Genomic DNA, 62,920 nt, shown 5'->3' with positions numbered 1-62,920 from the left:
AACATGGATGCAGCTAAGATGCCGGTTTGCTTCAGGGAATTTTTTTTTTTAAAAAGCTTCCCAATGAAACCTCGACAAGACACACGCCTGTTTCACACATACTCCGTCTGCAGTGCCGTATGCAGTTCCGTGTGTATTACGTATGTGGTGCATAAAGCAGCAGGGACTTTCACACAGGACGCGTTTGCAGTCCGCTACTCGGTACGTGAACGATCACTGCACTGCTGCAGACGCACCGCTCCTGGAACGCACTGACGGACCGCAACCACATGACGCTTGAATCCGTTACATGGTGCGGAAAAAAAAAAATACGCAATGCATGCGCACTGCAGACGGATTTTGTGTGAAACAACGTAAGGTTGTTTGCACATTTTGCAATGTGGAATTCGTTTACAGCTTTCTCAAGCAGTTTGTGATGCATTTTGACAGGGAGATGAGCCCCTGGTCTAATGCACCACCTGGCTTGAGAAACCCGTTCTTAAAAGACTTAACGTTACTTTTAGTCATTATTTTATTTGGGTAACACACATATTCTGAATGCCTTCGGCAGAATTCAAATGAGCCATTTTAATCTAGATTATTCTAAGATTAATTCCAAGATTACAGTGAGATTAATTCTTACTTTTACCTTTCTTACTATTTTAATCCTTTATTTTTCTTAACTAATTAATTTAAGTAATGCTTTTAAACTGACAGCCCTTATTATATACGTATATATATATTTATGCTAAAATGCAACAAATTTATTCTGACTGTAATGATTAAAATGTATACAAGAATACATGATCATTACAACATTTTATTAAATGTTAAATAATTTAAAACAATTGGCAGAGATGTTAAGATTTAAAATGACAATTAATTTTTTTTAATCTATCTTGGTGCTTGTTTATAAAGAGTCTAGTTTTGTTTCAGTTTAATCTTTGAGATATCCCCAAAGAAAAGTTTTATCACATTTAGCTCATTTTTGAGGACAGCTTTGTTTCCCAAAGAACTAAGTACATACACACACACACACACACACACACATATGCACAAGCACACACCACACACACACACACACACACACTTGCTAATTCTCAAGCCACGGCTCTACTGACATCTTTATTCTAACAATAACTGACAACAAGAATTATAACTCATCATAACATGACTCTAACATTAATAATCCATTCAGTAGTCAGTAAATAATCCAGTTCATGCCGGGAGTTGAAATGGAAATCTCTCTGATCTCCTCTGGCTAATATTTACAAGCGCAGACAGGAACAGGAAAAACATCCCTGCTTTATGAAATCTCAAGTCAGTGTCAAAGGCAAAGCCTTAAATGTTGTGTCATTCAAAAATATTTCTGTACAGCAGTTAATAACCAAGCTTGTCTGACCATTTATTATTGAATGATAAAATGTTATGGTAGTAAAAAAAGCCATAAATCTCCCAAGGCAAAAGCACAGGAAATTGTGTCACTTTTTTCTCAGCGAGGCCTCGTTGAGCTTTTTAAAGCGGAACGACTGAACTTTTTTTCAGATGATCACGATGGATCATGGGATCACAGGAAGTCAAGTGAACTGTAATATTAAACAGGAAAGACAAACAGGACAGTGCTGATGGCAAGGATTTCAATATCATATGAGACTGAGCCATTGAGTTGGTATGCATTTCAATTCACATATATCTAATATACGACTGAAGATGATGAAATAAACACTGAAGATGATAAATAAGTACTGTGAGCATTATCTTGATGTCTTAAACAACTTTTTTACTAGCTTGCATCTATGCAGTTGATATTTGTCACTTTTATCTAAAGCGACTTACAGTGTGCTCAAAAAGCATTTTATACTTATGTTCAGCAAATAAAATCTGTGACACATATGGACATAATTTAAACCATAAAATGCACTTGGTTCACACATTTCAACAGCATTTTTCTAAACCTTAAAAAGTCAAAAGTGAGTACTCACAAACCACATCTTCTGTAGCTCAAGGGATTGTGGGGAACATTAGACAAATGTTTTATAACCCGGGCATATTGTTTCCAATGCAGTGATATGTGATGCATTCAACTTTATTTGGGATTATTCATTTTTAGTTATTCCCATTATTTATTTGTTTATTATGTACAAGTGATTGTGTGAATGAGATGCAAGTATTCTGACTGGAGTTCGCGATTCAGAGTTGAGCGTTTCTGTGTTTGCGCCATAGTCAGCACTGCCATCTAGTGCTGGAGAGAGCCAAACGTCTGGGAAATCTGCTTAAAACCTGGAAATAAACAATGTTTTAGGCTTTTGTTATAATGATTTATAAATAAAATGGTTGTCATTGATCATGTGCTCTGCACAGAGGGGGGGCGGACATTGAAGCCTTGAATGTCTCAAATCATGCTGGAGAAACACGATCGTCAGGTTTTGTTCATGTAGCTGCTGGCATTAATGCAAAAGGGAAGCACACCAAATACTAAAACCATTTTACATTTAACATTTTTGCTCCAAATTGTTATGCTTATAATTATGGTTATCATTGTTTTTATTATAAACTTGAAACCAAAAAAAAATACAAATAACATCTAAAAAAAAAAAATTGGTTAACAAGTAAACTAAAATAAATACAAAAATTATTTAAAAACCATATGAAGGTATTTTAAAAAATCAATTGCAAATGTAATAAAAATGACAAAAAAAAAAAAAGAAAAATTACTAAAACTTGTGAAAACAGAAGAATCTAAAATAAATTCTAATTCAAAATATAAATAAAAACTATAATAGTATATTAATGTTACTTAAATAACTCTGTGTAATAAAATAAAGTATGTAACTTTTTACTTTGCAGTCTCAAGAGTTTTTTCATAGTTATCCAAAATTAAATTCTGTCATCATTTACTCCCTCATGTCTTTCCCAATCCTGTATAACTACTGTCCTTTTTCAGAGGAACACAAAATGAAAGGTTTGAAAATGTCCAAGCTGCTCTCCTCCATATAATTAAAGTCAGAGGCTTCCATACATGTCCATACTGTATATGGAGTTATACTTTCATTTAGCAAAATATTTTCTGACAATTTCCTAATTATTAGGATGATCTTATCAGTTTTGAATATGATTTGCTCCATGCAGACGGCATCTTTTCACGCTCTTTCATTTCAGGAGCAGACAGATTCATGTTCTGTGTGAATAAACATCAGTCTGTGTTGTGTGTGTGTTGTGTGTTTCCAGGTGAAGAGTGTTTCTCAGGTGAGCTGTGCTCTGCTTAACTTTTCCTGCAGTTGTGTTCCTCTGGCCGCCCGCCGGCTCGTCCTGCTAAAGAGAGTAATTTGGCTTATCTTATCACGTAGACCTTCACAGCTGCCTTTTGATTCCTCTCCCTCCTTCTCCTCTTTTCTCTTTTTTTGGGATCTGCTCTTTTTCTCATTTAGTCCAACAAAGATTGTCCTCGGAGAATTGACCTTTGCCGTTTGCCCGCAGGCCGAAGCCCTCATGCTAGTAACTAGATAACACACTCTATCAGCGAGAGTGAAATCGTTGGGAGAACACACTGCTGATAGTAGCATCAATCCAGGCCTGACACCGCCCGGGTCACCCATTTATCTCCCATAATGCCCGGGGCCATGCACTCGCCATCTTGCTTTGCTACATTCCTTTTTTAATAACCTTGGCCAACGTTGCGTTTCCACACCGCTCTTCCTTCTAATCTGCTATAAAGTCTCTGTGTGTGTGGTGTGTGGTGTTTGATTTGCACCGGAGTAGTGAAGGTGAACGAATTTACTCAAGATATCTCTGATTCTGTCTGTCTGGGTCTTTGTAAAACACACACACACACACACACACACACACTTGTTGTTTTGTTTTGTTTTCACATAAAACTAATCATAATTATCAGACTAACCCAAACCATGTCCCTCTACACACCACACACACACACACACACCACAAACACACACACACTTGTACTGTTTGGGGTCAGTAAGATTTTCAATGTTGAAATGTCTCTTCTGATCACCTAAGTTGCATTTATTTGATTAAAAATACAAATGAAAAAAAATAATATTGTGAAATATTATTACAATTTAAAAGAATTATTTTTCTATTTGAATGTTTTCAAATGCTCCGGCCTTCAGTGTCACATGATTTGAATATTGGTTCAAAAGAACTGCATTTAATTGAAACAAATCTTGTTTTTACTCCCACTTTTGATCATTTTAATGAATCATTGTATAAAGTCTTAAATTAATTTCTTTAATAACTAATCGTATTCACCCAAGTAAGGGACTATTAAAACACAATGTATCTAAAGTATGAAATGTAGCCTGTTTATTTTTTTATTTAAACTAGAAGTTTTAAAGTCACATACTGGATGGATTATTTATAAATTATAGTCTGTTACTGTTTACAGATTACATGATGAGAATTGTAGTTAGTAACCTAATCTATGTTACTCGTATTCTGACTTCTTTTTAGATTACATTAGTTTTAACCTAATTTATCATTAAATGTACAATATTAATATAAAAGCAGAAAGAAAATAGATTTTATTCTTTGCTATCAACATTATGAAATGCATTTAACATTCCATTACACCAGGTTTGCCCAAACTGTGCTTAATGAAGGAACTGCAGTCGGTTTGATCGAGTCGATAAAAATAATATGGTAAAAATGTAAATATTTGTTTACCTGCATGTCTGTGTGACGACCATGAACTGACCTCAGAGAACTGTGAACATGTGAGGTCTTGTTAAATCATTGAAATACAGGTGTTTCTCAATAAATTAGAATGTCGAGGAAAAGTTAATTTATTTCAGTAATTCAACTCAAATTGTGAAACTTCAATATAAATAAATTCAATAAATTCAATGCACACAGACTGAAGTAGTCTCAGTCTTTGGTTCTTTTCATTTTTATGATTTTGGCCTGCATTTAACAAAAACCTACAACAAATCTCAACAAATTAGAATATGGTGACATGCCAATCAACTAATCAACTCAAAACACCTGCAAAGTCTTTTTTTTTTTTTTTTGAGTCTTCAAAATGTTCTCTGACAATCATTGACACCCTTCACAAGGAGGTTAAGCCACAAAAATGCATTCCCAAAGAAGCTGGCTGTTCACAGAGTGCTGTATCCAAGTATGTTAACAGAAAGTTGAGTGGAAGGAAAAAGTGTGGAAGAAAAAGATGCACAACCAACCGAGAGAACTGCAGCTTTATGAGGATTATCAAGCAAACTGGATTAAATAATTTTATAGAACTTCACAAGGAATGCACTGATGCTGGGGTCAAGGCATCAAAAGCCACCACACACAGACATGTCAAGAAATTTGACTACAGTTGTCGTATTTCTACTTGTTAAGCCACTCCTGAGGCATCTTACCTCGGCTAAGATAAGAATAAGAAGAAGAACTGTGGAAAGAAACCTGGGCTTCAGAACCACCTCAGCAGTTCCACAAACTGAACACCTCCATGCCACACTGAACTGAGGCAGTAATTAAAGCAGGCGCCCCTAAACAAGTATTGAGTACATGTACAGTAAATGAACATACTTTCCAGAAGGCCAACAGTTTACTAAATGTTTTTTTTTTATTTTATGAAGTTATCTAATTTGTTGAAATAGTGAATTGGTGCGTTTTTTGTTAAGTTTGAGCCAAAAAAATCACAATTAAAATAATCAAAGACTTAAATTACTTCAGTCTGTGGTGCATTGTATTTATTTAACATGCGTTTCACAATTTGAGTTGAATTACTGAAATAAATGAACTTTTCCTCGACAGTCTAATTTATTGAAATGCACCTGTATTAACTTCCTCTGGGATATTTCAATGTAATAGGGGCTTGGCTGAGAACAGTTTTAAGAAACACTAATAAATATAAAAACAGCAATGATACACTGTAAACCCCGACAAGTTAACTTAACTCAAATCGTTTGAGTAAACAGATTGCCTTGATTTAAACCCTGTAAGTTTTAAAACTTTGCATTCAAGTAATTAAGTGATTAACTAAGTGCTGATTGAGAATTAGTGATGAACAGCTGCTGTTAACAAACAGAATCACTGAAGAAAAGAGAAACACAAGAACTACTACAACTGACTTCAGACACAGACTTAGATGAAATCAACTGAAATTAAAATACATGAAATCTCTCAATATCTGATTAAACAACCCCACAAACAGCATCACCAGCTCCACTTATTAATAACCAGACTGACTTTATTTCTGTCAGACGTCTACAGAAGATCTTATTGAGAATGAACTAAGGTTTAGATGTTGATTTATTGTTTCATTTGAAGTAACCATGTTAGAGATCAGTGTTTGCTTTAGTTGGGCTCTTGACCCTTGATTTCTGTTCTTAGTCTTTTCTCTGGCTGTTATAACCGTGCGTTTCTAAAACACATTTGTTGTAACTCAAAAGCCCACAAGAAATGCCATCAGATCTTAACCTGTACATAGGTGTAGGTTGTTATACTTTATATTGGTGATAATCATCAATTATTGATTCATAAGAAGACTAATTTCTGATGAAATAAGTGTTATGTAATTTGATTGATTACAGTAAAAGTGATCATAAGACCCAGTGGTTCTGTGATAATCCGTTAATACAAAGACTTTCCAAACAGTGTGGACTTCTATGGTGTCAATTAGTCACACACAGACATCAATAATCAGAATATGAACCTCAACAATGGTGACCATAAAAAAAAAAAAAAAATGCTGCAGAGCATGCTGGGAGCCATGGATGAGTTTTGTACTACAATAGTACCCAGCATGCATTGCAGCATGTTTTTTTGTCACCATTGTAGAGGTTCATATTCTGATTATTGATGTCTGTGTTTGACCCGTTACTGGCATAGAAGACAAAAGTATGTGTACAAAATGTTTATGAAGTCATTTTAATATTAATTGAATGTTACAGAATCACTGGCTCTTAGTTTCATTTTTACTAGGTCCACTTCTAATTACACATCAGAGATTAGACTCCACATGGATCAATAACTGTGAATAATAATGAATAATTACCATCACCTTTATAAAGTATAACAACCTACACCTAGGTACAGATTAACACCTGATGGCATTTCTTCTGGGCTTTTGAGTTACAACAAATGTGTTTTAGAAACGCACGGTTATAACAGCCAGAGAAAAGACTAAGACAGAAATCAAGGGTCAAGAGCCCAACTAAAGCAAACACTGATCTCTAACATGGTTACTTCAAATGAAACAATAAATCAACATCTAAACCTTAGTTCATTCTCAATAAGATCTTCTGTAGACGTCTGACAGAAATAAAGTCAGTCTGGTTATTAATAAGTGGAGCTGCTGATGCTGTTTGTGGGGTTGTTTAATCAGATCTTGAGAGATTTCATGTATTTTATTTCAGTTGATTTCATCTAAGTCTGTGTCTGAAGTCAGTTGTAGTAGTTCTTGTGTTTCTCTTTTCTTCAGTGATTCTGTTTGTTAACAGCAGCTGTTCATCACTAATTCTCAATCAGCACTTAGTTAATCACTAAATCACTTAATTGCAATGTATATCTTCTTTCAATGAACTCAACTGAATTAAGTTCAGAGTACTCATAACTGTTAGTTTTTTCAACTTAAACGGTTTAAGGCAATCAGTTTCCTCAAATGGTTTGAGTTAAAATAACTTGTCAGGTTTGAGTAAGGCTGTGTCTGAAGTCAGCTGTTGTTCCTTTTTCTCTTTTTTCTTCAGTAATTATGTTTGTTAACAGCAGGTGTTCATCACTAAAGCTCAATTAATCACTTAATCACTTAATTGCAATGTATATCTTCTTTCAGTGAACTCAACTGAATTTAGTTCGGAGTACTCATAACTGTTAGTTTTTTTCAACTTAAATGGTTTAAGGCAATCGGTTTCCTCAAACGGTTTGAGTTAACATAACTTAAGGATATCTGTTTACTCAAACCGTTTGAGTTAAGTTTACTTGTCAGGTATTACAGTCAAGGCAATCAGTTTACTCAAACGATTTGAGTTAAGTTAACTTGTCGGGTTTTACAGTGTATTACACACTGAGATTTTTAGAATATAATTTCTATCTATCTATCTATCTATCTATCTGTTTTAACATTTTATTTATCATCCAATCCATCCATCGTTTTAACATTCTATCTATCTATCTATCTATCTATCTATCTATCTATCTATCTATCTATCTATCTATCTATCTATCTATCTATCTATCTATCATTTTAGCATTTTATCTATCATCCATCCATCTATCGTTTTAACATTCTATCTATCTATCTATCTATCTATCTATCTATCTATCTATCTATCTATCTATCTATCTATCTATCTATCTATCTATCTATCTATCTATCTATCATTCGGTCGTTCTGTCTGTCTTTCTGTGCTCGTTCAATATCTATTCAAATCTCTTGAAGCACATCCCTGATTCACCTTCATGTAATAATAACATTATAAACAGTGATAACACGCTACCGAATGATTGTTAATACAAATGGATTATTGTAATTGTCTCACTCTCTGTCATTCGGCGGTGATTGAATTCTGACAGCTCATTGGCCGAGAGAAATAACCCCAGAAGTGTGTTAGCGTGCGTGTCTGTAACAGAGCTGTTGATTGGCTGTTAGGATAACAGCCGCTCCATCACTGTCTGTCGTTGCTATAGAGAGGAGCTCAGAGTGGTGGAGGATGAACGCTGGAGGGAGAGAGAGACACACACAGAGAGAAGAGGTTAAATGGTGTCTCATCAATCTTAATGAAATGCAATTATTTCTGCCCGTATTAATCATTTTTGCGCGTTTGCTGCTGGCCACTTCAGTTAGCCATCCATCTCTCTCTCTCTCGCTCGGTCTTTCTCCGGATAATTCTGTTTCTTCTGCTGCAGTTGTTTGTTTACTTGGGGTCGTTTTTAACTTGTGCAGTCCTATCAGTTCCCATTAATTTGGTCTGTGTGTGTGTGTGTGTTTGCAGTTAAAGTGAGATCTTTGTTGTCAAATGGGACGTTGCGTTTCTGTGTTTGAGCTGTGGATATGAATGATGTTCACTGTAAATATGGTGTGTGTTGTTTGTGTATGTGATGATCTTGTATGCTGTCTGTGTATGTTTGTTTTGTTTTCTTCACTAGGTCACAGAAGGTCTTAATATACTAAGTTTGGCCTTTCTTTCTTTCTTTCTTTCTTTCTTTCTTTCTTTCTTTCTCTAGTCCAGTAAAACCCACTGCAGAAGTTGACTAGATTCAGTGTGAGTTTGCAGAATGGCTGACCTCTGCTGACGGAGTAAAGTAAGTACAGTCGATTATATTTCAAATCTGTTAATAATTTAATATCCCTTCTGAATATTTTGGTATGAAAAAAGGCATGTATTGCGAGTTAAAGTAATATTAAACCAAATAATCAAACATTTCATTTAAAATTGATTTAAAATATAAACATACGCTACTGTTGAAAAGTTAGGTGTCAGTGAGATTTTTTCTTTCTTTTTTTTTAATTAATACTTATATTAAGCATGGATGCATTCAAGTGTTCAAAATATAGTAAAGACAGTATGTATTAAATATAAAGACATGTATAATGTTACAAAATGTATATTGCATTTGAACTTTCTATTGATCAAACAATCTTGAAAAGATAAATGTATCACGGCTTCCTGAATGATCACATGACACTGAAGACTAGTGAAATGGATGCTTTGCATCACAGGAATAAATTATATTTTAAAATATATTCAAATAGAAATCATAATTGTCAGAATTATATTAACTATTTTACTTATTTTGCATTATTTAATAATGTAAGCAGCTATGCTGTATAGCTATGCTTTAACAATATGAATGTGTAATTTGTGATATGGCAATAAAGAACAAAAGTGAAATAATTTCACTTATCTATTTTAATAATTGTATTAATCTTATAGGCTTTAACCATTACAGTCTGCACTGAGAAACAGCTTAATTTAGTCTTAATATGCAATGTGTTTACCCTTTCCGACATCTTTGATTTTGTTTATTTTATTATAACTTTCCAAAATGATTATTGCCAGAAAATAGCATAAAAAAAAAAAACTCATATTCAGTTTAACTTGACCTTGTGAGCCTGGTAAACCCTTTTCTAATGGTAAAATTTGTTAAAAAAAAAAATTTCATTTTGTTGTGGCCAATTTTTTAAAGCACTTATGAAAAATACCAACCAGCCCCATGATTTCCCCAAATTTTTCCATTGAAATGAAGACGTCAGCTGAGAACTTTTATGCAACATATTTGATGTTGCTATAATTGGTTTAAAGTGCCCCTATTGTGCCATTTTTAAGGTTCCTAATATCCATCTTTGCTGATCATTTACATTCACATACAGGTACATTACATGCTGCATGAAAGGTGATATTGGAAAAGGCATAATAGGGGCACTTTAATATCAATCAAGCAAAACAGTTAAAAATACTCAGAAGTCCTAAATTCACAGACAAAAGAGGCAAAATGCATATAAATGTGGTTACAATGAATGATATGCTCTTCAAAAAATATCATAAGAGGCAATCAGTGCTTTAATGAAGTTAAAATCAGACATGACCGCCGCTCCAAATACATCTCAAGAGCAGAACTGAGAACTAAAGTACGACACTGTTAAAATGAGGGTTAATGAACCAAAGACCCACTGCGTCGCCGTCTCCCCTCAAATACATGACATCACTGACTTCATCAACCATACTCTGATTTACAGCACGTCAACGTTTAAATACACAGGGCATAAACACACCAGCTCTTCAACTCACAGATATCATACATCTCTGAGAGACACACTTCTTCAAAGTTCAGCAGCTGCATGGCAACAAAGGTATGTGTCAAAATCAAACAGAGTCATAAAAACGGGATTTGATTGATTCTTAAGAGCGCAGTGATTCATTAGGCATTACAATAACAATCAAGACTTTGCAGCAGTTATGTTCATTAGTCCCGGGCTTTGGTCAGTTTCATACATTCAGTGCTAAAAGTGAGGCAAAGAAAACGCACATTGATCTGATTTCCACCATCTGCTCAGAAATCACTTCAATCTGATGGCAAGAAACATATCGATCTTGATGCATTTGTGACTGCAAATCTCTCAATCAAACAGCATTAAATCAGTAGTTATAATATATATATATTTAATACTGCTGCTAATGTATTAAAGTCCTTCTCTAGTACTGAACCGGAATGATATTATAGCAAACTAATGCCCCAAAATGATAACATACTTCCTCCCGATTAAAAGTCTAGCCATAACAATAGAAAAGAAAGGCACAAGATGCTAAACAATCTTTGCACTGGAGAACATTCTGAGCGTTTTATGCTGGGTGAATCTGTTAGATTTACGCTGAACCGTTTCAACACATTCAAATCTAGTTGAGTTACTCTAAAAATAAAAGAGAGAGACAACAACAACAACAAAAAAAATAACATGAGGTGTCCTATTTTCAGCAGAAGTGTTCTAATAAAACTCAAACTGCCCCAGACCAGCATCTGGACCAGACCGAGATGAACTGGAGATGAAGAGAGAGAAAATGAGGTAGACTTCTGTGTAAACACAAAGCAAATTATTACTTTCTCAGACTAACAAAACAAACGAATGCTTTGTTAAAAACATCAGACTCGAACGGAAAAGTATGACTGTGTAACTGAAGGAGGTAGTTGTAATGAACGAGAACGAGAGTGATAAGCAACAGTCGATAGATTCAGTTAATGGTCAACGCTTCCCTACAGAATAACATCAAATACGCTTATTTGGTTCGTTCCCTGAGAGAAGTTCATCCTGAGAAGAATTGTGGGTAGAAATGTACAAAAATACACTGTATAAATCTGTACGAGGTTTGGGATCTGAGTCTGTGCTATCCATGTCTGTCACTGGTGGGGTTCTTTCTCTCAGATTGTTTTTCTTCGTCTGTGCACTTGATTAAGTATGATGCGCGCGCACACACATTCACGTCTAATGCCTTCAAACACAGCCAGTCTTTGGTATAAAGGTCTATACCAAAACACACAGTTAGTTTACGCCCTCCAATGTTACCACGGGCCGTCTGATTTGTCAACACACAGAGGATAGGAAAGTCCATGGAGCCGACGGCCGGGAACAGTCATGTAAGCTCGCTTTGAATCTTTATCACATTCAGTACGGTCAGAGAGGAGTCGTCTTGTCTTTAAGGACCTCAAGTGGAGGATGAGCGCCAGTTCAAGTCATGATGTGAGGCAGCACTCGTGTCTCTTTCCGGAAATCTCTGCCTGAGCGCACACACACACACACACACACACACACACACACACACACACACACACACACACACACACACATCTGCTCATGTGATGAGATACAGAAACTTAAGACTGTTCAAAGCTTCCTATCTACAGAAAACAGACATTTTTGATTGGCTCCCCGATGAATCTCAGAAAAACATGCAAATGTCATATTTCACCCTAGAGACAAAAGAAAAATTAAGATTTTATGTGAATAAAAATAAGTATTTTTTACTATTATTCTCATGTATTCACATTACTGTAATTCATAGTTTTACAGCAAAATACTGCAATAAAAAGATTTTTTTTCAAATCAGCAACACTACCTTGAAGTATAAACACTTTAGAAATTAAATATTTTCATTTTTTATATTATTATTATTATTTAAAATGTATTTTTTTCTCATATTACAGTAATGAGAATGAGATTTGACATTGAAGTGAGAAGAAATGCTTAAATACAAAGAAAAAATGTCTTACATTTTAAAGAATGCTTTATAAAGTTCTTTTGTTATTAAAATAAATAAAATGTATCAATTCATAATTTCTTTCTTTTGAGGTCAAATATGACTGCTGTGTTTCATGAGATTCACCCTCCTTTCCTCCAGATCACGACAAAATGAGAGATGCTGCCATAACACTCTATGAACACTGTTCTTCTCTTGGATTTCTAAAGTTCATCAGTATTTAAGGTCGACAGAATGAAAAGGGTCTGAAATTATTGCTGGCAGTCACTTCACTGGAGCTTTCAGTGACTTAGAGACATTAAACAGCAAATTCCTACTGCGTGGCATTCTGGGTAAACCATGCTTACTTTGTTCAAGTGCACTTTTTTCACTGTTCAGTGGATGATTGTAGCAGATTTGCTTTTAACTTTCACATCTCTGCCAGCAGCTTTAAATGATCAGATCTAAGGCTTCAGTTCATCTACATTCATTAGCTGAACGGGAGAAAAAGCATATGCACTGCATAAGGGCGTAACAACTTGTTTAGGAGTATATTAGCATGGACAAAAGACAAAGGGGAGTAGGTTTAGAGTTGAAAAAAAACAAACAAATCCAACCCAGCGGCCTCACGAAGCTCAATAGAAACGTTCTCGATTATCTAGAGTTTGAACAAGGGTTTGTGATCAACTCTGGAGTGCGTGAACTTGAAAGCCAATCATTAAGAACTTCAGCAAAGCATTAGTTATATTCACTTTTTTGCTGAAGATTAAGAGATGTTATTATTAAAAATAAATTTAAATGCATTTACAAGGCAGGGATTTTTTTTCTGTGGTAAAAAAAGCTTTATCATTGCGGTAATTTCGACATAGCATTGTTTCCTCCACAAGCTGATCGCTTTCAGTGAAGCTGCATGAGATGCATGAGAGAGGAGAGAGATCAAATCGAAACTTCATCTGCCTATGTGCTCTATATAAGTTACATTTTCACATTTATAAGATTTCAACATATATATTGATGCCTTAAATTATCACTGTGAGCTGAGGAACAGTCTGCAGTTAAATAATGGCAATACGTTTAAATCAGTTAGTTAGTCTTCAACTATTACAGTCTAATCTCAAACTCTTACTGACAGCACCTTATCTGAGAGCTGTATGTGAAAACAACCCACACACACACAAACGAATTCACAATTCCTCAGGATCCCATAATAATGTTATTGACTTTAACCACTGCCAGCCAGAATAATTTTTGCTGGACCCTGCGGGCACCAAACTTGATCATATTTACTTTCCTAATAAAAAAAAGGAAAACTGCTGGAAATTTACTCACTCTCAGGCCACCCAAGATGTAGATGAGTTTGTTTCTTTATTGGAATAGATTTGGAAAACTGTAGCATCAAATCATTTGTTCACCAATGGATGCTCTGAAATGAATGGGTGCCGTCAGCATGAGAGACCAAACAGCTGATAAAATGTTACAATAATCCACACTTAATCCACAGCAGTCAAGTCCATCAGTTAATGTCTTGTGGAGTTTAAAATCCATTGCTTTCACCAAAATAAGAGTCAATAATCAATATCATTGCTTCTAGTAAAAAAAAAAAAACATATTTGTATACAAGTTCTTCCACTGTTGTCCTCTCACATAAAAATCCACCTAAATATTTTTAAAGAAACATTTTGGGTTGTTTCTCTTAATTCAAAATGTATTACTTTTCACTAGAGGAAATAATATAATTGAGAAATAATAGAGAACTCATATTTTAGCCAGGAGCAATGGTTAAAAATGTCTTAATGATGGATTTGTTTCTTACAAACAGATTTTCACCTCACAAGATGTTAACTGACGGACTGGAGTGGTGTGGATTATTGTGATGTTTTTATCAGCTGTTTGGACTCTGATTCTGACGGCACCCATTCACTGCAGAGCATCCATTGTTGAACAAATAAAGTGAAGCTACATTTCTCCAAATCTGTTCCCAGGAAGAAACACACTCATCTACACATTGAATGGCCTGATGGTACATATTCATAAAATTGTTACTTTTAGGGTGAACTATTTCTTTAACTTGATAACTGTGTATGTTAAGATAACAACACTGCTTCTCCTCTGAAACGAGTTCACTGACGTCACTTATGCAGCACACGGCAAACATTGTTACTCAATCAAAAGCCCATTTCACTATTATGGAGATCAAATGGCTAGCAAAAAGAAGCATCTGTTGACTTCATGCTTGAGTTTTTAAAACACCGCTTTATGTTTTTGTGTAATCTGTTTTGCCATGTGATTCGCTCATTTGCATACACACACACACACACACACACACACACACACACACCAGTCGCAGAGTTTGTTGTGATTTCTCAGTGAGAACACGCATGTACACGCATGACCCCCATCGGCTGATACCATAGCTGCACGGGAAGGAAGGAAGGGAGGGAGGGTCTCCTCTGTGACCCAGCCATGTGAGGTAGATGATTTCAGGTCTGGGCTTCGTCTGGATGAGGAACCTTTCGGTTGCTTTCAGTCCCGGCTTTTCCTCCAGCTCCGGGAGTGACTCCCCCTTTGAGATGCTTCTTCGGGAGAGGACGACGAGCCCGACCGGCTCCCCTCTTCCTGGGACTGAGCGGAGGTGGAGGGGCGCTGGGGGTCCTGAGACGTGGAGGGGGACAGCGCCCTCTTATGGGGACACTGGGCCACCATGTGTGTGACACTCTGACAGTAGTGACACTTCTTTGGCTGGGGTGGAAGGCCACACTCTTTAGCGTGGTGGTCCAGACCTCCACAGTTGTAACACCTACAGAGGGATGAAAAATGCTTTGTTATATTAAAACATTATAGAAATTATGCTTGTAAATGTTACTAATCAAATTGGAGATTTATTGGAAATCAGGACTTCTCTTGCTTGTTTATATCAGAAAAATCAGTTTTTAAAGCTTTAAAAACATTTCCTCTGCTCAACCAAGGCTGCATTTATTTGATCAAGAATACAGTAAAAACAGACAAACTGTGAAATATTACATACTAAAATAGCTGATTTCTATTTGAATGTATTTTAAAATGGAATTTATTTCTGTGATGCAACGAAATTATTCTAATATGCTGATTTACTGCTCAATAAATTTTTGTTGTCAATGTTGAAAATGGTCAATTATATTTTAGTGGAAACCATGATAATTTTTTTTAGAATTCTTGGTGAATAACATTTATTTGAACATTATACATATATTTTTAATTTGCTGAGCATAAGAGACTTTTTGATTTATTCATAACTTTTAACCAAAGTTAGTTAAAAAAATAAATTTTAATTATTCCCAACATTTGACCAAAGTTAATTAATTTTTATTTGTTACATAACCATTGTTTTTTATGTATTAAGTTTATTATGTTATTGGTGATTTGCATGAAGAAAGTGGATCATTACTCATTAAGATAAGACCACTAACCAGATTCAGAATGCAGACTAATTAATAATATAATGTATTTAAATAATAAAGTATGCATCATGGTTGTATTCTAATAATGCTTGTCATGTCAAAAAAAAAAAATGGAGAAAAATCTAATTAATGAAAATAATACACAACGAAAACATAAAATTCTTTAAAACAAGCTTTTAAATGCAAAACATTATTATTATTATTATTTTCTTTCATTTTTTGGAATGAAATGTGAGCTGGACTTCCTCAAACCCAGTGTTGGTCACTAGAGGGCAGTACAGGATAAGACTGACTCCAATAACAAACATCCGTCTCAGAAATCTTTTTTTTCCTTAGAAAATAGGCACTACAGTTTTTAATAAGTATTGTTTTAATCATATAGGAGTAAAAAATAGAACAATAAAATGTAACCATAAAAACCCATTAAATGATTCATAGCCACAAAAATACAAATAAGATTCAAGAATACAGTTCTCAGCTCTTTTGTTAGATATGAGGGAACTGAGTGACTGTGATCCTGAGGAATTGTCTGGTAGTTAACAGGAACCTTGTATGTTACCATGGAGCCTTCGGTTGCCAAGGAAATTCCAGTGCATGGAAACGAGAGAGTAGGAAATGACATTATAGCTCTAAATATAGAGAATCAGATCAGAGCTCTCAGTTCCACTAATGTGTGTGTGTGTGTGTGTGTGTGTGTGTGTGTGTGTGTGTGTGTGTGAGAGAGAGGGGGGATATATTATTACACTGCTCTCTGGAATACTTCATTCTGATTGGTCGATCACAGCACTCTACAGTCATTTTTAGTTTTTGTTTTAATAATAATGTCAAATTACATCTGGCTACTGTCAAGAGTTAATTAAATTTTACAAAACTATTACATGTCTCTCATATTAGTGCTCTTTTAATATTCAATGAATATTCATTTTGGAGAAAAATAGCTAAAAGGAGGATTATATGACGTGCACAGACATAGCATATCTGCATTAAAATATATGTGTATAAATATCTATTATAGATAAAACAATACGTTTAAGGGGGAAAAAAACACACCACTCAATGGAAACGGAATGTTTTGTATAAAAAAGGGACAACTTGCCCCCAACCTGAATTTATGAGGGATCTAATTATTTTGATAGGTTACGATGTATTTTAAGGTGGTGTTTTTACAGTGTCATTAGACAAATAAGAAGTGAGTCGTATTAATTAACTGAATGGGTTAGGGTTAACTGGATGTAATTATGCATAATTTACTGTTATTGCTATAGTACGTGTAATTTGTGTAACTACGACATCTTAAAATAAAATATATCTGTCTAATTTAATAGGGTTTAAAACTAGTTGCTTAATACGGACAAACAACAAATCCTGCTTGAAAAACACAAATAATTGATTAAATCAGACTTATGTCGTGCTGTGTCTATATGTGCAGTGACTGTACTGAGCCTGTAGGTGGCAGAGTGGATTAACTACAGCTTCACAGCTGACTATTACACGAACAAACCTGACACAACTGAACAAAAAAACTCAATGTTTATGAATGACATTTTGATCATTTTGACTCCTCACACATTCACATCTAAAAACATGGAAAATGGTCAAATGACCCAAAGATCATAAAATATTGACAGTATAATTTCCCTCATTACATCCAGACTTTGCATGCACTGATAAAGATTTCTATTAACATCATAATTATATTTAAAACAATTATTACATGCTTTCGAACTTAGAAGCTACATATCATTTCACTGAAAATACAAGCAATATTTCTGTATTTTAACTGAGAAAATGACATGAAATCAAATGTCTAAAGGTTTTGTAATTTTGACATTCAGACTCTACATGCAATGAAAGAGCTGTTCAACTAAATAATTAATTACTCTTATGTAACTATTCAACTAAAGAGTTATATTCATTTCATGATTGTATTTAAGACAATTATTGCATGATCTTGAACTAAAATTGTGGCAATTTTCCATTTAAATTAAAGGTATGAGATAAAAGTCTTTTGAATATTTATTTTCCTGCAGGAATTTTCCTGAAAATCTCAGACTAAACAAAGCAATAAGAAACATGATAATCCCACGCATCGTCTAATGCAGTGTGTATGTGGCTATGGCTATAAATGAATGACAGGAAGATGTGCGATCATCATGGGTTCCCTGATGTTTAGTCAGAAAATTTTTATTCAAGGTGATATATTAGAAACATAATTGAAACTAAAGAAGAATTGAATAAGATCAGTAGATCAATATTGTTATCCTGAAATGTATGAATTCTTATTTTTGAAACAAACAGATGCCAGTATTGTCATATTATAAATAAAAAGATATAATCTGCAGACATCAAGAATTGATATCTCATATCCCTGGGAGACAGCGTGAAAAGTTGATCCATTTCAGAGATGCTATGATTGTGCTTCGAATGAGAACGAGACCAGCAACCAAACCAAGTCAAATACATATAACAGACATCTCACAGTCATGTTAGTTACAATAATAAGTACATAGTATGTACATGAGGAACAGGACTGTAAAATAAAGTGCTAACGAAGTCATTTAGTGAAGTTTTTTGCAAAGAAGCAACTGCTTGCTTTTCTTTTTCCTGCAGATCTATAACCAGATAGACGTATAAAATGTAAAGAAAGGTCAAGAAATCTGAACTTAAATGAAGAGCTGACTGCTCGGACACGTTTGCGGTCAGAATTCACAAATGTTCGATTTGATTCATGTGCGTTTCTGAGTTCTCAAGTTGTAGATGTGACCTAGCAGCCACCTCGACAAAAAAGAGCAACCCGACTGTAGTCTGCTCAAGGGTGAGAGACATGACTGCAGTGAGAAGAGCAAGTGACTAGTGCCTTTACCGCTCAGGAAAGAGGAAGTTGATCATGGAGACAGACTGATGCAGGAATATTTCATGGTGACAGCTGTGTTATATAGGGTTGATTTTAAAGGGGTCATATGATGCAATTAGAATTTTTCCTTTCTCTTTGGAGTGTTACAAGCTCTTGCTGCATGAAGAAGATCTGTAAAGTTACAAAGACTCAAGTCTCAAATCCAAAGAAATATTCTTTATTAAAGTTAAGACTCTGCCATGCCTTCCTGAAGCTCTTTCAAACATGCCTCCACATGTCTACATCACTATGTGCAAATATTTGCGTAATGCGCCCCAAAAGAAGGCTTGGTTTCAGTAACTGCAGTTGAAGCAGCCATGTGTGTATCTGGAAAGAGGTCTTCTGAAAGAAGATGCATTTAGGAATATTTACAGAACAGAACAGCAATGTATTTTATGGAGGACCGTTTGGTGATCCTATGAGAGGAGGTCATTTTGACTTTGCTACGACAATCTGGCGCTTCTGAATCAGCTTCTGGAAGTATACTTTGTTATTAGTTTAAGTATTTGCTATTGACTGTTCAAATGCTGAGTTTTGCATGTTGCATGTGTGTGTGTGTGTGTGTGTGTGTGTGAGGGAGAGACAGGGTCACACAGTCTTTACCGTCAGTGGCTTGTGTACTGCAAACACGTACGAGCTTCATCACTGTGTCTGTCACACGACTCTGTTCATCTTTAGGGCTTGAACTGATGGTAAAACTAAGGACATTATTTACTGTCATTACATTTATTTTGAAAGATGAAGCTTACGATAATTGAAAGAGGTGTTACATTTCCGACGATTGCTTGCAGTGATCGGCCAATCACAATGCGCTGGGTCAATGAGAGATAGATTTGACACTCTGTATACAAATAAATCAGCTTGTTGAGAACTGACTCTGTAAAAGGTCTGTTATAGCAGTTTACTTTGAGGGATTCGGTTGCTAATTTTCCATCGCTTGAAAATAAGATGTGATAAAACTGGGAAAATTACATTAGTAAATAATTTTCCAGTTTAGGATTCTTGATGGAAGGAATATCAGGTATCAAGGAGAATTAAAGTGCAGTTGATCAACATTAGATCTGGTTATTAGATGGCTAACTTGATCACCGCTACCAGTAATTATCACTTTACACATTGCAGGATTAATTGAATCCTCATTTGATATTTCTTGAAGAGTTTGTCTAGAAAAAATTTGGTATGTTCCTCGTCAGAGGAGGACATTTTATGCATGAACAAATAAAATTGTAGATTCATACAAGTCTTTCCCAGAAGAAGTGTAAATAGAGTCATAACCAGTTTGTTATATGATTGAGAGATATTGAGATATCTATGTCTCATGAAAAATATGATTTATGACCTCTGGTGGAAAACATGGAAAGAAAACAATTTGAGAGAGTGTGTAAGATGTAGTTTTATCTTCTTTGGTTATCGAAGAATGATAAAAGTGTGGAGTTTGGAGGAAATGTTATTTCTATCTGAAAGTTTAGATTATTAGTTGTATTATTTGCTTCTCTGTACTAAAGAGTGTTTTCTGAGTTTCTGATGAGCTGACAGATCCATTAGTGTATGTGTGCAAGACAAGTGTGAGACAGAAATGTTATTTTAGTGTCTTCCACGTCCTGGCTACTTAGAAAATGATTTGCATTCAGTTCTTAGAAACTCATCTGGAAGACATAGTTAGGTGTCTTAAACGGACAAATATGAGGAATATGCATTATGATCGCATTTGATGAAGGTATAAACGTTGAGTTTGGGTGTTTCCTCCTTGTTTGCAATCTAAAGAATGACTGTATGAATGTACACTATTACATAAATATTCTAAAGACTTTTACCTTTAATTGAAGTGGAAAACTGCCACGACAAACATAAAATCAGATGTTTAAAGATAGTGTAGTTAAATTTACACCGTAAAACAACAGCATCATTTTTCTTATGACATTAGATACAAAGAACCGGTAAACGAAATCCTTTAATCTAAACTAATGTGTTTAAGATGTTAATTACAAGATCTTGAACTTTTAGCTGCAAATCTTCAGTATTTGCCAAAAACACTGAAAATTACTGACATAAAATCAGCTGTCTGACGGTTCTTAGTTTTTTAATTGAGCTGTGTCCTAATATACCGGTTCAGTTTCCGACAGATTAAAGAATTGTTCATAAATTCATTTTTAATCATCAGTTCAGGTCTGAGAGTGTTAACAAAACTTCCATCATCTCATGTCTAGTTTTTTGTTAGCATATCTATAGTGATGGACTATACAATAAACACACACACACACACACACATACACATGCATATACATAGGCTACTTATAAATAGCTTTAACACAACAGACTGAAAATAATTATTCAGAGATTTTTTGTGCTCTTATCGCCATGGCAACAGGAAGTAGAAGACACACTCACAATCAATGAGTCGTGAACAGAAAAGCGTTTGGCGAAACCAAACTATGAGCCGTCTACACTGAAAACTATGAGCTGTAATTCATGTGGCTTCACAGAGCATTATCAACACTGGAACTGATTCTTTCATACAGAGAAAAGGAGAGATGAAAATGCTTGTGTGGGATAGAAATAAAAGATTTTAGATGAATAATCCTGTCTGCATATCAATCTTAAACTATGACATTATTCATATATATTATATATTATATAATATAATTCCCCGGCTCTATTTTATATGTCAATTTATTATTATCTATTCATATTATTACGAAAATTAGGCTAATTTTGAATTACAAACCAGGTTACAATAAAGGTCTCATTTGTTAACATTATAGTTAATGCATTCACTAACATAATTTAACAATATGAAATATATTTCATTAACAATAGTTCATTTTAGTTAATAAAAATGTTAGTTTACAGTGCAAGTTTAACTGCTAGATCTTAAAAAAGTTGAACATTATTAAATATGAATAAATTTTGTAGAAGAATTGTTCACTGTTCATTTCCGTTACATAATGTAATAAAGCAATGTTAATAAATGAAACCTTAACAGAAAGTCATTTGTTTAAGTGTTTAGATGGATTCCATCTATTTTTGTGGGTAAACACACACACACACACACACACACAATTATGATTATAATTAAACACCTTTAAAAAATATTATCAGAAATTTTTCAGAAAGAAAGCAACAAGAAAAGTTTGCCATGTATTTTAAGTTTTGATTTTAAATTCGTTTTTACTAATTAAGATCTTCCAATAGTTCCAATTATTTAAATTAATCACTGCTACTAAAAGAACACTGGTTAGTACTACTCCTATTATTATAATTATTATTAAAAGCAGACTTATGTTGTGACTTATTCTAACGGTTTATAAAGACCAGCTGCAGCTGCTAAAGGCAAGCTATAAATTTAAAGAATAAATGTATTAAACTACACTTCCCATCATGCTCGGCGCACTCACCGGTCTCCCTTTGGTTTGCGTTTGAGGGGCGGGGCCTTGCCTTTGGGGCGTCGGTCACTGCCCGAGCATGGGCCCCCGCCAGGCCCTGTGACCCTGAGTGACTCCAGACCTTTGCTCGACCTCTTGAAGGTGAATTCAACCTGCTCGCCCTCCCGTAAGCTCCGGAAGCCCTCCATCACCAGCTTACTCTGAACACACACACACACTTCATTTAATACAGATACAAACACACTTATATCATCTAGAAATGTCTATATATTTATTTTAAATAATAAAAATAATAAAACAATTCATGGCAAATATGGAAAGATATACATAGATGTTAAAAAGAGAGATTTTCTATTTACTAGAAAAAACAACAGCAATCTTACAAATTTTTTGTTTAAAAATGCAATGCATTGCAAAAAATGTTTAAAAGCAATGTTTAAAAATACATTTGACCACTTGCATTAAATGCACAATTTTATAAACTTCATTGCTAAAATAAAAAAACTAATTTTAAACTAATTTTAAAAACAAATTTTTCATATTTAAATATTTGTAATAAACCCAGTGTTTAAGGCACTAAACCAATGCCAATGACAGACAATTTTCAAATATGCAATATGAAAAAAATACATTTATTTACATTTATTTAGTTTAGTCACACCAGATATTAGTGAAGTTGTCTAAATACTAATTGCTGCCTGACACAATTAAATACATTTGGTCATATCTACAGAAAGAGCCAAATCTGTCAGGGAGAGAAGTGTATTTAGATGTTCAACAAAAGGTTTACCAGAAATAGCAACTTCTGTCTGTCATTTAATCTTGCATTAAAATGAAATCAAAACCTCGTTTTGAAAACAGATGTTTTCTATTTAAATATTTGAAGTAAACTACCACCTGGCAGAATCGAAAACATTTGATTAATATATAGGATCAAATCTAAAACATGTACAAAGAGCTAAATCACACAGATCAGTCATATCTACAGCAAGATCCATAAATTGTAATTTAATGTAGAATAATAACCTGCATTTTAAAAGCAAACTTTAAAAACACATTTGATCATGTTTCTTGCAAAAAATGCACAATTTTGAAAACTAACATTTCCTATTTAAACATTTGTAGTAAAACTGAACTGTTCTTTTCCAGAACGTCAGAATATTAAACATATCAAAAAATATTAGAGAACAATTTACACTGCCAAATGACAGAATCTAATACATTTAGTTTTGACATAAAAGTTAATACTACAAAAATAGTCACAATAGAAGTAGACAATTCAGCAATATTTTAATTATATACAGTATATGTTATTCGACAATATTTGATATTCTTGTTTACAGCTTTTATATTCAGGAGATTTTAGGAGAACTGTATCCACTGTCACACAAGATGCTTACAGCAAATATAATTGCAAATACTTGTTCCACAAATAATGCATATGACTTTTAAGTAACTTTTTAATGTAAAAGTAAACTTTTACATTAAAATAGAATTTGAACAAATGTGAATCATAGCTTTTAAGGAGTGAAAATTAATTAAAAATCCTCTACATAGAGCTCAATGCCAGAAATTTTTTTTTATTAATTTTTTATTTTTTATTTTAATCATTCAGCAGATGCTTTTATCCAAATGAGGAACATTAAAAGCATTTATCACATGTATTATTCACAGTCAACACACAGTGACCAAGGTGTTTATTAGTTTATTCAAATCCATCCTTCAATTTATAAGATTTTCTGTCATTAGAAATGAAAAGCAAAGACCTTGAGAAAAGATCAGAAATTATTAAAGCAATGATTTCAGTTCATTTCAGTTAAATCACCACAGAATCTGTAATTTAGCATTGGTTTTATGAAAATTGTTTCATCACACATTAGAGCTGAATTGATGAATTTATTTAAATACAATTAATACTAGAAAACCCACAGATCACAACTAGTTTATGATTATGGCAAAAACAGCAAATCCTGAATATGTATCTATGTTTAGACATTTGTTTGTGATTTAATAAAGCTTGATTGTGAGCTTTCCAATATATAAAAAAAATAATAAAAACATTCAAACAAGTCGACTTCGTCAAGTAACGTTGATTTAAGTCATAACTGTGATTCAAATACATGAATACTAATGAACTCCAGAAGGCTCTCTATGGTCTTGTCACAGAGACAGTGCTATGATCATACCATTTACATTTCAATTATTCATGAAATTAAAACAGCACTAACATAATGCATGCATCAAATGCAAGAGGTAAAGCGCAGCTGACATGTATTCTCATCATTTACATTCCTCTAGAAACATCACGCTCAGAGAACAGTCGTCAAGACGCTTTAATAAGACTTTTTGGAAAGATGAATGTTGAAATATCAGCACGTTTAATTCAGCCGTGTAGGAAATTAATTGACATAATGGGCACAAAAAGCATTCTGATTTAACACTTATGACGGGGAGAAATTAAAAATCCATAGCATGAGAGAGAACTGCATTTATGAGAAAAGCCAGGGGCAAAACCCTTCACACACAGATATATTAGATATGTTCTATTGAAATATGAATCTAAACAACACAATCAACAGGATCAGATCTGGGCAAACACACACACACACACACAAAAATTAACAAATACATATTTATAATAGATACACATATTTCTATCTGTAAGTAATAATGAAGAAAGAAAATCAGTTATTCAGTCAGTATTATTATACATTAATATATTGTTTTGTATATGAATGTTTTAATATTATTTATTAATATAATTATGTAAATTTTGCCTGTTATTACAATTATATATATATATATTAACATTTTCTATCAAATTATTTATTCCAGTGTTACTGAATGTCCATCTATCTCTTTGTTTCTCTCATCTTTCTTTCATCTATCTTTCTTTTTTCTGTCTATCTGTCTGTTTGTTTTTCTATCCATCTTTTTCCTTTATTTTTCTTTCTTTCGTCTATCATCTATCTTTCCTTTCTCTTTCTTTCTTTTTCTCTCTCTTTCTCTTTCTTTCGTGTATCATCTTTTTTTCCTTTCTTTCTATTTCTCTTTCTTTCTTCTTAGTTTCTATCTTTTCTATTTTTCTTTCATCTATTTTTACTATATTTATTTTTCTTTCTGTCTATTTCTTTCTTTCTATTTTCCTTTCTTTATTCTTTTTATCTCTTTCTGTCTATTTTTCTTTCTTACTGTCTATCTTTTTCTTTCTTTCTTTCTTTCTTTCTGGATCTGTCGTGTGAAAAACTGTAAACACTTTCCATTAATAATTAACAAAATAAAAATATAAAATCCTTTTTCTTTTGTTCTTTCAGTCTCTTTTTTCTTTTACTTTCTTTCATCTATCTTTTTCTTTCTATCTGTCCTTTTTCTGTCCATCAATTTTCTGTCCTTTATTTCTTTTTCTCTTTTTCTTTTTTCTTTATTTCTTTGTATTTTCTTTTCTTTTTCTTTCTTTCTATTTTTCCTTTCTCTCATACTTTCTATCTTCTTTATCATTTGTTTCTTTTAGTCTATATTTTTCTTTTCTTTTTTCATTGTCGATTTCTTTCTTTCTTTCTTTCTTTTTCCTTTCTATCTTTTTCTCTTTTCTATTTTTATTTCTTTCTTACTGTATATTTTTTTGTCTCTTTCTCTTGCTTCAGTGCTTTACTTCATTCTTTGTAATTAATTCTTTGTGAGTGAAAATCGTTTCTACACCAAATGTGTGCTTCTATTTCCAGGTCAAAGTTCAGAGAGAAGCAATGCAGCTGCAGACACATTTCTGGAGTCTGAACTCATCCAGTAAAGCACAATTAAGAAATGAAATCCAAGAGCACAGGAGAAGATGTGTCACACTGTTCTGCTCACTGCAGGGGAAAAAAAGCAAAAAAACTCAAGAGACGGAAGACAGAGAACAGGAGGGAGAAATACAGAGAGCGCCACCAAAGGGCCGGACGTATCGCACATCACCCCTCCTCCACATGTTTTCATCCTTCACTGTGACCTCTGACCTCTGCCCACCCCCCCTTCAAACACAATCACACACACACACAGGCATCCCGTTTCCCTGCGCTAAATTAACAACACACTTCTGCTCTGACTACAAGACGTTCACACAGTATTTGATCTGCTGACACACACTACATCACTCCACACACACTCCTGATAGCAGCCGGATATGAGCTCTGTGTTTGTGTGTGTGTGTCTGTCTGTGTGTCTGTGTGTGTGTGTCTGTGTGTGTGTGTGTGTGTGTGTGTGTGTGTGTGTGTGTGTGTGTGTGTGTGTGTGTGTGTGTGTGTGTGTGTGTGTGTGTGTGTGTGTGTGTGTGCAGGCACACGGTCAGCTTATGTCTGACTATACTATCTTTAATTTTACATTTTAAAAATGCCTTTGAAGATGAACACATTGTTTCTGCATGAGTGTGAATGTACAGAATTACAAAAGATTAAACAAGAACTGAAATAATTCGATCAAAGGGACGATTTAGACGTTCACATGTCTGTTTGAATTATGATGAAGCTTAAAAATAAAACAAATGCACAGAAAACAAATAGAAACAGAATCAAAAGTACATTTTATGTTTGTTTGTCCTGGTTTGTTTTGTTACTTTTTGTGTTTCTTCATTACAATAAAACACAACAATGTCTTTTACCGAAAGCTCGTTATATTTGAAAAGCAAACACAAACAGTTGTATGAAAAAGTAAAAGAAATCATAGCTTTTGGTATCTGGTTTATGTTGCCTTTTTCTTCTCTGTCCAAAACCATTTAACTTGAGATTTAAAACAATTATAAACAGGATTCACTTTTATATTTAACATTTGTGCTCTTGGCAGATGTTTTCTTTAAAAAAGATACATCATTTAATGAGTTTGTGATTTTAATCAAGTATAGATATATATTATGAGACCACAAATCAAGTCTTAAAATTAAACTAGCAAAATAATAAAAAACAGAGCCTTTTTATAATTATTTCATTCAAGAACTAATTCCACCAGTGAACATTAATCAACAAGTCAAGCATTAATAAGATTATCAAATTAGATTATTAAAAAAATGTGTTGATAAAAAATACATTTAAAAAATGCATTGCAAAAATACAAAAAAATTTATAATAATTTGATTTCAGTGCTACAAAGCTGTGGCTGAACTCTTGGAAAGTGAGCATTTGTTTGTGTCAGATCAGCAGCGGCTCCACCCACACACTCACTCCATATATGGGCAGAGCTGAAAGAGGAAGTCATGTGACCTGCAGCTTGTGTTGAGATGGAGACATGAAGAACTGAACAAATGGAGAAATGGAGACTAAAAGAGCAGGATGCAGAAGAGATCGAGCTCTGGAAGAAAAAAGAAAAGAAATTACAGTGAACAAAACAAGATAGAGAGAGTGAGAAAGAATACTAAAGACAATAATGGAGAAAACAGAAAACGAAAGCTCAAGGAAAACAGAACTAAAGTTTAGATGAAAACAGAGTAAGATGAGCAGAGGATAAAAGGAGATCAGAAGCTAATGAGAAAGATTTTAAGGCAGATAATGAACTACATTCATAACATGTTCAGCATCATTCCTGTAATACAGCATTTTCATCTTCTCATTATGGGTCTTACATACTAAATAAAATATTAAACTCAGTATAAACCCAATCATTTTAAAGATAAAATCAAGTTAATTTCTGTTTTGTCGCAACTATCACAACACAGAGTAAAAAATAAACGAAAATCTACAGTCCATTATACACATCAAAAACAATAATTAAAAGCATTAAAACAAATAAAAAACATTACCAATTGTTCCTGCATTTTTAGTTTCTCTAATCAAAATATTTCAAACAAAGTTACTTGAAAAACTTGTTTTAATTTGTAATTAATTTATTGTTTTTCCTGAGTTCTCAATATCACAATGCCTTTTGTAAAATTCCTTTAAATGACAAAACTGGCAAGATGAAAGGGATTGCTATTATTGCTATTAGTTGGTTTGTATCACAGTTTTAACTTCAGCTGAAAAAACTCAAATTATTATTAATAGTGTAAAGTGCTTTATGGCTGTTAAACCCCTCAACACTTCCTTAAATGACAACACAAACATGACCATCTTCAGTTTATATGTTACAGAGCACAAACATTGTGTGTAACAGGAATCAGCGTAAATGTACATATTCATTATAGCTCTCATAATCCTGTGATTGTAAACCTGAATCATCAGTCTTAGATCACAGATTTTACACTTCCACATATAATATTAGATACTTGTCTCTTGCTTGATTTAAAGGAGTTCTTAGTTTCTTCTTAAATCTGTTTACAAATGTCGATTTCACATAATAAACATTTTCAACTTTCATTATTTACTGTGTAAAATAAGTGCCAACTTTAGGATTGGTGCATGACATCTGCTATCATATATTTCATCCTGCGCTCTAGATATCAGTATTGGCATCAGCAGTTAAACAACAAACGGATGGAGCACAGGATGAAGAGAGCAGCATGTGTGTGAGAGGAGGAGTCTGGATGAGAGCTTCATCTCAGCCTCACAACACACACACACGCACATATTTGACTAGCTATGTAAATAAGGACATACCGCACAACCCATGCCTACAAGAACAGCATTTCTAGAATTAAAAAATATAATGTACACTACAAATCATTTTTCCAGTCAAACTTGTCCTCAGTTGTCCTCAAAGGGAGATTCAAAGGGAGACTTCTACAGATAAATGTGCCTTTAAGCTACAGTAACGTGAGAAATAAGTGTAAATGCTGATTAAATATTTAAAAACTTCAACCTTCAAACTTCTAACTTCAACTTCAACCTGTCATACAATTCTTATTTTATACTTTCATAAAAATAAAGGTTCTTTATTGGCATTGATGGTTCCATGAAGAACCTTTTACATCCATGAAACTTTTTGATTACTCCAAAGGCTCTTTAAAGTGGAAATAAAATATTCTTTAGAATTTTTAAATGTTCTCGTTTTAGAACTGTTAATTGAAAGGTTCTTTTATGGCACCCAAAATGGTTCTTCATTGCTGTGCAAAACCCCAGTTAGACGCTTTATTTTGTAAGTGTATTTATTTTTACAATTTATGAGCTATAATATAATCTGGCATCTTAGCTCAGTATAATTGACTACTTTTAACCAACAACCTATTGTGGTCAATATACAAGAACATTTTTTATTTATTTAAAGTTATAAAGTTCAAATTCAAATTAATAAAGATTTAAACAATTTATATCAATAACAGTTTTTGTCAAACATTTTTCATAAATGGAAATGACAGCATAAAGGCTTTGTCAGATTTCGTTCACATATGGAGATCAATTTGGACACAAACTACAGCAAAGTAAGCAACAGATATAAAAAGTAATTCAAATGTAAAACTTCCAGTCGCTGCCTTATTGATCATACCAGTTCAGAAGAACAACCCCAAAGAACCTTTCAGTAAACAGGTCTTAAATAAACCTTTTACCTAACATTTTAAAAACCTTTTGTGCAATGGAAAGGTTTCATTGATGTTAAATCTTCTTCATAGAACCATCAAATCCAATAAAGAACCTTTATTTTTAATAGTGTAGAAACAGATGAAATTATCGAGTCATACACAGTGACACATTTATAAACAACAACATGCATTTGTGCGGTTAGACACACACACGCACAAACACTGCAGGAGGTGCAGCATTCGGAAGAATCAAACACAAAGCACCTAATGAAACACACACACACACACTGCAGTGCGTTGATTCGGAGTGTGAGGGCCGGCCAAGGCCACGCCTCCTTTCCCTTTTTTGTCTTTAACGAAATTCCTCTTTTAAAGAATGTTAGAGGACCCCAACCCCCACCACACACACACACACACACACACAGAAATCCTCTTTACGCATACAAACAAACACACACACACACACACGCGCGCGCGTTCTCTTGTCTTCTGATTCACATTTTTTCCTGTCCTGGATTGACACAAAAAGCTCATGGATTTGTAGAAGATCTGAAACACTGCTGTGTTTCAATGAGGAGACTGTATTGATGTATTGGTGCCATGAAAGGAGGCTAATGTAACAAAGGTAACACTTTCTTTAAAGCCTTTATATATAATGCATTAAAAAGTATTTTAATGCATTAATTATGCCTTGTAAAAGCACTTTATGATGCATTGAATGATAACTGTAAACACAATTCTAATGCTTATCTATTCATTATTACACCTTTAGAAAGTATAAATGGATTAGAACATGATAAAATGTCCAATTTCAGATGCAAGAAGGAATATGAAAATATTATATCCATTTTAACATTTACCTTTAAAAAATAACACATTATAATTTACATTATGAATAACTTAATAATGCATTATACATAAGTGCTTCAAAATAAAGTGGAGCCAACTTTTGGTTCAAAAAACATACATGAACCATAGGTAAAAGAAAAATTAATGTGCATGCATAATGTGACTGCTTCATCAGGTTTAATACATCACAAATTTTAAAGATTAAATTTTTAATTATTGTTGTTATAAATGTTTATATATAAAATAGTTTTTTAACTGAATACTAATAATACTAATAATATATGCTATATATAATTTTGTATGTGACAAATAAAATCTTGAATCTTGAATCTTGAATTGAATAAATTAATGCTGATTACATATTCATATGAAATGCTGATTCATTCATAGAATTTCATATTTAAAATAATTTATTGTAACTCCTACAGATAAATAAACAGAATATAATATGCAAATAATAACAAATATTTATCTCAAAAAATGTTTTGGTTTAAAATTTCTCATAAAAGGGAAAGAAATCATTTTCTGAGGCAGACATTATGCAAACAGCATAGCTACATTAAGGTCATGGGTTCAATTCCCATTTGGTATAATTAAATTGTTTTATGCAAACTACGCCATTATATCATACACCCTGATCTCTGGAAGCCACTGTGTGTTTGCTGGTTTCAGGATTTTCATATACAGTAATGGAGACACAGGATTGACTGCACAAAAAAATAAACCAACCAGCTCTTCCCGATGACAAACACGACTCTAATCATTACACTTTCCCATGCAATAAGGAAAAAGCAGGCTTTGTTTTCCAAATGCATTCGTTACAATTGTTTACTTCATGCTTATCAGAAACTTTTTATTACTACTACAAGACATTCTTATAATAACTACTCTAATGCATGCAAGCTAGGAAATGTTCCATGTTTAACCTATGTACACAGATTTCACATTTATCATCAAGTCAGCATGGTTTAACCTGTTCTTTACAACACAGAGTAACTAGTGCATTTATTGTGCATTTCAACAGATAATTCAGGAGACAATCTGCTGAATTTGCAACTACAGATGTGGAGATATCATTTGATTTCAACTAGCTAATTTCTAACCATTTGCCTCAATTATATATAATATTATATATGCTATCAGTACGTTTTTTAACGACACACATAACAGTCTGACTGTGCATCTGGCTGCTGCTTGTCTTTTTTGAGAACTGCATTTCCCAGAATGCACTCAGGTTTAGGGGCTACTAGCACAAGAGGTTCATGTTTAAGCCCATGCACAAAAAATCACATCCACACAAAATTGTAATTTAAATAAAAAATTTGCCTCAAAACAGTCTCGGAGATAACAGTGTAAAACTGCCTGTTTTAAATCACTTCAAATAATTCAGTACAGATTTAGAAATGCCTGCTATCAAGTTCCTTAACTGTGCTAGTTCAAATGTTATACTCTAATTAAACAAAATTGTATTTTTAAACAAAACAATATGTCTAATATATCCATAGAAACACAAATAACAAGATAAATACATATGGTTTCAGCAATTGTAATTTGGTTATACACATATTAAAAGATTATTAAAATACTGTTGAATTTGAGAAAAGAATGCACAACTGTGATTTTAATAACTCAAGATATTTACAAGGCTTTAAATTCTTTAAAAAATAGATAGATAGATAGATAGATAGATAGATAGATAGATAGATAGATAGATAGATAGATAGATAGATAGATAGACTAGCTGTTATGTTATTGAATTTCAGATTTAAAGTATTATGCAGATGTGTTTTGGGACAATGGAAATATTTAATACCAGGAATCATTTTAACATCTCATTAACATCCAGCAGTAAACATAACAAGAACACACTGTAACAGAAATGAAATCAAAACAACAGTCCAGTGAGCTCGAGTGCTAACAGAACTCAGAAGAAACCTCTGCTTTTGTTCTGTACGTCTGCGTGTGCTATTTTAAGGTGCCGTGGAAAGCCTGGAAAATGATGAAAGGAGATAATTTCCGGTTTAGTACATGTGTCCGTATTGATTTAGCTCTGAATGTCCATGAGAAGGAGACGAAATGTTGTGAATGGGGGCTGAACTACACCCCTGTAAACACGAGAGCACATGATGTTCAGTACAACAGTCCACACCGAAATCGCTTGCCATTTTTTCAAAAGTCTGGTTGTGAGCGCCGTCTGATCATCGTGTGCTCCGTGTGGCACATTTTCCGACATGTTGGCAGGTTTATCAGACATGTTCCTGTGTGCATGAGGCGAATAAACGCCAATATCGCAGGCTACTCTCTCTTCTCGTCCTAATAAAGGTTCCTTTAAGAGCTGCATCGTAAATACCTCCGTGTTTACTACTAATACGCCGTTCAACTGGTGATATCAATGGAGAGTGAAGATGCGTTTTTGGCGTTCTTAAAGTGACAGAGGATGAAAACGCGCATGTTTACTTCTGCTTTCCTCGAGCACATCTGCTGCTGATGTCAATGAGATGCGACAGATAACGTGAAAAAGAGTCAGAGGAGCTGAACGGCTGAAACCCAGCACATGCATTACGGGACTTACTTGGTGAACGAACACGTCCAGTGGAGGGTCCACTGGCTTCCCCTCGCTGCTGGTCATCGATATAAAGCCAAAACCCATGCGGACATTAAACCACTTGCAGTAACCCGAGCCAGCCAGAATCTGCGGTGACCCGACACCTTTGCGCAGCCCTCCTGTGCGGTCAAAGGAGAAAAGCCCATGATGTTGTGTGCATATGTTTGAGATGTAGCCTATACTTTGTTCTCGGTGTGTATACAATGACCGTGGGTCTGCGTGGGCAGCGTCTCTAAAGGGAAATCCCCCTACTCAACAACATGCATTCAATGCAACGATGTGAACCAGGGCCATAACCACCGCTACAGACGCCCCATTTTCTTCATATTAAATCAATAGGCCTATATGGAGGTTTTCAGTGACAGACAGTTAAACTTTTGCATTTGGGTAACTTAACCTTCTATACACTATTACACCCTTATCTACAACCCACCCTCTGGAAAACTGGAGAAACTCAATGAAAAGTAGAGCTACAATTGTCGCAGTGCATGGTTGCTAAATGTACCTAGTTAGTAGCTACACTATGTAACTTCTTGCACATCTACCGTATGTGAACCGCCTGGCGTGGGGCAGGTGTGCACACGTTACCCACCCCCCCGTATTCGCTTCCACCCCCCACTACCGCTGGCTCAAACGTCTCTTCTTCACGCGTACAAACAACGTAAACAAAGCGCAATGGACAATATGAGTTCGCGTGAAAAGAGACGTTAAATTAAAAAAAAGCATCGTAACCTTCGGCCATGTTTCCCCGCGGACCCTCCGTTCCAAAGTTCCAGCGAAATCGTTTCCTCCGTGAAATGGGGTGATGCGCGTCACCGTCGATCCGACATCTCGATTTCCAGCGGGCACAAATTTAGCGCGCATGGTACGGCGTGCGTCTCCTTTTTGGATATTTTGTCATGTCTCTTTTAACATCTCGTATCCCCTCTCTCTTTCCCTCCCTCGCACATTCGCTCTCTCTCTCTCCCGCTCTCCGTTTCTCATTCGCTCGCTCTCAGCCCTGCACACGTGACTCCTCCGTGAGCCCGGGAGAGGGAGCGGACTCGGAACCGGGCTGGACTACAGCTCCACAGCTGCGTCACGTAAAAGCATCAGGTTCAGTTTTTTAACTCGTGTTATGACGAGTAAAAATCAGTTGTTTGCGTGCTCTGTAAGTCTTTCGAGGGACCATAACAAGTCCAGCATTTTAGTTTTAGTTTTTATTTTATTTATATGTAACAATTTTAATGATGCATTATGTAACCAAATTCCAACCGCTGGTAACCACAGTCATAATACTTTATAGTCTTATGAAAGTAAATAATTGTATAACGCTTCATTTTTAACGCTTGTTGTAGCGAAATGCAACAACAAAAGTTTTCCAGAATGGTAGTATACAGAGGGTAGTAGTTTTTTTCTGGAAGTGTAGCCAATAAACTGCAGGCTAGAGCAATAATAGTCTTAGACTATTATATAACAGTTGTTTTAAGTTATACCTTGATGTCATTAACCAAAAATAAGGAAAGGTTTATTATGCACGCATTTGGTTTCCTTTCAAATTTACTAAAAATATTATTTTTCTTATGCTGTTGCTGCTGCCTTTTTGCTTTTTTTAAACCTTTCCAAAATATTCCATATTATAGTTCGGGAGAAATGAGATCATCACTAGCTAATTATCGTTTGTTGAAACACACTGCAGTTTGCATTTGTTGTGTGCTGCAGTACAGATGTCAATGAGACTGATTTAGAAGCCCTCACACATGGATTTACATCAGCTTTGCGCATTTGAAAATATATATACATCAGTGATTCATCTAGAAAAAACAAACATGCAGATATAAAATATAGGTATACTGTATTGCAACAGTAGGCTATGAATATTTAACCTTCAAACTACATGATCTGTTGATTCATGAAAATAAAGCAATGATAGGCTACAAAAAACAACAAATTGCAAATCGCCCCATTTTTTTCCTGTTATTTAAAGTAATAAAACATGGTAAACATGCACATTGATATGAACACAAAATGTAACAGTCTAATGGAATGTTCTAAAAATGGAAACATGGAACGGATGAAATGCAATCATAATTTCAAAGACTTTTTCTGTTTTTGTGCTTATTGTGTTCTTTTGAATTGGAGCTATGTGCACAGTAGCCTACTCAACAACAACGACAACAAAAAAAGTAAAATGTGTAATAAACCAACAAACTGAAATGAAAAGATTAGGCTAATAGAAAACTGACAAGTAAAATAATTGTCTCTTGTTCTAAAAATGTAATGTTTTCGTTTCTACAAGACATTCGTTTAGTGAACGTTTCTGACAAACACTCTCGATCAAACCTGATGGCTTGGCAGAGGATGTTTTTCTCTGTCTTTGAGTCAGAGGGAAAACACTTCGGAGGACTAGGAGTGAATCAACAACTACCCCCACAACGCTTCTACGCTCCGCCCCTTTCACCCACCCCCACCAACCCACCCACCCATCGATGCCGACCACCCTCCGGAATTCACCCCTGCCCCCAATCCCCCACCCCCTGCACCAGTTCTGCTGTCGGAGATGCTGTGTGTGTGTTTGCTGGTGTGTGGAAGAGATGGAGGGTGGTCGTGCCATTACGGCGCAGGTCACGGATCTGGTCACCGGTGTCAGATGTTATGGAGTTTCTCAATTCCTGCACGAGGGTTTCCCATCCATCATTCATAAAACGGCCCCGCGAGCTCCGGGAAACACGTCCAGCGAGGTCACGGACACACCCTAAATGTCCCCGTTTGATCCCGTTAAAGTCCGCAAACATCGAATAAGTTGCCAGACAGACCGATAAATAAAGATGTTCCTCGGTGGTTTATATCTAGCTACTGGAAACATGAAACGGGTCCGCGTGACTTTAGAGAGGCATTGAAATCAACAGCACTGAGGAATACTGATTTGAAGTTAAAAAAAAAAAAAAAAAAAAAAAATTAATTCGCTTGTAAGTGTAGAGTTTAGAAAAAAACAAGCAAAAGCAAGGCGTAGGCTAATTCATCAGCAGGTTATTAAAACGTTATTTTTTATTTCCGATGGATAATACATATAAATATTAGCTAACTGATTTAGACTTGTTGAGTTTAATGCTGGACTCAATAACAACACTCTAAAAACTTTACTAAATCCACGTATTTATTATATAGCCTATGTAGTAGTCATGAATGCCTCAAATTGAAATTAAAGCTATGTTTAAATCCATAACAAAACAGCCCACTTTTACAATTCAATTTACATGTAAAACTGTGCATAAAGGAGATTAAACAGTAATACACACTAAACGTGTTTCAATCCTGAATTGTTCACTAGCAAGGGTTAAACCGTTTGATTGGCAAGAGTTAAACATTTAAAGTTTAGCCTGAAGGATCTCTTGATTTCTTTTTAAATAAACAAACCAGACTTTTTCTCTCTGTCAGAGCAAAGTTTACACACTGATTCTTCAAATCCTAACTCATATTCAAACACCATGTTTCCCACATGTGAAATTATCTTTTAAATCAGCACTCTGCAAATAGGTGCCACTGAAATCCAAAAAGGTCCACTAATTGTTGTGCATTCATAAGCTCAATATAAAAATAAGAATATCACTTACAAGAACTTCCATGCACATACTGAATAAATCACTCCCTTGGGCCTTTGGATTATCCATTTATTTGGACTTTCCCTCCAAACTGAATATAGAAATATCCCATTAAACTAATTCCATTGGAATCGTTTTGTCAACATTCCTAGGAGACAAGATCCCAGTTTACCTCACCCAAACACCCATCCACCCAGCGACCCCCACTCAGCTGAACCCCTGAGGAAACGCATAGTTGTCAATAGAGTTTATTCAGTTCTTCTCCTTTCTTTTGGTTTAATGCTGCATTCGTTCAATCCTCCATCTCTCCAAAATTATCCACCGAAGCCAATACAAACCCGACCGTTTTTTAAACTAATTTGATAATAATCCGGTACATATCAAGTATGAGGGGAGGATATTTTTAAATATCTCATTCTCAGTTTTACACGTGTGAAGGCTGCTGCTACATCAGTTGTTCTTACAAAGACCAATACAACTGAGGTTTCATTAGAAGGTAAGGACTTATTCCATTTAAAACACACACGGTATTCGAATTATAGTCTAATTAGTTCTTAAAACAGTTCTGACCTATAATCTCATTCATTTAAAAAAACAGTTTTATGTGCACTTAATGATAAACTGAAGAGTTCAAATATTTTCTACTAAATTCCTACGCAGTGTCTTCATTTTCACAGCTCGTTCATTGCTAATTTTGCCGCAATTTTGGAAACATTTTTGTCACACAAAAAGATTTGACACAGAGAGATCAGTTGTTTCTTTTGCTAGACAACATTAGCCTATATTTTTCGTTTCTATTAAGTTGCAAAAACGTTTTAAAACGTAATTAGATTTCAGGTTTATTATCAGCTTTATTTCTGTTTAAAAATGCAAAAGACAACGTTTTAGTATGCTTATATATATATGTATAAAATAAAGAACATTTAACAACAAAAAAGTTTAAATGTTTGTCTTCTCGATTTCGGTTCATAAAAATAACCCGTTAAACAAACCGAAAGCTTGTATTGATTCATTTATATGTATTTATTATTATTTTATCTGGGTTGGTCGTTACACAAAAAAAAAAAAAAAAAAAAAAAAAAAAAAAATACCATCTAAATGAACTGGCTTCATGTAGGCTATTAGCTATCTTTACTGCAACATAGCTCATACTCAACAGATAGCAGTGAAAACATTTAAAATATTTTATATACATTCTAAACATCAGCTTGCAACATCATGCCCAGTAAAATAGTAAGAAATCTAGCGTGGGTTACTTCTGTTGGCGGCTGATTCCGCCTGAACGCTCCTTTATTACGTCACAATTAAATCATGACGTCGACGGAAGTATGAAAAGAGCATTCAAGGATTCTTTTCCTCCTGTCTTTCAGTCGCTCCTTGTAAAAGGACCTGACCACGTCTTTTCCCCGTTTAAATAGTTTAATCATATTATTATGATGAAGGTCATGTTATGTGATTGTGACATGGTTTCATAAAGGTTGAGTTCTCAGAGCATTCAGACAGGTAGCAGTGTGCGCTCACAGAAAGGATATTATTACATTCGTATTTATTTCTATGGAAGACACACTTTATATCCCACTCACCTGAAATGGAGTGCACGGCCATGCTGTTTGTGCTCCGTGTCTGACCCTGTGAAGAAGTCAAAAATAGTGCAATGGTTATTTTGTATTAATATCTGAGGTAGTTTAACTAAAGTTCTTGTAAGTTTTATGTTAATGCACCGACCGAGGCTCGTTTGTTTGAGTTTTGTTTGTGCTGCTGAGGCGCGTTCATTTGTGCAGAATGGAGGAATTTTCCAGCATGAATATTTCATAGCGCCCGTGAAATGTAAGAGGAGTTTAAATCGCTCCTTTAATCCAAACCGCGAATAATAAACATGGGAACAGGGCACACATGCACGTGCTTTTACCTCAGACACACAAAGGAAAATAATCCTTACTATCATATTTAAACTGAATTATTATTTTACGCGTTTTATACTGATACTGAAGTTAAAGTAAACTAGAATAAGTTTAAATTATGTACCTGTAGCCAATATGATGTGAAGAGATCTTGAAGTTTGAAATCCAAACTGATGTGGATAATAAAATGAAACTTTTTTTTTTTTTTTTTTTGAAAACTTCTGACAATCTTTGTAAAGCCCATTCGCGTAAAAATATCCCGTCAAATACCTGCTGGAGAGAAAAAAAATAGTCTGGTCATTCGTGCTCTTTTGAATGTACGATTTCAAAACATCCCAACTTCTTTGTAAACATATGCGTTTCTAGAATAACAACTTTGAACGCAGATCAGCAGAACATGCAATGTTGCTTGTAAACAAATGAAATTATGACATTAATATTGCTATTCTTGTGTAAACATAGGTAACTGTTAGATTTGTTTAAACTTTCAAGTCAAATAACTGACCTGTATTTTTATCATAACAAACCATCAACCACCATTAACGTGTTCTCTTATGTTTTTTCAGTAAGGATATAAAAGAGTCTGTAAGATGAAACACACATGATTGAATGACGGGCTCTGATTGGCAGCCATTTTGTGTGAACAGTCCTTAAATTCAAGACATAATCCACACAAGGAAAATAACAAACTAATTAAAGGTCCCTGGATTTATATTTTAAGCTCAAGATCCCTAACTGGCATGTCTTCATCTTGTGACGCCAAAAAAGAAAAAAAAAAAAGAAAAGAAAAGAAATCATCATATTGGCAGGGGTCGATGAGATTCAGTCTGCCGCAAGGTTACAGTAGGAAGAATTTACTGCCAGCAGCGCCCTCTGGCTGTCAATCAGCGCTATGACGTCAGTGTGGGAAATGGTTCTGCTATGGCAAGCTGTTTTATCTTAAAATATTCCCAGCGTCACTCGTCGTAATTGCATTATTAATAATAACAACTGAATAAGAGAGCGCTACAATTCAATTCTTACTAGTAAGAATTACAGTTAGAGAGCTCTTTAATGCATATCTAACTAGTACCGACTGAATTAAAATGCTCTCTAAGGGCCTGTTCACATGTCGCGCCTAAAAACGCACTTTCTCCTATTTTCCAAAGCACTCGGGCAGTTGAGCTCCTGAGCCATCTGTCGTTGCTAAACAAAACTATCAGCTGCGTCTCCATGCATTGTTCCTCTTATTGAGTCAAAATAATGAGAGCTTGAGAAATCATAAAGTTCAGGAAATCCCTGGACCGCAATGATGAGCTGATCCTCCATTTTTCTGCTGAGGCTTCAAAGTAAAGGAAAAGGTGAGGAAGCTGATTGGTTGGTTCTTGTCACATGACCTGCGGTGCACTTTCAGTGCATTCAGAAAAGTTTAGTTGTTTTTAACTCGATGCGGTGCGGATGCGGCTGGAAAAAAAAAACTTAAAATTTGAACTTTGAAATAACGAACTTGTGCGTGCAGAAGAGAATGGCCCCAGTTCAGTTTTTGCTAGTTAGAATTACAGTTAGAGAACTCTTTAACTCAATTGTTATTAGTAAGAACTGAATGAGATAGCTCTTTAATTCAGTTACAAACCTCTGCAATTAAAAATATTTTTAATGTGCTTTTTACTTGTAAAAATTTTAATTGTTATTAGTAAACATTTAATTGGAGATCTCTCCAGTTATAATTTTTACTAGTAAGAATTGCATCTCTAATTGCCAGTGTTGCTAGTAAGAATTTAATTGGAGAACTTTCTTTATTGGAATTATTACTAATAAAAATACAGTTGTAAAGCTCTGTAATTAAAATGAATGGTAGTCAATGGAGACAGATGATGAATACTTCATTTGTAGAGCTCTCTAATTGCACTCTAAAAAACACTGGGTTAAAAACAACCCAATTTGGGTTGTTATTAACCCAAGGGCTGGGTAAATATAGGACAGAACCCATCTTGGGTTTATGTAACCCAGCATAAGGGGTTGATTTAACCCAAATAAAGTTTATCAACTTTTACCATATTACTAGCTTATTTTTTAGTTCATACATTAAATAATGTTTACAGATTAACTTAAATCCTCTAAACTTTTCTAAAATAATCCACACAACCACTGGTTTGCATGTTAACTTCCTTTATTTTCCTTTAATTATCATTTACAGCATTGTTTATATCGTTTTTAATAGGCTATACATATTGCCCATATTTAAACTAGTTTAACCAACAGTAAAACTAAAAATTAAATGTTAAACAGAAATAATTTACAGTTATTAAGTAGTCTCTGTTGTTCTGTTTTCAACTGTGCTGTGTCGCGCTGGTTCTCGTCCCCGAGCTGTCTTTATGAATAAAATCATTTATTTTTTGCAAACCTTCAGGCTTTTCCATTACTCGCAAAGGTGATTCAAACTTCACGCCTGTATGTTGCTCTATAAAACTGAACACTATTCAGCACAGTAATGATTTCATAGATCAAATAAAATGTATACAAACCTGTATTTTACAGACGAATGCGTAATTTGACGATGGTGCTATGAACTGCTCTCTCCAGAAGAGAAGCAAATCCCCGCGATAAATAACTCAACCACTGGGTTAAGTCTGACCCAAGATCTGAGTAATACAAAAACTACCCAAACACTGAAAAAATAACCCCAAAAAATTACCCAAAAGGCTCAACCCAGCATTTGGGTTAAAAAAATAACCCGATTTTTTTAGAATGTGGAATTCTTGCTAGTAATAATTAAATTAGAGAGGTCTCTAATTATAATTGTTACTAATAAGAATTGCTTTAGCAAGCTCTCTGGCATTGTTGCTAAGAATTTCATTATAGAGTTCAAATGCAATTATGACGAGTTAACAGTTGGAATATTTTAAGGTAATGCGGCTTGCCATATTCTGCAGCAGTTTTTGGAGCAGATGAGCCTCAGCTACAGGTGATGCTGACGTGTAATTAGATGTTTTCAAAGGCAGAATTAGGGTCTATATAATTTTGCATATAGTAAAATGAACGTAAACTCAGGTGGGCAGTTAAAAAAATGAACGAATAAATAAAAAAGTTTGTAGAAATGTGAAGTTAACATTGGAAGAAATAATTAAATCCTTGCCAATGTAGTGACATTGCCTTGGTTTTTTTATTATTATTTTTTATTTTTATATTATTGTATTTTCCTGAAATTGCTCATTAGGCCTTCCATGGGGTTCTCTTCGCCTGATGCGATCACTTAAGATTGTTTCAGTGACACCCTATTGTAAATCCAAGATTCATACAATAAGAATTAAATTGACTGTTTGTGAATTTTGAATGTAAAGACATTACAATCAGTCACCTAATGATTTTACAGTCTTGCAGTTTCACCATATGCCGACATGCGCAATCTTACCTTTCATCCGCCATTACCGGGGCGTCAGTAACACGGGTGTGTACGTGTGTCTTCCGCAGCTGTGTTGATATCTGCAGGCGGAATCGTCCAGCAGCGGCTGGTGACGGCGGAGTCCTCACGGTTCCGTTAAGCATCTCAGCTCGCCGCATCCTCCAGAGAGAGCGCGCGAGTGTCGCTAGTTGCCATGCGCGGATTCCACATGAAACTTTACGGTTGTTTAAAAAATCTAAACCAATAATGTTTATTGCTTGACTTAGGCTACTAGAGGTCTAGGTCGGTATAATTTATTTTATGTAGCTATCTAATAGGCTTGTCTTCGTTCACATATGTTTGTTACAGATGTTTGTGATTTGTAACTTTTTGCATGTCATGTCTTTCAAGGGAAATACAAACTCAGACCTGTTTCTTTAGAGTTCACAGTAGCTAATCAATATGAATATTATCAGCAGTCATCATTGCAGGAAAATGTGGGAGGAAAATGTATTGCTCCATCTCCTGGTTATAATCAGGCAGTGCAGAAATTTGTGTTGTCTGTTAGATTCGTTTAAAGATGATAAACACGAAAATCCTGCATGGTTTGTGTCAATTGACACAAGATTTATTCGTTTTTATGAAACTATTTGACAATAAATAAATAAAAAGCCAACTAATATGAAGGCCGTATAGATAAGAAAAGAGAAAATATAGGCTATAAGAAATAAATATATAAAATTAAATTAAATCTAAGAGCTACAGAAAACCTTTTTTTTCTTTTCTTTTTGTTGTCTTGGCAATTCGTTCTCTGTTATAACAATCTTTTGTTTGTTTGTTTTTAATTGAGGCAATATTTGAGGTTTTACACTCACAGTTGTTTAAAAAAAGGTGATTATTTGAAGTCATATTTTATATGTTTTATAGCGCTAGATTCTTGAAGATCAATAGAATTTTTTTATCGTTAATGCAATAAAGTTACCTTTTATTTAAACATAAGCACAACATTATTAAATTGTTGTCCTCCAGATTAAAATTCAAGTAAACTCATATTGTTATTAATATGTTTGTTAGTTGAACAAGGGAACACAATCAAAATCTGAATGCTTTAAGAGTCAACTATTCACGGAAGTTAGCTTTTAACTGAAAGACTGAAGGTTTATTCTCAAGACTAGAGTACTTTTCAAAAATGTAAGGTTGGGAAAAATGGCCACATTTATATCGAGGCTGTCACGTGTATTTTTATACAATTGAATGATTACAATATCCGTAATATTGTAGCCGTTGGCCAAAACAATTTTTAGAATGTTTGCTAGCTCTTTGAGGTTCTGTTCGTCATAATTGTTTTACTGTTTGAATTTTGCTGCAAAGATTCCAGATATGACGTACTGAAGAATTTGTTAAAATAGATCAACGTGTTAAACGAAATACAATAATCGTCAGTAATTTAATTAAAAGTGCTGGAGTAAATGTTGATTTGTACCCACCCCATCGAATGTTTTTTTTAATGGCTTCTATAAGTAGCCTATCTTCATATTCTGTAATAATCTATTAACGTCACAAACAGTTTTGGAAGGTAATGTAATTGTGTCTTCATTTATATCTCTATTGCAGACAATAAAAGGAATTGGTTTCATCAAATGTTTTATTCTTGCCGTCTTTCTTTTTAAGTCTTTAATAAAAATGTTTTATGATGGTTGACTTTACTCTATAACATCTTAATATTTCACCAGTCATAATTCCAGTGCTGTTAATCAATAATCAATGAAAATGAATGTGTAGTTCATGCTGAAGACTGTTGTCAGTGGTATTCACTTCATCTCTGTATAAACCATAGACAGTAAAAGTATAAACTCACATCTTCACTTCTCAAAACATGGACGAACATGACGATTTTCTTTCCTGTGCTGCCATCGTGTGGTTCTGATCAACATCTACAAACGTCGAAACCTTATAGACAATAAAAACACATTTATATACCGCATAGACTAATTATAGGCTACCTTTCATATATTTTAAATGCATTATAATACTTTCATACTTTATCTGTCACTCTGAGGTTCATTCATCTTTTAGATTAGTTCATATCATTTAGGCTTTACAACACAACATGACCGGAACCGGAAAATGCGCTATACTAAATAAATTGATGTAATAAATAAATAAATAAAAAGTGTGTGTGTGTGTGTGTCTGTGTGATATATTATTTCAATATAATTTTAAATACATGTAAAAAAAAAAAAAAAAAAAAAAAAAGTGGTTGTTTTATCAGTGATGCGCGAGCAGACTAACAGCGAATGGTCGACAGTTGAACACATTTGACATATTTTTAATTTGCAACGCCAGACAAATTCAGGTCTTTGTTTAATCAAAATATCTTGTCTTTAATATAAAACACTGCTAAAATATTAGAAGCATTTGGTGAAGAGAGATATGAATTACAAGCGACCAGGGGCGGATCTAGAAAAATATTGATAGGGTGGCGCGAAGGGGGCAGGAATTTTTGAGGGGTGGCAACATATGGCAGACGTATATATACTGAATTTAGTCACAGTTATCACAGTTTGATGATAAATATATGTGCACACTACAAAAGGACACAGGCTATCATTTACAAACTTAATCTCATGCAATCAATGTCTTGCATTTGAAACAGTTATAACAAACATTACAAACATATAAGGAATAAGTGACCCCATAAGCACCACCACACTCACTAATGCATACAGTATGCATCGACATGTATTAAGAGCATTATAAAAGGTTCAGTGTTATCAATATGTCGATTTATTATAAGAAACACAAGACTTTAACAGCCAATGACATTTCCAGCTGGGGAGACTCAACTGATTTTCTACTGTTCAGTGTTAATCACCATCTAACTCAACCAGTCAAGAGCTACATTTAGCCTTAGATGTAATGTGAATATGGTCTCTGAAGCATAGGTTTTATTAGCTGACAATAATAATAAATAGATAAACATTATAGGCACATGTATATATACAAATGTACTTTTAGAAATTGTTTTTGAAAAATATGGTGTTATTGTTTTGGCAAGCTTAAATTAAAACTTCAATGAAAACTTGTGTGATATTCCTTTAAAATAATGTTTTAGTATATCTTTTTTAAGTATTTTTTACTAAGCAATTTCTTACATAATTTCTTTGAGTTAGACCAAACTTTTATTTTGGTGGGTTGTAACCAGAGTTTATGTGTTTTTTAATTAACTATTATTATTAGCTAATAGGAAGTATAGCATATCAAGTATGCTAATACTTGAAGTATAGTACACTCTACTGTGCAATAGTACTACATTTCTGTTTGAATTTATAGTTATACCGAAATTTTATTTTGACAGGTTGTCGTAAAGACATTGCCGTTTCTGTCAGTCTGTGTGATACGAATGAATGACGATAGTTTTATCACATGAAATGGTGAAATGGTGCACATGTGTAGCATACATCATGCATCAATATAGTGAAGACCTGAAAACACCACGCGTGCTTCAGTGTGTGTGTGTGTGTGTGTGTAGTAGTAGAGCACACATTCCCAGAGAGGTGTATAACAACACCTTAAGGGTTCCCATAAGCAGGATTTATTGTTGTGCCCCCTTTCCTCAAATATGATGATGGAAAAAACTATAGGGGTGAAAAAATAACTTATATCAAATAAAAAACTATTTTTATTATTTACAAATCACAATTGTAGCTCTTGACATTTACCTGTGGCTATAGCTTTATTATAACTCTAATTTAATTTATAGTCTTAAGCATTCAGAAATCATGCAAAAGGAAACTAAGCAGTTTTACTATGATAAAACCATGGTTTATTTTTGTAAGGGTTGTGATATGCACATTTTTTGTTGAAGAAATTATAAAGCCTAAGGTGGCCAAAAATTAAAGATTAAGTGAATATTTGAATGAAATGTTTGGTCAGTAGCCTAAACAAGGATTTGATCGTCCTGTAAGTGTAACAGCAGCAATCACATGGCATTTGTAATAACATGTAGCCTACATAAATTGTTTATTTTGTATTTGCCTACATTATGTATTTTAACAGTGTTATTATTAACCAATCATTATTGCCTCATAATTTTTTTATATAATGCATTTTAAGCCATTTTAAAGGCTACGGATGGCTTAGGTCTGTTTTTATAGCAACAACAAAAAATATTACAGTATATTAATACTTTGTAAATTATTAGTTTGGGGATCGTGAATCATTTGAGTCAGTTATGGGGATCGCGAATCATTTGAGTCAGTTTGGGAGTTCGGAGCGGATCAGGAATCATTTGAGTCATTTCGGGAGTTCAAAGCGGGTTCGCGAATTGTTTGAGTCAGTTTGGGGATCGCAAACCATTTGAATCAGTTCGGGAGTTCGGAGCGGGTTCGCGAATCATTTGAGTCAGTTTGGGGATCGCGAATCATTTGAATCAGTTCGGAAGTTCGGAGCGGGATCGCGAATCATTTGAGTCATTTCGGGAGTTCAAAGCGGGTTCGCGAATCGTTTGAGTCAGTTTGAGGATCGCGAATCATTTGAATCAGTTCGGGAGTTCAAAGCGGGTTCGCGATTCATTTGAGTCAGTTTGGGGATTGCGAATCATTTGAATCAGTTCGGGAGTTCGTAGCAGGTTCGCGAATCATTTGAGTCAGTTCGGGAGTTCAAAGCGGATTCGCGGTTCATTTGAGTCAGTTTGGGGATCGCAAATCATTTGAATCAGTTCGGGGCGGGATCACGGATCACGAATCACGAAAGATTCGCACTAGTAAATTTTCAAATTGGCCATAACCTTTAATTCGTTGCTGCCAACTAGGGTGGCAGCAGGGGTGGCAAGGCTTTCTTTTAGGGTGACATTTGCCACCCCGGTAGATCCGCCCCTGCAAGCGACAATACAGACAGCGGAGTTTTCCTACAATTTTCCGTTGATTTGTGTAAGTGTTTCCATCAACCAACAGGATGCACAACACAAGGCACAGATGCACGCTACTCTCAAATCAGGATTTTTATTACCGGTAGGCTTATTAATAATTTGATTAATCTGGTCTAATTTTAAATTATCCCATAAATCTCATGATCAGAACATATTAGATCAGTTTGTCTCTTTAGCTATATTACTGCATTTGTAATTCTGAAATATTTATATTCCAAAAACTACTAGTGCATCCTCAGAGCTGAAATTCACCAGACTACAAGGAATAAATAGAATCCATTCAATGAAAATGTTTTGAAATACATTTTTACTTTTCAAAATGTACAGATGAGTGGTTTTTCAGGTACTCATGCCCCACAGTAACTATAAAACCAGGGTTTCTGCAGGTTATAGGAATGAACATTTAATATTTTGAGCAAAGTAAGTGAAAATATAAGGACTAAATTGAATGAACACAATATGTCATTATGGTCTCTAAACTACTTTTTAATTAATTACACACACACACACACCTTGAGGCTTGAATAGCTCTGCTCCTGAACACTAAAATATAGAAAAAAACTGTTCCGCATCAGTATTTTTGTCTCATTTTAGTGCAAATGTCTAAAGATTCTTAAATTTTAATTTATTTTATAAGTTGTTACATAAAAAAAGTCTTGCTTTCTGAGGAACTAAATTAAGTTTGTGAATAAAACAAATATCTTCCAATGGGCTAAAAAAAAAAAAAAAAAATTCAAATGGAAAACCGGTTTTAATTCTCCATGGACATATTTTTTCTTGTTTTAAGCATAAACTCCCTTAATTTTGTTGTTTCTCAGAAAACAAGTCTTCTTTATTTTGCATCTCAAGTAAATGTATCTTGATTTAAGGATGATTCAATATTTGAATCCCGAGTCCCCATGAGTCTGTGTATCCAGGTTTAAGTCTCCACCAGGATACATAAACCCGTGTACACACACACACACACACACACACACACACACACACACACTCTTCAATAACCAAGACCAACATGTAACTTAAACAAGCTTATTTTTTAATGGATCTGCAAAATCGTTTGAAATTCCAAAGAGAACGCTCCCCTCCCTGACACGTGTCTGGACCAGAAGAGATACTTCCCGTCAATTACAAACATGGCAAAACTTACAAAGGACCCTAAAAACCCAAAGAAACCAGCATGCAGGAGAGAATGAGTAACTGATTGAAAAAAAAAAAAAACATACAGGAGGAGATTCAAAAAACAAGTAATTCTGACACGAAACAAAAAATATATATAATGCCATTCTCTTCTGAGCAAACAGGTTGAATCCGGATGGTTCCACTCGGGCGTGTTGGGTTGGGTTAGCGGGTCAAACAGAGAGGAGAGGACCAGTGTGTGTGTGTGTGTGCATAACTGTTTACAGAAAAGTGATGTTTAAATGTGTGTTTGGGGGGGGGGGGGGGTGAGCTCTAAGGCTCTACATTAAGGCACCGGACGAAATAAATCAAAGAACAAAAAACCCAGCTAGAGAAGATCTCTCACACTAACACACACAACACTAACCCCAAAACACTGGACAAAGTCTCGTCTAAAACGCGACGCCGCTCCTCTGTGCCGACGGACAGCGTCTCCAGGTCCACTGACGGTCTCTATGTAGTGGTGAATGCGCTTTTTGTTTAAATTCATTTCTTTCGTTCTTTAAACTTTAAAATAAGTAAGAAACAACACAAAATGACTTTCTCTTTACATTTGTTTTTTTTTTTCAGAAATAAAAATGATGTCAGCAAGCAGTCGTAAGTCTGAGAGATGTTAGAGATGTGTTTTACGGAGAATCCCGTGAGGAGGACAGAACGGAAGAGTGTTAGACAGAAATGAAGGATGTGTGAATGAGAGAGAGAGAGAGAGATGGGGGGGGGTATAGAAGAACAGGTCGTGTGTGTGTGTGTCTGTGTAAAGTGTGTGTGAGTAACTGTGTGTGTCTGTTCAACTGCAGCACTTGGTCTTCCATCCCGTGACTCCACCACCAGTGCTGATGTCCACGTTTTCACTGTTGGGCTCTTTTACGGGCGTCTGCGGAAAAAACAACAACACAAAATAGATATGAACAAACATTTTGGATCTGCAAACATCACATTTGGAGTTTTGGAGTGAACCCGGGTTTATTTTAATCGCTTTCTGGTGCCAAACTTGCACCACTGGTTGAGTCACTGCTTCTGTCCGGCTGATCAGGATGCTCAAACAAACAGAGCCACAGTGTTCATTAGGGGTGTGAAACTATATCCTAATTGTCGTTTTAACAATAGGTGATCTGACATTATCGAGTATGTCACTCACTTTGCATAAAACACAAACAAAAACACATCTTGAAAGTCCAAAAGCATTCACTGCATGATGAAGCCTGTTAGAATGCCTGGTAAGATGTCCTTGTTACACGTTACATGTGTTATAATAATAATAATAAATAAAAAGGCATAATTACAAACTATTAACCCTAAACCAAACCCTCACCCTATCCCTAACCCTATAGTAAGTACATGTAGTTAATTAACATTACACTGAGGACACCTTCAAATAAAGTGTAACCAAATACCTCTATAAGTCCAGATATAAAAGCTAAATATCCCTGTATGGGCTTTTTGTTTTTATATTTATATAGTTAAATAATATCACACAAGTAACAGTAATGCTTTTTTTTAAACATACATTGTAAGCGCAATTGAACAAACAAGCTTATATTGAGTGAGAGTTACATTTTAGAGACAATATTTTTTTATACAGTCAATGAAAAATATATAAAAAAAAAAAAAAAGCTAAAGCAGAACATTTGTGCATCTCAACACTGCAGTGTTTCATTTCTGAATTAATCTGTTTTTGAATAAATCATACGAGTCAATGATTCAATGAACCATTGATAGAGACGGTCACTTGGGAGCAGCCCTATGGCATCTTATTTTTCTAATTGAAAAGAATTTGACATAAAAAGATGACCCATTTAATAATGTTTGGGAGAACTTTAGAGGCTCACTTTGAACGCCATCATCCAAAAATGAAAGAGGTAGAAGACCTCCAGAAATTAGCCTGCTAATAAAGTTTTACTATCAAATTGAAATAATGACTCGAAGAATCAAATTGGATCATGGGATTGCAAACTATTCCAACCTCTATTTGTTGATGTAAACTAAAAGCAAAATCCAAATTGGACCACAAAATGAGAAAATTCCTGTCATTACAGAGACAGGATAAATTCATCATCGTCTTAAATCAACAGAAACACAACTGGGGTGGGAATCTTTCAGCAAATTGATTTGTAATTTTAAAGCGATTCTGTGAATTGACAGTGACTTTTGTTTTGTTGTATTATGATTCAGAAAAAAACATATAGACTCATTTCTACAATTAGAAAGAGTATAACAGACAAGTAAACACCAAAAGCAAAAAAAACCTTTAATATCCCAGAGAGATCAGCTGCTGTGACTGTGTATTTATGAATTAAATGACATGAAATCACTGCTCTTCTGCACTGTAATGTTTTTGCTTAAAAGCATTGAGGACAATGTTACGGCCTAAGCCTTCTGAGTGTTGAATCTGTATTTGTTTGTGATCTAATTAGTCTTTTCTCTTCTGAGTGTTAGGCTCCGCCCCTGCACACCTTTGTCCTGTTTCTCTGATGGCTCAACTAGAGTATATAAGAGAAGGGTGAACCAGAATGAAGCATGCAGCAGTGAATTCCATTCAGCGGTGAATGTTGTGTGCATCATGATGTCCAGCCTCCGAAGAAAGCTGTGTTCTATTTGATGTTTATTTGGTTTGATCTATTTGTCAGTGTCGGTTAAGTATATTCTTTGACTTTGGTATAGTTTAATTGTTATTGTGACATGTGGAGAGTTGAGGTGAATGAGAGATGTGAGATTGAGTAATCATTTATTAGTCCAAAGATAAATGGTTAAATTGCTGTTGGCCTCATGTCTCCTCTTATGTTGTGGACCCCTTTCTCAATGAGCATTTTATAACAGGGGTTCGTAACAACAATAACATTGGTGTCTTCAGTCAGTTATTCCCCGGCTCACCTTTTTGAGAATGTCTTCTGCTAACGTGAGGAACGCCTTCTCGATGCTGATGTTGGCTTTTGCACTCGTCTCGAAAAAGCGAATCCCATGTTCTCTTGCGATCTGAGGATCAACAAACACAAACTAGTCAACATTCGTTGTGTTGGCAGGCCGGAACTAATATGTATGGAGCCATTCAAGTTTCTTAGAGATATCAACACTCAGCAAAGTGCTTCAATAGAGGAACTGACAAATATTCAACAAATAAACTGACTCACGTAACATAAAAAAACAAAAAAACTAATATTAAAGGGTAACTCCACCCCAAAACGAAAATTTTGTCATTAATCACTTACCCCAAATTGTAAATACTTTGTTCATTTTTGGAACACAATTTAAGATATTTTGTAATGAAACCAGGAGGCTTGTGACTGCTAAGTAACTAAGTAAATGATTCGGGGTTTTAAAAAGCTGTCAATCAAAATGTGCTTGTCGGGCTCGGGCCGAAACCTGTTGGGCTCGTGTCCTGTCGGGCCTGACTTTTATGACTCGATTACAGCCCTAGTATTGATTAATTTTGCTAGTATTTAATTAATAATGCTTTTCTGAGGTAAACGCATCATTATAACATTGTTAACAAGCTGTTTCACTGACACCTTTCCATGGTTGAAACACTGATAGTTTGTTTTTAACATTGATTTTTTCATTGATTGATTGATTTTTATTCAAGTATATTTGGTGCAGTAACTGGTAGTAAAGAGGATCAGTTTTCATGCCGTGTCTATACAGAGGTCTGTTGCACAACATTAAAGAATTAAACGCCAAAATAGTATTTATTGTTTTAATTTTATAAATACAACTGACATATTTTAAAAGCGAGCACATTGCTTCACAAAGCTTATTGTAATTTATTGAATGCTTCATTACATTTTGATCAGACGCATCAACTGAACAACACAGGTCGATTCTAGGGACTTAAAAATACATATAGGTTCATCAAAAATGAGAATCAAATCAAATCGATGTTTTCAAAACCAGCCCTAATCCATAATCCATCCACAGTCTCTTACCTGTTCCCCCTTGGCTTTTGGTACGACACGTTTGTCCTCCATGTCACACTTGTTGCCTAGCAGCATCCTCTCTACATCCTCGTTAGCGTGCTGTAACGACATACACAACTTTGAGTCGATGATTTCTTACAAAATACTCATGTTCAGACTGACAACCTCAATTAAAAGTAGTTTCAGAAGTTACAGAAGAAACCGCACTGAAGAACCGAGTTTACATCAGTGGTGCAAGTAACTTGGATTTGAACGACAGGCCACCAAACACAAAACCACATCCCTCATGGAGTCCAATGTTATATGAATTCTCTTGAAAGTGCTGATTGTTGGGAAATTCTGCATGAATCATCAGACTAAAAAAATCTAACCATCAGCAGACTATGTATCTGTAAGCTGGTGTTTTTACAGCACTGGAACTTCTTAAGTCCCACACCAGCGGTTCTCAACTTAAAAATAGCTCAGAGGTCTGTTCTATTTATAACAGCACAACAATACAAAGCAACCACCCATATGATCATGCACAGTTAGGCTAGTAAATGAATGGGCTTATTAACTTTTAAAAGGGAAGAGAAAACACTTCCCATATTGTTTTTCACTGACGTCAGAAGATGCTTGTTCAAACAAATTCTGTATTTGGATACAACATCATGTCTCAAAAACCATGAAAAAAAAAACTATGCAAGATAAAGGAAAACTGCATTCAATATGGTTTCACTTGACCAGAATTTGTTCTGGGCAGTCAATTATTGGCCAACATTTTCCTTTTCAGCTCATGTCGTACTCATTTTACACATCACTGAGCCAGAGTTAACTAAAACCAGATTTTATAGTTTTAGTTGACTTAATTCTAGTTATTATAGTTCTTCAACTTTAAATGAAAATGAGAAATATGAACTGTTGAACACAAAAAAAACTATTTTGAACACTGTTGGCAACCAAAAAGTTTCTGTTCCCCATTGACTTTATTATCAACGGACGAAGGATATTCACAGAGGTTTGGGAAAACTTGATGAGCTAATGATAACAATTTTAATTTTTGAGTGAACTTCCCTTTAAAACACCATTCCCTGAATAACTGTCTTATTCTGATGTTGTCTGAGGGGTGCAGTAAGATTGTGTGAAGACTGACCTCATCAATATTTCTGAGCCATTTGCTGATGTTTTCGAAGCTCTTGGCGTTGGTGATGTCATATACGAGCATGATTCCCATGGCCCCTCTGTAGTAAGAGGTAGTGATGGTGTGAAACCGTTCCTGCCCCGCTGTGTCCCTGCAAAAACACATTGACAACCACAATCAAACACTGCAGCAGCCCAGACGCTCGTGGACTTAATGGATTATAGACTACAGAAGATCCAAAATTAACTTTGGCTGGCAATAGCTGGTGAACACGGCTGACTAGTTGTTAAGAGCCACCAATTGTTACAAACCAATATCTCAACAGCTGTTGCCATCAACTATACAGATGGACAAATGAGCATCTAATGCAATATTCATATCACAACAGCTTGGAATACCTGAATGATTTCAATAGTTCAAAAAATTTAAGATTAATGTAACTTTATTACCAAGTTGAGCAAAGAATTGGTGGTATTTAAATAGTTGTTTGTTAACTTTGTTAAAATAACATCGTCAGATTAGTAACCTTTCATTTAATGCTAAAGTAAAACACTGCAGTTTACTTTTTTTCTTCTTCTTTTTTTTACAGTAATAGTGATGCTGTCTTCTCCCAGAAAGTGCATGAAATGTGTGCTGGTTATGTCATTTTTTAAAATGCATTTAAATATAAGTACATTTCTTATAAATTACATTAATTTTTTTAAATTGGTTTTACACAAAGCATGGTCGTAACTTAATGGTACTTACCATATCTGTAGCTTTATTTTCTTTCCTTGCAATTCAACTGTTTTGATCTTAAAATCGATTCCTAAAAAGACACAACAAAAGACATAAGTTGAACAAAGACACTTAACCCTTAGGGGACTAAGCCCTTTTTGGTCCGTTTTCTCTATTTTTATATTTCGGCTTATAAACCATATGTAATGAGGATGGACCACCATGTATTTGGTATCAATGGATTCAGAAGACCCTAAGCTACCATAAGCATGCATGCAATATGTCTATAAAGGAAGTATGAGTGAAAAATTGTACAATAAACTAGAGAATTTCAAAGACGAAAATGAGATTTTTGTCATTTATTACTGAAAATCCTACCTCACACAACAATAGTTAAAAGTTTTTGACCCAAAAATATATTTTTCAAACTCTTTGCTTGACAGAAATGGGTTAATGTTCAATCAAATGTGTAAAGATCAATTAAATAATTAACTTTATTTACAAACAGTCCTAGGCGTTTTTTTTATTTTTGGGACTAAGCCCTTTTTGGTCTGTTTTCTCTATTTATATATTTGGGCTTATAAATCATATGTAAAGGAGATGAAACACCCTGTGTTTGGTATCTATGGATTCAGAAGACCCTAAGCTACCATAAGCATGCATGCAATATGTTTATATAAAGGAAGTATGAGTGAAAGATTTTACAATAAACTAGAGAATTTCAAAAACGAAAATTAGATTTTTGTCATTTATTACTGAAAAACACACAATATAGAACAGTTTTTGAACAAAGAAAATATATTTTTTCAAACTCTTTGCTTGACAGAAATGTGTTATTGTTTAATCAAATGTGTAAAGAACAATTAAATAATTAACTTTTTTAAAAAACAGTCCTAGGCATGCCAGTGAGCAAAGCAAGGCCTCTCCAGGCCTTTCCAGTAATTGTTCCAGAGCTTGTTCTGCCGTAAATCTTTTACTGCTTGCCATTTTGATAAAACAATTCTGTAATAATGCTGTATCTCTCTCGAATTTATCTCTTTGTGCTGGCTAACAATCCGATCACTTTCTGCTTTCTCCACGTGATGCTGATTCTCCGATCGCTCGAATTTAGCTCTTTGTGCTCGCTAATACTCCGATCGCGTTCTGCTTTCTCCACCCTGATGCTGATTCTCTGAACGCTTATTGATTACATGTCTTTTACTTTAGTCCAGCCAGCTTTTACAAGGCTACAGCAGAGCTACAGAGTCCTCTGAATCGCTAGAAGACATAACCTTCCTCTGATTGGGTTAGAAAAAGACTCCTCCCAGCGGCAATTTTTCCATTGGCTGTTGCGTGTTGAATCTGCCTAGCACAATCTTTTTCATTGGCCTGTTTACGCAGTGGTATTGCGCAATAAGGGAAGTGTTTAATATACAAACTGGACACCGCTGTTTTCAGCGGAATCTGAGGAAGACGGCAAAAAAAAACCCGCATCTCTCTAGCATTAATAGTTTTTGAGATAACTACACATTTGTAAAAGTATGCCATTTTGGGCGGTACCGCCTAATCCGTCCCCAGAGGGTTAAAAGAAACCGGATTCACAACCTATTTGACTTCTGTGAGTGAAAAATGTTGCATGACAGGAATTTTGTTAATTGGAAATTGATTGGATCCACTTAGAATTGTAATACTAGAATGGAGTTAGATCTGAATTTGATTTTACTCTCTTCCTAGGGCACTTTTTAGGAAGCTTTTTCACCAGGACGTTGATGCTGAAAGTCAAGTTAGAAGGTCTTCTCCAAATATCCCAAAGGCTACACTACTTTTCAAGCAGATTTTTATTTGCCATTTTAGCTGTACTACTGATCATACGGTGGAATGATGTCAAAAAAATTGGAATTGGACGTGTGAAACATCCCGATGGGCGATTACATGGAGGAGAGGGGGCCTTTCTGTATTCAGAAAGGCACCGAAAATAAATAACGATTGCTAATGGTTGCCTGTTACATTACAGCACATCAAATTTCACTTACCACATAAACAGAGAAAGGAAAGATGACTGAGGACGATAGCGAATGATTTGCAGATCCTCAGCACCACTGACAAACATCTAAATCTTGTAAATTGTGTGGTGAGTACTGCCGCTCAGTGGTATAAACGGAGTCAGTACATCTGATCAAGAATCTCGAAAGTCACGGTAAAACTAAAAAGCAGTCATGCATTCAAAACCAGTTTCAATGCCAGGCATAATTACAGCTCCCTGATGCCTGCCACTTATATACAGTATAATTACTCAATGATAAAACTGCAAGTGAAAGTACGGAAATATATATTTTCCTCCCATCTCGTATTTATTCCCTTTAGGGGTTCTGAAGTACAAGTCATTTTCTTTCTGAACATGGTCTATCAAAATCATCACACAGCCTAAAAAGGAAAGTTGTTTCCGACTGGGAACAAGTTAATTACATTTAGGCCTGGATTCTTAGACAGGGCTTAGGTTAAGCCAGGATTAGGCCACAGTTCAATTAGGACATTTAAGTATCTTTTATATAAAAAATATATATATTACTGGTGTGCATCTAGAGGCAAAACTATGGAACTGCCATTTTAAGATCAGTCAGTGCAAGTTTCTTTCAGTTAAAACAGCCCAGACATGCATTTTAGTCTGGGACTAGGTCTAAGCCTTGTCTGTGAAACCCGGGGTTAAAAAAAGACCAACGTTTTACACTTTTCTGATCTACTAATCAATCATACACAATAAGCACAGGAACATCTATTAAGTGGGAATGAGGGTCATTTTATTTACTGTTGAATGCAAGGCCTGGGGCCCGTTCTTCGTACGTCGCTAACTCAGTTAGCTGGATTTGAATGTTGACGATTTGGCGTGATCTTGGATTGTTTGGTTCTTCGAAGCTCATCCCGGAGCTGCTGTCATAGCAACAGGTCCGTTAGCTTAAACCTGCTCGGGAGCAGCTTATTTCATGTAAACAGGATTAGATCTCTTCTTTTCAACCAGAACTGATACTCAAAATATGTCTGCTACCACCGCTACTTTATTACAATAGTATCGTACTGATCCAGGGACAATAATTTAAAATAATAATAATCATTACAAAATGTATTTAAAAATAATATAAAAATGTTGTGTAGTCCATAACAGCCTACTATAGACAGACCGTTTTACTCACTGAAATATTTATTTGTCATAAAAGTATTACTTCATAATTGTATTAGAGTCTTACACACATGCTATACAGATAATAGAGTCGTGCATTATTTTGAGTGATGACTGCTATTATAAGAGTGGCTTGATGGAGCGCAGGAGATGCAGATAACATGATATTGACCCTTAAGAAACTTTCTTTAATGCTGTCACGTAACAAATCTTTCCAAATATAAAATGAATAGATAATTTCTACATTGAAATAAAAATGTAAAGACGGCACAACTATTATAAATTGCGAATCTAAATATTTGGGAATCATGAAAAAAATTCTAATAAAATAAAAACATGTTTCTATTATCTGTTTCATGTATCTATTATAACATTTATGTAGTTTTGTTTGCTTGGCTGTTTCCTTATAAAAGTCCAGAAATTTGTTTTTCGTCAGGTGTCGTTTTAAATTATATGACGTCATTATATTGATGTCTTGCCACCAGCCAATCGCTGCACTGCTGATCATGGTTTCGAGTATCGATACATATCCCCTTTTAAGACAACACATGAACGTGCAATTATCTCAGATAACTCAATCCAGCGATACTAATCATACACAACACGTGTGTTCGAAGAACCCAATTAGCCGGATCAGGATTAGCACGATGATATCATCTTGGATGTGTCATTTGATCTCGGATGTAATAAGCGACGTACGAAGAACAGGCCCCTGGTGAGAAGTCTTGAGTGACAAAACAACATAAATGAGTAAGCACCACTGCTGAATTTTCATAAAAAATGTGGGATGTGTAGGCATACATTAATTTGTTGTAAAACCTTCTCAACAGAAATCTGGACTTGTGCAAATTGTCCTCTGAGGGTACTAGCGTGGGAGAAGCTTTTCCAAATGAGAAACAAACCTGAGTTTTCACTGTGCTACACTGCATCTAGGAAAAACAGAACTGACTGGGCATTTTCATTGTATTCTCCATTTTAATAGCAAAAATGTAGCCCTAAAAAGGGTTTTCTAGACACTCTTGCAGTTGAAGTAGTAGTATATTATATTTAATACCATGTCAGCATCTTAGGCGATTTTCTTTTGCAGTTGAAAGTAGCATCACAGCATCACAGTTCATGTAGATGATGGAGGGTAAAGAGATCTCTCAGTAGCAGTGTGTTGTTGAGACTAGCACAGACCAACACGGACAGGACGGTTCATCAGTGAAACTGCTGAGAGTTTAATGGCCCAGCAGCACAGTAAAAGCATTCAGACTCAAACTCACACTGGAAAATGTCCTGAACTGATCACTGGTTAGTTACCATGTTTGTCCTGCTGCACAGCTTTATTAGTGATGTTTGCAGATTGGTAAGAGACTCCCACAACACCCTGGCAACCACAATGTGCCCAAAAAAAACCTTAGCAACCACAGTGACAACCGAAATCACTCAAAACACCTTGGCAACAGCATTAATGTCCTAAATTACTCAAAACACCTCAGCAATTCCACAGTAACAAGCTCAATAACTGAAAACACATTTGCAACTGCATAGTAACAACCTTAATAAGCCTAACTCTAAATATCTTGGCAACAGCATAGTAAGAACGTAATTCACTCAAAACAACTTGGCAACCACACAGTAACAACCTAAATTGCTCTTAACACCTTAGAAACAGCACTGTATCAAGTTCAGTGTCACTTTAAGAGCTGCACACATCTAATATACAGGTACGCATATGTTTTTCTCTCAACGGTTTACTTTCATTTCCAACATAACCAATCGATTCTATATGTAAACCTTGTGTGTTTTGACAGTATTAGCCCCTAAAGATAACTTAGTCCAGTAATCAGGTGCTGTTTGACAGGTGTGCGCGCACGTCAGAACTGCACGTGCATTAAACGTTTAACTGGCAAGGCTTTAAAGCTCATGCAAATAATGTACTTTTATGATTGCAAACAAGTGCAGTGTCCTGTGAGAGTAACTCTATCGATGAGTTAACACTGATGTAAGGCTGCACAACTAATCGCATTTCTAATTGCAATTACAATTATGGATGCCACAATTACGTAATCATTCAAAGCAGCAATTAATGGTTCAAAGTCCACTTATGTTATTCTGCAAGCTTAAGATATTTTCTTTTCTTTCTACAAGTTATCTTAAGGGTTTTTTCATTGTTTTAGTTTTAGTATAACATTATAAAACCATTCATATATATATATTTTTTTAATATAATTTAAAGAAGAAACCAATCCGATGTATATTTGACATTTGAACTATTGAACTATTGGAGAAGCACTAAAGGTTTTTCAGAGCGTTTTCAATTTGTTTATTTTCATATAAAAATACGACATGCAGTTGCATCAAACAATGGTATCAACAATGTAAACTGTGATAATCGTAATTAATAAATCGCAATTACAATTTTAAGGGAATAATCATCAATTCTGTCATAATCGTGCAGCCCTACACTGATGTGTATGTATGTGGCGTTATAAAGTATATTGAGACGGTGGTGCCAGAAATGCAGCTAATATGTGCGCTGTAACACGATACTATGATATTTCTTCAAGAGCAGATCGTGGAGACATTTTTATCATCCACGATCTAGAATCATCATATAGCACACCCCAAACTAGTCAGTGTCAGTAATGTTGCAACACACTCTTCATATTGGACTTTACAGTGCTGTTATAAATTAGTAAAGAGATTTCAAGAGCTTCTACATTTGGATGCGAAACATTCAGAATTACTGCTCTCCATCTGTTAGTCATGCATCTGTGTGATTCTTCACTTACTGTCCGGATGATCCTTTATGCAAATGCAAATACTGGCGTGACTTTCTAACATTTACAGATAAGAATACAACCGTAAGATGCAATTTATACACAGAAATAACACGTCTCAAATGCATTAAGCAGTGAAAGCATGTTACAGAAGAGAAAGCCTCTTTAATCCCTATGTTTATGAGTTACTTAGACGCCCTTAATATAAAGCACATCTCATGTATAGGACTACTTAAATCTCATCTCTGTCCTCCATTATTTTTCTGACGTGTTCGTGGACATGCGTGCTGAACCGAAAAACCTGTAACAGTTGCAAACACACGTTACATGCCTAGATGCACAAAGACTGACCAACATATTTAGCTAAGCAGTAATGCTTAGCAGAAGTCTAACCGCATACACACAGCTGCACTATGGGTGGGAGCCGCTTTATGAAATGGTACACAAATGAGCAGCCAAAGACTGAGTCACTCTCACACAATACACACAAACCACCGCAGAGACAGAGCAGACCCCTGAAAGAGACACGAGAAAACTCTGCTGATGTGAACGACACATGAGAATATAAAAACAGAGAGTGTGAAAGTTACAGCAGGACACACACTCATAGTTCAACCTCTGGAAACATGTCAAAGGACTTTTGACTGAGCCTCAGTCTCTGCAGTCGGGTACGTTTATGCCACTTATGGCTTTAAAGGCACAATTCACCAGATGACAATTGTGTTATCTTTTACTTAACAGTCATGTCGTTACAAACCTGTATGACTGGAACACAAAATAAGATATTTTGCTACTCCACTTCATACAATGAGGACTAAAGCTGTCATTTTTTGGCAAGTAGATGACAATAAAAGAGCAGCCTGGATATTCTGCCCAACATCAACAAAAGAAATGAATACTCTGGTTTAATGTGACATAAGGGTGTGTAAAGGATTCCTACAACAGTTTAAGAAGTCTGGATTTGGCCACTAAATGTGCGACTAGTTTAAAACTTGGGTTATACGAGTTCTGAACACAAAGGACATGGAAGGGTTCCTGACAGGCAGCCAATCAGACCCCTTCCCATGAGCCTTTGCAGCTGTGGGGCCCCTCAAGGATCCAGAAGGAAGCTCCGCCCAACTGAGCCAAGATCCTGTCAGTCAAAGAAAGAGAATCCACTAATGCCAGACAGAAAGAGAAAGGAAAAAAAATGCTCTATTAGTCTATTTATGCATTTATAAAAGCTTAAATCAAGAGTTTAATAGTGCACATATGGTTAAGGTGTGTATTCGTGTGCGAGTGTGTAAGGTGATCTTTCCCTTGGGACTGCAGGGAGTTTCCGGTGAGTATTTTAAGGCTCTGAACTACAGAAAGAAGGAGGGAGGGAGAGAGAGAGAGAGAGAGAGATGTGGTTCAAGTGCATTCATAGCCCATGTCCATAAAGTGACAGGATGTTGAATAAGGAAAAAGTGTAAAGTGGGACTTTATTTTATCCTGTAGAAAATAAGAATTTTCTTTCCGGAACTAATCTGTCATTGGTCGAAACTTAAGTGTCCTTGATGACATCATCAATAAAAGAATGTCATTTTAGAGACAGAGCAGGTGACATCTGGAGTAACTACATTTGGAGTAACATCTAGAATACCAACAAGAGACTGCATAAAGTGCAAACAGTCAATTAAGATTACGTGTTGAAAAAAAAAAAAAAGAAACACTAAAATTGAAGGAAAAGAAGAAATCGATTAGAAGAGGAGTGAGTGGAAATCCAAATTTTCACTGATCTGATGACTTAAACCACCATTTCCTGACAGTTCAGAACTTCAACCCTCATTCTGATGGTTCACAACTGTCACCTGATCACAACAGGAAGCCACAGGTGACACACACCAGGAGCGGTCATGTGACTCACAGCACAGAGACAAAAACTCAGTCGTAAAGGTCACCCTTGCCTGTCCAGAAACCAGGTCAATATTTGTTTTCATTCCAAATCATGATCATTTCCAGGTTTTATCAGTCTGAAACACAATGACGGCAACTTTATTCAACTTACAAATGCCATTAAAAACAAGTCTATTATTTCATAGATTAATCCATTTTATGTTAACTAATAGAGGCAGCACAGGTTATGAACTATATACAAAACGAAAGGCTTTTTCTTTGGAATAACATGCGGTCATGAATCATTCACAATAACCAGGAAGAACCAGGAACGTGTTATGAAAAGTTATTTTAAAATTTCTTTTTAGGAACAATCCTGAACATGCATTATATAAATTTGTTCTAACATGAGTTACAGGCTAAAATACCTGTATGGACAAAAATGATCAAAAACAAAACATTAACAAATAACAAACAATAATGAAAACAGAAAACATAACAAAAAGTATAACAATAATACCAATACAGGCTACTTGATGTACAATAATAATATCTACTAATTTAATTTTGATTTAATGTAAACTTAAATACATGTTCATCAATTAAGGTCTATAATTGCAGGACATTTCTTAATCAGACAAAATGTCAACGAAAGAGCATTTAGGATCCGCTCTTTCAAATAAATGGACAGGGCCGGCTGTGTCTAAATTTGCCCCATGAACCAGTGTGGCGCTGAGATCTCCAGTTACCCCCAGAGAATTGACCCTGCCGTACGTAAACCGAGTTCAAGAGCATCTGCTAAATGACATCTACCCACGCCGTTCTCAGTGAATAAGTTCATGCGGTTTCTGTGATCTAACAGGTATGGCATGCTTCTCATTTTAACCCACTGAATTTACCTTCCAGGCATCTAAAACAGAGAAAAGGTGATAGGAAGTGCGTATTATATTGCAACAATGGTGTTCCAACATCTGCATCAATCTGAACAGGACGTATATCTAGCATTTACATGCTTAGAGATGTTTAACAGGTGACAGACGATGGATTTGGGTTACATAAACAGGTAACTAAATCAAACAACAATTACATCAACATTCAGATTCATTACTTCCCAATTTAAAGGGGTTTATTTAGGAAGCTCATCTCCTTACAAAAATTACCATGGTATTACTATGGACTCTGGACACAGTCT

At 35.0% G+C, this 62,920-nt stretch overlaps 2 protein-coding genes and 1 long non-coding RNA gene across 3 annotated transcripts; 1 reads left to right on the top strand and 2 right to left on the bottom strand.

Annotated features, from left to right (window-relative positions):
- Positions 1-14,546: 14,546 nt before the first annotated feature.
- LOC113120549 (protein lin-28 homolog B-like) lies at positions 14,547-34,270 on the bottom strand. The gene is made up of 4 exons (XM_026290418.1): positions 33,988-34,270; positions 33,223-33,374; positions 22,397-22,584; positions 14,547-15,468 (listed from the first exon to the last, which is right to left on the bottom strand). The coding sequence occupies exons 1-4, from the start codon at positions 33,995-33,997 to the stop codon at positions 15,195-15,197; spliced, it is 624 nt and encodes a 207-aa protein (XP_026146203.1). The 5' UTR covers positions 33,998-34,270; the 3' UTR covers positions 14,547-15,194.
- Positions 34,271-36,855: 2,585 nt separating this feature from the next.
- Positions 36,856-43,735, top strand: LOC113120550 (uncharacterized). Its single transcript, XR_003294630.1, has 2 exons — positions 36,856-37,332; positions 42,090-43,735. It is a non-coding gene; the product is annotated as an uncharacterized LOC113120550 (long non-coding RNA).
- A 4,308-nt stretch (positions 43,736-48,043) lies between these two features.
- LOC113037887 (ras-related protein Rab-10-like) lies at positions 48,044-55,847 on the bottom strand. The gene is made up of 6 exons (XM_026195215.1): positions 55,804-55,847; positions 53,983-54,108; positions 53,248-53,386; positions 52,125-52,214; positions 51,076-51,177; positions 48,044-49,078 (listed from the first exon to the last, which is right to left on the bottom strand). Exons 1-6 carry the CDS (start codon positions 55,845-55,847, stop codon positions 48,992-48,994), a joined length of 588 nt encoding a protein of 195 aa, XP_026051000.1. The 3' UTR covers positions 48,044-48,991.
- Between the last annotated feature and the right edge of the window lie 7,073 nt (positions 55,848-62,920).

The sequence above is a fragment of the Carassius auratus genome, chromosome 20, assembly GCF_003368295.1.
Source record: "Carassius auratus strain Wakin chromosome 20, ASM336829v1, whole genome shotgun sequence".
Lineage (NCBI taxonomy): Eukaryota > Metazoa > Chordata > Actinopteri > Cypriniformes > Cyprinidae > Carassius > Carassius auratus.
The sequence above is the reverse complement of the archived record's forward strand: the minus strand, read 5'-3'. Positions and strand labels throughout refer to the sequence as shown.

What these genes read in the sequence shown, in the direction of transcription:
- LOC113120549 (XM_026290418.1), bottom strand. An exon ending in TGGACGTGTTCGTTCACCAA is followed by an intron (nt 22,585 to 33,222) that starts GTAAGTCCCGTA and finishes GTGTGTGTTCAG; the next exon opens with AGTAAGCTGGTGATGGAGGG. An exon ending in CGCAAACCAAAGGGAGACCG is followed by an intron (nt 15,469 to 22,396) that starts GTGAGTGCGCCG and finishes ATCCCTCTGTAG; the next exon opens with GTGTTACAACTGTGGAGGTC.
- LOC113037887 (XM_026195215.1), bottom strand. Translation starts at nt 55,847, where the DNA reads ATGTTTCACACGTCCAATTCCAATTTTTTTGACATCATTCCACC. An exon ending in CAAAAGCCAAGGGGGAACAG is followed by an intron (nt 51,178 to 52,124) that starts GTAAGAGACTGT and finishes GTTGATCCTCAG; the next exon opens with ATCGCAAGAGAACATGGGAT. An exon ending in CAGAAGACATTCTCAAAAAG is followed by an intron (nt 49,079 to 51,075) that starts GTGAGCCGGGGA and finishes TTTTTTCCGCAG; the next exon opens with ACGCCCGTAAAAGAGCCCAA.